At 55.6% G+C, this 54532-nt stretch overlaps 2 protein-coding genes across 5 annotated transcripts; both read right to left on the reverse strand.

Annotated features, from left to right (window-relative positions):
* Positions 1 to 914: 914 nt before the first annotated feature.
* ZNF316 (zinc finger protein 316) lies at positions 915 to 30963 on the reverse strand. 3 transcript variants are annotated; one of them, XM_060284480.2, is made up of 6 exons: positions 30624 to 30963; positions 15143 to 15525; positions 14430 to 14539; positions 13463 to 13589; positions 12808 to 12921; positions 915 to 6198 (listed from the first exon to the last, which is right to left on the reverse strand). In XM_060284480.2, the coding sequence occupies exons 2-6, from the start codon at positions 15495 to 15497 to the stop codon at positions 3884 to 3886; spliced, it is 3021 nt and encodes a 1006-aa protein (XP_060140463.1). In that variant the 5' UTR covers positions 15498 to 15525; positions 30624 to 30963; the 3' UTR covers positions 915 to 3883. The 3 variants fall into 3 exon arrangements, with proteins under 3 accessions (XP_060140463.1, XP_030701878.2, XP_060140462.1); XM_030846018.2 differs by lacking the exon at positions 30624 to 30963 and adding an exon at positions 19389 to 19463; XM_060284479.2 differs by lacking the exon at positions 30624 to 30963 and having other exon boundaries at positions 15143 to 19082.
* Positions 30964 to 33436: 2473 nt separating this feature from the next.
* On the reverse strand, positions 33437 to 40742 carry ZNF853 (zinc finger protein 853). 2 transcript variants are annotated; one of them, XM_030846024.3, is made up of 3 exons: positions 40267 to 40742; positions 39359 to 39476; positions 33437 to 36805 (listed from the first exon to the last, which is right to left on the reverse strand). In XM_030846024.3, the coding sequence occupies exons 1-3, from the start codon at positions 40276 to 40278 to the stop codon at positions 34770 to 34772; spliced, it is 2166 nt and encodes a 721-aa protein (XP_030701884.1). In that variant the 5' UTR covers positions 40279 to 40742; the 3' UTR covers positions 33437 to 34769. The 2 variants fall into 2 exon arrangements, with proteins under 2 accessions (XP_030701884.1, XP_060140465.1); XM_060284482.2 differs by having other exon boundaries at positions 39359 to 39481.
* Between the last annotated feature and the right edge of the window lie 13790 nt (positions 40743 to 54532).

Genomic DNA, 54532 nt, shown 5'->3' on the forward strand with positions numbered 1-54532 from the left:
CAGGGAGTTGGGATCGGCATGCTGCATGTGCTGGGAGAAGGAAGAAAGAAGAGAGGGGAGGGGAGGGGAGGGGAGGGGAGGGGAGGGGGAAAGGAAGGAAGAAAGAAAGAAAGAAAGAAAGAAGGAAGGAAGGAAGGAAAGAAAGAAAGAAGGAAAGAAAGAAGGAAGGAAAGAAAGAAAGAGAGGGAGAGAGAGACGGAGGGAGGGAGGGAGGAAGGGAGGAAGAAAGAAAGAAGAAATAGAGGGATGCAAGCCATTCACTTCTCTGTAAAATGAAGAACCGAGACTAAACTGAATGCTGACGTGCCGTGTTGAGGTGGCCACGGACCGCTAGCACTCTCTCACTGCGCTGGGAACGTACAGTGACGGGCTGGAGTTAGCCGTACTCGGTGGCAATTTAGCTACATCTCCCAATTTAAATATGCACGCCCTTTGACCCAGGAACAGCACTTCTAGGACTTTACCTCATATAAACAGGTACATTAAAAATCTACATAACTGCACGGCTATATGTACAAGAATCTATGTTGAAGCACTGTTTGCAACAGTGAGAAGTTGGAAACAACCGAATAGCCACTTATGGAGAAGTTACCTAGATGACGGTATAGTCACAAAATGAAAATACTATGATGGAGCCGTTAAAATGAGTGAGGTAGCTCTGTCAGGTAAGAAAGAATGTCACATGGTTAAATGATAAAAGTTGTAAGAGAGCATGTAAAGCATGTCCCTAGTTTTACAACATTTCCACGTACATAGAAGAAATGTGCTCCCACACCTGGAGCAACCATGGTACCTGATGGCTGGATGTAGTGTGACTCTTTAGGAAATGAAAAGTGTGTACTTAACACATTTTTGCACTGTTGGAATTTTTACAACTAGCGTGAATTTTATAATCAGCAAAAAATTAAATAATGAACAAGGATCATAAAGCTTTATTTAATAAATATAACCAAAAAATTCAAAATACTTTATTCCATATGTAGCCAATTAGGAAAAGAAAGAAGTTAGAAGGAAGTGTTTGAAGAGATTACGTGAAAGGGTCAGGAGAAAGGGAGGATGGGGAAATTCAAGCAATAAAGGTTAAGTGGAGACCAGAGGGTGTTCAGGGCCTCATGACTCTCAAAGCACCAGCTTTCAGGGGTCACATCTCAAGGGGCCCTGGGGGCTTCCTTTCCTCCTTGGCAATGACGGGAGATGCTAGACTGACATCTGTGGAATTAATCAGACTCCAGAAATTTGGAAATCCTCTCAAAACCAGGGAGGCTGTCTACTTTTTTTCTATGACCATCAGAATTGCCTTATTTCCCCTCTAAAATAAAGTATCTGGCTGGATAACTGTAAGCTCTATCAGGGAATAACTTAAGTTTTCTGAATAGACTTTAAGATCCTCAAGGCCATCCATTTTAAACTAGGTCTTAATGCCCATCTACCACTGAAATACTGGCTTCTGTTCTGATGCCCCCAAATCACACGTGAAAAGAGAATTTACTTCATATTTTTCAAATCTGTGGGGAAAGGACGGGAGGGTCAGATCTGGTCATGGGGACACCATGTGGTGAGAATTCAATAATTCAGTTCAAAGGAAGGTGTCTGGGGCCCCGGGGGGCGGGGGGGGGGTGCTCTGCCCTGGCACAGAGCAGGTGAGCCTGGATAAACCCATGTGGCTTTGGGGCCTCAGAACAGGGGTCTGGAGCACCAGGAAGGGGACCTGGCTAGAACAGTCCTCCACACGTCAATGTCCTGATATAGGTGTGCATATTACAAGACGCAGGTGGCAGTGTGTGGGCCCACTGGGGACTCTGGGAAGACACAGTGGACACAGGTGGCAGGGGCCAAAGCTCTCTTGGGGTGACTCCTCACGGGCCAATTCTAGTTTCTAAGACGAGAAACTTCTAAAGATCGTTTGCAGGAACAAGGTGGGCCTGACGCCTTGCAGGGCCTCCCTGAGGTCCCTGAGGAGCGGCAACAACACGGAATCCAATCACAAAGCTCGTTTGTCCACTCTTTATTAAAGCTAGGTCCTCCTGCTGACAGCTGCGGGGCGGGGCAGCTTGGGCTCAGGAGGGGCACCGAAGGTGGGTACTCAGGGCTGTGCCAGGCGGGACGGGCGCAGCTTGCCCCGGGCCCTTCCTGAGGCTCCTTCTCGCAGCTGGGAGAGAGCGCCCAGGGACAGGCGGCACCGCCCAGCGCTGCCGGCGCCTCTGCGGGAACCCCTGTCCTCCTCAGCACCCCGCCCACCCCCGCCCTCACCCAGCCAGGCCCATTCTTACCACCACCGTCCAGGGCCCCTTCCCGCCCGCCCCGGTCTCTAGCGCCCGGGTGCTGGCTCTCAGGCCCCAGGGCCATGTCTGTGCTAAAACAGAAAGAACTAGGTCTAAAAGGGAATGCGGCTGCTTCAAAATCCCAGTTCTCTGGCCCCATTCACACTGGCCCCCAAAGCATTAAGGGGGCGGAAGTCTTGCAGGTGACCCAGTGGCTCGAAAGAGCCCAGCCTGGAAGGTGCGGCGCTGGCCGGCTGCGGGCCTTGCATAGCTGGACAGTTGGTCAGTCACTGAGCCACGGGCTCAGGTCCGAACCCCCAGAGGTGAACCACCGTCGTGTAGACAGCCCGGCCCACGGTGCCTCCACTCACTGCCCACTCTGTGAGACGGGAACCTAACCAGAAACACCACTTGCTCCTAGTGTAGAACAATGACAGAAGCAGAGTTAAACGGACCCGAGGCGGTCATAAGGCCCTAATCCTGGGAGGTAAGAAACAACCCTACTACCAACCTCTGTCACTTTACACTTGTCTATTAAATCTAAATGAGCGGCGGGCTCACAAGAGCAGGGCCCCGTGTGTCCACCCACTCAGGGAGAGGTGGCAGCCGGGGAGCCCACGGCTGGGGTCCCTGGCTGCTGGGCTCCCAGAGGATCTCCGAGTATGCCGCCTCCAGCGTTCCCAGGCAAGAGTACCAAAGGACTCAGACGGGAGGCTGAAACTAACACCCACACGGCCGGGCTGCTCTCGGTGCTCAGGTGGGGTGAAGACAGCGAGCGACTCTGGGGAATAAGGCTTCAAACTCCCTGGGGACCCTGCGAACACCTGCAACCCATCTGCCTGGGGCCACAATTTGGTTTCCGGGTTTTTCTCCTCCTCCCAGATTCTTCGGGCCACACAAGCCATGGAAATAAATATCCACAGTCGACAGAATAAAAGCTTTCCCAGGTGCATCTCCACTTCACCCCCGACCCCGGATTAGGGAAGAACACCGTCCTTTGAAAACCCACGAGGCTTCCCCTCGCCACGCACACCGTCCTCAAAACTTTCTGGACATACTCGAATGCCCGGAAGGCCCCTGAAGTCTCCCGCTGAGGAACTGGAAGAAGTCATCAGCCAAACCCCCTGGAGTAGCCATACGCTCTGCCCTCGACCACCCCACCCTCCCTTGATGCAAGGGCTTCCCCTCCCTCGCTGTAAAACCCAGTTACTAACTTACAAGCCACCTGTCCCCCGGGCCACCCATATCGGAATCCGAGTAAAATAAATAACACCTCGCCTGCCATCCCTACCGCTTGGCCTCACCGCATCGATCCAGTGATGTCGCAGTCTCTTGTCGGGGTGGCCGCCCCCTGTCCCCATCTGCTCCGCGCGCAGCTCTCCTCTCCCCCTACGCCCCCCGTACGGCCATCTGAGCTCGGCGGCCGGTTCTCTGGGGCCGGACAGGAGGGAAGCCCGAGGCCGGGGGGCGGTGCACCGGGGCTGAGGTGAAGGCACCGCACCAGGACTAGGACCCTCAGCTCCCTGAGGCCAGAAGAGCAAGGGGCCGGCGCGCAGCGGCCGGCGCTCGAGCCGCAAGGTGCCGGTGGCCTAGCGGGCTGCGCCTCCGTCGGCCTGGGGCCCTCACATGATGCTCTCCTCGTAGGCGCCCGAGGGCCCCGCGAACGCGGCCGTCGGCTCGGAGCCGAAGCTCGTTCCGCCTGCGAACTCCAGCAGGGTGCTGCCGCGCTCCCCGGACCCGGTCCCTGCGCCCGCGCTCGGCGGCCCCTTAGCGGGTGCCTCGGCCTTGGGCGCGGGGGCAGCCGGCGTCTGGCCAGGCGCGCCCGCCGTGCCGCGGTGCGTCTTCATGTGGGTGAGCAGGTGCGAGCTCTGCGAGAAGCGGCGGCCGCAGTTGGCGCAGGCGTAGGGCCGCTCGCCCGTGTGCGTGCGCTGGTGTGTCACGAGCACCGAGCGCTGCGAAAACCGCTTGCCGCACTCGGGGCACGGGAAGGGCCGTTCGCCCGTGTGGCCCCGCCGGTGCTTGGCCAGGTTGGAGCGCTGCGCGAAGCCGCGGCCGCAGTCGGTGCAGCGGAAGGGCTTCTCGCCCGTGTGCGTGCGTCGGTGCCGCTTGAAGTCCGAGCTGTGGCCGAAGCCCTTGCCGCAGTCGGGACAGCGGTGTGGCTTCTCCTCGGCGTGCGCCCACTGGTGTCGCGTCAGCGCCGCGCTCTGCCCGAAGCGGCGGCCGCACTCGCCGCACGCGTAGGGCCGCTCGCCCGTGTGCGCGCGCCCGTGCGCCGTCAGGTGCGCGCGCCGGCTGAAGCCCGCGCCGCACACGCCACACACAAAGGGCTTCTCGCCCGTGTGGCCACGCACGTGCGCCGCCAGGTGCGAGCCGCGGGCGAAGCGCGCACCGCACTCGGGGCACGGGAAGGGCCGCTCGCCAGTATGCGTGCGGCGGTGGCGCGCCAGGTGCGAGCCGTACACGAAGCTCTTGCCGCAGTCGGCGCAGCGGTGCGGCCGCTCGCCCGCGTGGTAGCGCTGGTGCTTCGCCAGCGCCGCGCGGCGCCCGAACGTCTTGCCGCAGTCGGAACATATCCACGGGCTCTCCTCCTCGGCCAGCGCGGCAGGCGCAGGCTCCGCCAGCAGCCCCCCGACTGCAGGCCCGAACGCACGCAGGCCGCCGCCGCCTCCAGGCCCAGCACCGCCGCCGAAAGGGTCGCAGGCCAGCCCCGCGCCTTCTACCAGGGAGAGCCGGCCCCCCAGGGGTCCGGGCAGGGGGCGCCCGTCGGTCGACAGCCGCTCCGCGAAGTCCGGGAGGCCCAAGATCGGAAAGCCATCCGGGTGAAGCCAAGACTTGGGGTGCACGGGGAAGTGGAAGCCGAGCGGGTGCGAGGAAGGGCCTTCGCCCTCCCCCAGGCCGTTGCCCAGCCCCAGAAACCGCCTGTCCAGCTCGGGGTCATCCTTTCTCCCGGGGGTGGGCGCCTCCATCGCCGCCTCTCTCGCCTCGGCCTCTCCCTCGGCCTCTCCGTCTGCTTCGTCGACCTCAGGCCCCTCAGGCCCGGCTTCGGCCTCCTCGGGCCCCGCCAAGGGCCCCGTCTCACAGGGCTCGCGCCGAGGGCCGTCGCCGCTGGGCTCCGCGCAGCCGCCACCCCGTCGATGGCGCTGGAAGTCGGCGCGGAGGCGGAAGGCCTGGCCGCAGTCGGGGCAGCAGTGAGGCCGGTCGGCCGTGTGCACGGCCTGGTGCCGCGCGAGCGCCGAGCTCTGGCTGAAGCTGCGGCCGCAGTGCGGGCAGGGGTAGGGCCGCTCTCCGGTGTGCGTGCGCTGGTGCGTGACCAGGTAGGAGCGGCGCCCGAAGCCCGCGCCGCAGAAGGCGCAGCGGTAGGGCCGCTCGCCCGTGTGGATGCGCCGGTGCGTGACCAGGTGCGACTTGTACACGAAGCGCTTGCCGCAGTCCGGACACGGGAAGGGCTTCTCGCCGGTGTGGGTGCGCTGATGGATGGCCAGGTGCGAGCGGTACACGAAGCCCTTGCCGCACTCATCGCAGCCGAAGGGCTTGACGGCCGCGTGGTAGCGCTGGTGCTTGGCCAGCCGGGACCGGTGCGGGAACACTTTACCGCACACGTCACACGTCGTCTCCGGCCGCCCGGCTGGAGCGGTCACCGCGGCCGGGAACGCCCAGGGCGCCATCAGGCTCGCGCCCGGCTCCCGGCCCTGCAGAAAGGGCTTCGCCTCGGACCCCTCGGCCAGGACCCCAAGGCCGCCGGGGTCAAGACCCCACCCCTCTGGAGTCTGCGCCGAATCCGAGTCGTCGGGGCCCCAGGTCCCAGGCACGTCCCCCACGCCGTAGGCCGCGGACCACAGCCCTGGGGGCTCGTTCTCCTCCTCGGCCACCTCTGCCAGGAAGTCCTCGTCGTCCTCCTCCTCATGGTCCTCTATGTCGTCGGTCCAGAACCAGGCCCCTGAAGGCGACAAGGGAAGGCCAGGAGAGAGAGGTGAGAAGAGGCCGTGACAGAAGCCGCTTACAGACTCCTGCTCCTGTAAGGAGCGATTTCTGCAGGACCCCAGGTTCTTGGAGCTCGGAGCCCGGAGCCCGGGGTGAGGGCGCCTCTGTTCCACGGGAGTGAGAGATGGTGCACGCCTCTTCCCTGAGTTAGGAGGAACTGTGCAGACAGGAGAAATGCACACGCGGGTGTCCCTCCTAGGAAGGCTGGGGTTCCCTCACCTCGTGGACTCTCCTCAAATGGCCTCAACTAATCCCTTTTCCAGACCTCCAGCTCCCTTCAGGGCTTGCCACCCTGCTGAGAATAGGGACACCTACGAATTGGGTGACCTTGCCTGTGGGTTCCTGTGAGACCAGGTGTCAAGCCCAAAACAGGGGTCCAGGGCCCAGAAAAAGAGACAGAGATGCCAGGTGTGTTCTCCCCAAAGCCCCCTGCCTCCTGGAGAACTCCACCCCCCCACCTGCTTGGCCCAAGGCAGCCAAGACTCCAGCACCAGCACGGCCACTGAGGACCTGCCTTTGTAACACCTAAGCTTTGCTTAGCATCCCTCCTCTGGATCTCTCCACCAGTCTCAGGCTGGCCAGCATCCAGGGCTCTCCCTCCCACCCCCAGAGCACAGCCAGGAAAGTCTGCCCTGGGCCAAGGAGACCTAGAGGGGCCTGTAGGCCCCAGCTCTCTGCACACACCCTAGAAGGCTCCAGCAACTGTGCAGGCACAGCCCAGCCTCCCCGCTGAGCCTCTCTGAAGCTTGGCTTTCTGAGCGGTTGTGCACTTGGGAAACGGTCCCAAATTGACTGAGACTGGGTGAGCTGCAAACATCTTCCCATCACAGAAGGCTAAGGACCCGCCTTGGGGTCCTGTAATTCCATCCCTCCTCCACCAAGCAGCGCCCTGACCGCTCCCTTCAGTGCAGAGTAAGGATAGGGATTCGGTTTATAAGAGTGATGTGCCTGCCATCATGAATGCACCCAGGAGGGAACTAGTATTGGGCTGGCCAAAAAGTTCATTCGTGATTTCCGTAGGGTGTTATGAAAAACCCGAACGAACTTTTTGGCCAATCTGATATTTACAAAGCAGGCACTGAGTCACACAACAAACAAAGAAAAAGGCCTCGTCCACGGCAGCCCAGGTGTTCCAGAGAACCTGCGTGCCACCTGCCTCTGGTACACCTTGCCCCGTGTGTGTCTACCGTGGCCGCGTACAGTGTAGTCCACCTCACGATCCCAGTACCAGGAAGGTTCAAGCTCCCCCACAGAGGTAGGAATCCCCTTCCCCACCACTCCCGGGTCCCCTGCCAAGGCTGTGGCTGGTGTCAGCCATCACCTGACCGGGTGGGCCTTCGTCCCTGAGTCCTGTCCCCGAGGAGGGGTTGGGGCCCAGGAGGGATGCCCGTCCTGACTCGGCCCTGGTCCTGTGTTCTATATAGCGTCCCAAACATACGGTGATGAATCACGTGGGCAAACACAGCACAGTGCTGAGTGACATAAAGCCAGACACCAAAGTGCACGGACATGATTTCTTCTCTGAAGGAAACATGTATAAAGGGACACAACGGGTTATTTTAGTTCTTCATGCTTTGCAATACTAAGTTTTCTGTAGTTAGTAACAATATACGATTATAGTAAAAATATGCTTTAAATAAAGGACAGTGGTTTCCTGTTACTAAGCTGAGTTCATCTCCAACTGCCACCCACGGTGAGGGAGGGATGAGAAGTGGCTGAACAGCACGGAAGAGGCCCAGCTCCTCACTGTGAAGGCTGGAGCACCCCTGAGGGGAGCTGGTGCAGGGACGGGCAGTTTGGGCCCATGGTCAGATTAGCTGGAAATTCTTCCAGTGAGTCTCAAAAAGGCTTTTCCCTAAGACTCTGGTGAGTGTCTGGAGGAGTTTTAATTGGAGTCCCTAAGGCAGGGGGTTCAAGTCGGGGAATTCCTTCGTGGTAGGAATGTGCCCCAGGACCCAGCCAAGGGCCAGTAGCACTTGCTGGATAGAAGTGGACACCCAGGCCACCCAGCTGGCAGCCTCAGCTACTCAGAGCCGGGGGACAGGCTAGGTCCCAACGACTCATCCACTAACACCTCTTCCTTGGGGTCTGAGAGTAGCAAAGCCCCCCACTTGGGGAGGTGATCCTTTGCCCTGCCCCCACCCCAAACATCAAACAATGCTGCGCTCTGCAGAGGGGGCTGATCCTAGAAGGGGACCTGACCTCATCACTGGCTCTGGAGCTGGCATTATCCAAAAATGAGAAAATATTAAACATAAGGCAAGTTGGTAGAGGCCACCACTGACACTGAGTAAAGGACAAGAAGGGCATCCAGTTCCCTGGCTGCACCCCGAGACAAGATCTCTGGGAAGCAGCAGGGCCACCAGAGGGGACTCGGGGACAGCAGCCTGCCTCCAAGCCAGGCTCTGTTCTCATCTTCTGCCGCCAAAGTGGCCCAGGATCTGGAGGTCTGGGCCCCCGGGCGGGGGTGTCCATTGTCGGCGTTCCCCCCGGCTGCAGTGGGGACAGGGTTCCCCGGGGGTTTGCTAGCGCCCCGGATGCAAGCCTATTCTGGATCCAAGTGAGGACCCGTCAGGTCTACTCGTGAGACGGACTGAGGCAGAGGAGACGCTCTGACGGGGGGGGGGCGGGCCTTTCCCAAGCATGGCCCAGAAGGTCAAACACAGCTGCCTCTTCCAGAAGCCACAGGGGGCGAGTGGACAAGTGGACCCTGGGGAGGGGAGCTGGCCCTTCATCTCCCTGAGATGTCCGCCCCTAAGGACTCTGACGCTGGGTGAGGATTAGCTAGGCCAGGGCCCGCGCTCGGAGCCTGGTGACACTCGCGGGGGCCAACCAGTGGCCTTGTGAGCAGACGCCCAAGGCGCCCCTGGTAAGTGCCTTATTCAGGCACGAATAAATGGCCTCGGGGAGGAGGCCCCGCAGCCACCTGCCTGGCGCACCTGCTCCCTGAGCTGCTGCGAGGTGGCCTGACACCTGCTCTGCCCCGAGAACCAAGCCGAGGGTTTCTATGACTCCCACCCCAAGCACCCTCTGCCCCTGTCCTGTCCCGTTCCCGAGACCTGTCCCCAGGCCTGGCCTCACGGTGAGTCAGCTGCAGGTCTGCTCTAACCCCTCCCCGAGGGACCCAGCCACAGCACAGGGCCCAGGAGGCAGTCGTGTGTGTGAGGTCAGCACCTGCTCCTGACCCTCCGGCCAGACCGAGACTCAGGGTGGGCTCGGGGAGAGCCCCGCCCCCAGGCACAAAGGCAGGACGTGGACAAGGGGGTGGCCAAAGCCGCAGGAGGGCTCCTTCCTCCCCGTCCGGCTGCCATCAATAGCCCCTCCTTCCCTCTGAGCAGGAGTCCGGTCGCCCGGGAGGTGGTGGCTCCCGGCAGGGCTGGGCTTCTGCGATGGATCTATCCTCCCCGCTGCAGGGTCCTCAGGCTGACACATCTTCCGGGAGGGGGTCCTCCCCTGAGCGCCTCTCCAGAACCGCTGATCGCGCTCACCAGCCATCAGATTCTCTCGTTTCGGTGTGCTTCACCTGACTGCTTTTAAACTTTCTCTCTCTCCTTTCCTGTGTAATGTTTAAGCCGGTTCCGTCCTGCCTATTGTACTGCTCTGCTACCTTTCACTTTCACACGAGGGGCAGGAACAGCAGTCAGGGAGCGGGGTCATCAGCCGAGCACTGTGGAGACGGCACAGGTGCGAACAAAACACAGCGCGCGCTCACAGAGTCCGCTGGAGCAAACGAGGAGGCAGGCACCTGGGCACGGCCATCCCAGACCTCGCCGAGGGCTGCGGGTGCAGGGAACGTCCTGGAGTGACATGGGAGGTTCCCGACATCAAGGCGGTCAGAGGACACACACACCCAAGTGGGACCTACACACTGAGCCAGCCACACGAAGGTCACTCCAGGCAGAGAAAACAGCAGGTACAAAGCCCCGAGGCAGGCGAGAGCTTGAAGAGAAAGGCTGTCGCTGGAGTTGAGCCTGAAGAGCTATGGGTGTGTGCAGGGTGCAGACCCCCAGGCCGCAGAGGATCCCAGATACTGTGCCGAGTGCCCAGGGAAGTCTAGGGGTGGGGGGCAGCCAGCAGCTCAGGGACGCCCGTGGCCACATGCCTGACAACCTCATGCCTGCGCCAGGGGTGGGGTGAGGAAGGCAGAGGGATGAGGACCACCTGGGCCCCAGCCAGGCCCACCACGTGCCAGGGACGCTGCAGGCGGGGCCTGGGGTAGGAGACGTGGTACCACTTCAGGTTTAGCTCACTCTGAGATGCCCTCAGACACCCAAGTGGAGACATCAAGCAGGCGGTGGGACAGACAAGGTCAGAGCTGGAGAGAGAGGCTGAGAATGGGCAGGTGGGCAGCACTTAAGGCCCTGGCCCCAGCTGGGGTCACCTGCAGAGAGGAGAGAAGAGGACATGCAGTGGCAGGTGGGGAAGCAGCCAGGGGCAGCAGAGGGACCAGGGGCACGTGGGGTCCACCCTGCAGAGCAGAAAAGCTAATGCGACGAGGAAGTAAGGCCAGAGCCACCAGGCCAAGGGGACGAGGACATGCTCGGCCGCAGGAAATGGGGTTCAGTCACGGGCAGGGATCTGCCAGGCGACCACACCGGGCATCTGTAAGGAATGGGGGAGCGTACTATCTCAGCCGGGTGAGGAGAGAGGTGGCAGTGATGGGTGAGGACCAGGGAGCGGGAGGTGGTGGTCGAGGGGAGCCAGAGCAAGGAGGCTTTCATTCAGCACTCAGAGGCGCCGGGGCACCTGAGTGGGCGCGTGTGGCCAGAGTCCAAACCTTATGTGTGGCCCAGCTTGTTAAGAAGCACAAGAGATGAATATGCTTGTGTTTTGCAAGACTATGATCTAGAAATACAGAAACTCTGCCAGGCTCAGAACCGGCTGTCCTGCCCAGACCCAGCAATTCGCAACTCTCAACGGGCTCAGCTACACAGAAATGAGCGCAGGGGGAAAAGGGGAGGGAAGCGCTTGGCAGACAGGCTACAGTGACAGTTAAGAGGGGGGACCTCAGATGGATTCGCTCTGCCCGAGCTGACCCCAGCCTTCGCTACCACAGCCCCTCCCGGGAGGCAGGTGACGCGTGGAAGACTATGCCTGCATCCTGCACCCACCTCGGCCCACAGGGGAAGGCGGAGGCGCTGGCCCAGCGAGCCTGCCCCTTCTGCGAGCTGCCAAACCCCAGCTAGGTTCACAGAGCACATTGTGGGGACCACCCAGGCTCGAGCCTGTGAAAGGATCCACCCCAGGACCCTCCAAGAAGCATGGAGAACAGGGGCACGTCCAGACCATGTGTGGAGAGACTGGCCAGTGGAGGCCTTACAGCCCCTTCCTCTCCAGGTGGCTTTTCAGATCTGTGCCCAGAAACAGGGCACACCTCCCATTAGACCCTCCGACAAACATCGCCTACATTCCAGTCTCAGCCTGGAGGCAGCAGCAACATTTTTTGCCAGCCAGAGCCGTCCTGATTCTGAAGGCCGGGAGACATTCCAAGAGGGTCCCAGAGAATGTGGAGACCTAGGGCAGGAAGGCCACCCCGAAACACAGTGCACAGTAAGGCCCGAGGCCTGAACCCACTGTGGGCAAGTGACTTAGTCACTACTTCAAAAGTCAATTTCCTTGACTATAAAATGAGACCAATACTCCCTCCCCTGCTACTTCACAGAGCTGTTACGAGGATATAAAGTATACAGGGAAGTACTCTAAAGAGTACGCGTGTAGGCACAGCACTGTCGATGTTTTTCTGTATTTTATTTTAAAACCTCTACAAGCTGCTCCCAGTCTACCCAAGCACGGGAGTGGCATGAGACATCAGAGCCCCGCACTAGGCTGGCATCACCCGAGACCAAAGCCAAACACACACACCGTGCAAGGGCCTCCGCTGAACCTGACACACGGGGAACAGCTCACCAACCTCCACGGAGCACCTCCACAGAACCAGTGGTCCGACGGCCTCGGGGGGGAAACTGGGGGTTTTGTTCAACTCTTTATTCTCCAGATGAATAAAAATGAGGCCCAGAAAGTTGGAGGAACAGGGCCAGAGCCAGGTCCAAGGTCTCAGAGAAATCCGACACCCTGAACGCTTCCTGTATGTCTCTCTCCAAAATCTCCTCTCTGGAAGGTCCAGGGCTGCCAGCCCAGGCCCTGACCCTGGGCCTCCCAGGGAGAGGAGACGGCCAAATGGGCAGGGAAGCCGTTCAATCCTGGGAGCCGGAAGGCCAGCCCCAGCACTTCAGGGCAACGGTCTGTTCCTCACCTGGCCCCTCTGAGCTGGTAACGTGACAACTGACCCTCACACACACAAAAACAATCAGAGGCTCAAGGCAGGGACAGGGCATCGTTGTTAAAAGATTCGCAACAGGAATCTCTGGGTTCTCTAAAGACTCCCCAGCCTTTGGGCCTCTGCAGACCAGAACCAGGAGGAGCCAGCCCACGAAGGCAGAGGTGAGCCCCCAGTGCCACCGTGTCCCCACAGCAGCAGCTCCAGGGCGGCTCCCTGGGGCCACAGTGGAGAGCGAAGGCACAGGCCGAAGTCGGTGAAACCCGCGAGACCCCGTGTCACGCTCACCTGTGTAGACACCGGTGACGATGTCTCCCTCCTCGGGACGGGGGCTATCCGGGACCCAAGGCTCCTCTCCTTGCTCCAGCCGGAAGATCAGATCCGGCTTGGGGATTGGGTATCCTGCCCCGGAAAAAACAGGCAGCAGCTGCAGGGCCCCACCTGCAGGCCCCGCCCTCACCCACACAGCACCGCCACCACTGGCTCCTCTCTCCGGCCTTTCCAGGACCAGCCTTCCCACCTCCCCGCCTCCGCTGGGAGATCCCACACTCCTTCTCTCTGGAGCCCTGCCCTGACCCCCAGCTCCCCTGTCCAGCCCCCTCCACACACTGCCATTTGCAGGGTGCCCGCCCTTCTCCTCCGTCACCTGACTCCTCACCCCTTGAGGCCTCTGGGGAGTGTACAGCACAGAGACCAGAGCAGCACTGCAGCTCCCCAGAACACGTCCACCTGGGTCATGGCGCTGCTGGGCCATAGTGGGCACCCCCCAAGACATGCCCCGGCCCAGAAGCCAGGGTGGTCCCTAGGGCTTCCCTGGGAGGCGGGCTGGCTCCAGCAGCTCCTTCACCAAGAGCCCGGGGCTCCAGAAACCACCCTCTCAGACAGCTAAGCCCTGGCAGCCATCACGCCAGGATGCCTCTTGGGGACGAAAGGCTCTGCTCACCCAAGGACACCAGAATCCCATAGTTTTCCTGCATGACTTCCTTGTAGAGCTCCCGCTGGTCTGCATCCAGCCTTTCCCACTCCTCCAGGGAGAAGTACACAGCCACGTCTTCAAAGGTCACCAGCCCCTGGAAAACAAAGAACGCTGGCCGCTGCCCTACACTGCCCCGGCGAGAGGCAGGGCGTCCCACGAAGAGAGGACAGGAGGTCACTTCAGTGGACACTGAGCTGACCCTGCAATGTGTGGGTCACGGGGACACAGCCCGGCAGCCGCAAGTCTACAAACACCTGACCGAACGAGGGGCTTGCAGGCCTGTCACAGCCCCGGCAGGCGAGAACCCCATTCCCATCCAGAGACCAGGGGCTCAGGCTCAGAGAGGGAGAGCGCTCGGCTCAGATGGGGCAGAGCCCGGACTCACACTGAAGTGCAGAGACAATGAAGCCCAAGAGCCCATGTATGTGCTGCACGGGCACCTCGCCCCCTGCTACTTCACTGTCTGCCTCAAGCCAGTGGTCACATCAGTGGTGTGAGGGCCCATGCCTTGGTGGACAAGTGGCACCAACTGAGTGTGGGCACTGGCGCCCAATCTAACTGGGCTCAATAGGAAACCAGAGCCTGGACAGGTGACAGGCACTCCAGGTAAGGGCACAGCTTGGCCCCGGGGGAGAGCCAGGGCTGACGCACCTGTGCAGGCTGCAGGAGAGCTGGTGGTGGGCAACATGATCAGGACATTCCAATGGCCTGGGGAGGGTCGGGCCCCAGGAGAGCGGAACCATATCCCACAGGTTTGGGGCTGGAGACTCCCAGCTGCTTCCTGCAGCCCCGTCCTGGCCCACAGCCTGCGCTCAGCCTGAGGACCACAGTGCCACTGCCCTGCCTACAGGGCAGGTCTCCAGGACAGTGGGTGCCAACCTCCCTGGGGAAACCCAGCCTGGTCAACTGAGCCCCAAATAAAGGGGCAGCTCACCTGAGACGCAGATGCCAGGGAACTGTCCTCGTCCTCGTCCTCATCCTCGTCCTCGTCCTCCTCCAGGTCCTCACCCCTCGACATGGCTGGAGCCCAGGACGCCTGCAGGGCTGCGGGGAGAGACCTCTTGGGGTCCAGCCTTTAGCATCAAGCCTCACTGCCCTGGCCGACGTCTGTCCATCCAGCTACCAGGGTCAGCAGCTCCTGGCCACTCCCCCTTTTCAAAACCTGGGCCCTGGGCTTCCCTGGTGGCGCAGTGGTTAAGAATCCGCCTGCCAATGCAGGGGACACGGGTTCGAGCCCTGGTCCGGGAAGCCCACATGCCGTGGAGCAACTAAGCCCGCGTGCCACAACTACTGAGCCTGCGCTCTAGAGCCCACGAGCCACAACTACTGAGCCTGTGTGCCCCAACTACTAAAGCTCACGTGCCTAGAGCCTGTGCTCTGCAACAGGAGAAGCCACAGCAATGAGAAGCCCGCGCACCGCAACGAAGAGCAGCCCCTGCTCGCCACAACTAGAGAAAGCCCGCGCGCAGCAACGAAGACCCAACGCAGCCAAAAATAAATCAATGAAATAAATAAAATTTTTTAAAAAGGAAAAATCCCTGGGCCCTGCCACTCCAGCTGCACCCCGTCAGGTCAAAGAGCTCTTCCCGGCCTGCCCACCCAAGCCCCCCCTAACTTCCTGCCCGAAGACTAGCTCCTTTTTCTTACCCTTTTCCTGAAGACCTGGGGACTCAGCATCCCCACCACAGCTAAGGCGCTCCTGGGTCCCCGATGCCGGATTCCGCTCTTCTGCCACCACCGCCTCCGCGTCCTCCACCTCCGCCTCCGCCTGCCGCCCTGGCCCTGCCTGCACCCCGTCCGCCTCCAGCTCCTCTGCCACCTCCGCCACGGCCTCGGCGTCCTCGGCCTCCACCACCATCACCTCCTCCTTCGCCAGCTCCCCCTCCTCTTCCCCCTTTTCTTCCTCCTCTTCTTCCTCCTGGTCAGGATCACATTCCGACCCGTCCTCCGCCCTCTCCCGCTGGGCGGCTGGGGAGTCTGGAGTCGTGTGAAGGGCCGCCATCGTCTCTGGAAGGGAGCCTCAGCTCGGCCTGCAACACAGACAGGCGACGGTGACCAGCCGCTCGGCACGCAGCCCTCTGACGGAGGTGGGGTTGGTTTGCCCCGCGATACAGTGACAGCACCGGAGCTGAGGCGCGACTGGAGCTCCTTCCACGATCTCATGTGGCACAACCTAGATTCTGTAGCAGAAGAGCTGCCGAAGAGCCCCTCACCGGGAGCCCCGCTACATGGCCTCAGCTCTTTCCTGCAGGCAACGGCGGGCCTCGTGTGAGCTTGCCATGCTTTCTTGGAGTAAGCCAGGGATTGATCCCGGGTTTTCATCCTCAAGAACATGGAAGCGTCAAGTCCAGGCAACACGCCCAAGGGTGGCCCAGCCTGCATTTAGCTGAAACGGGTGCACACAGCCCATAAGGAACAGTGTACCTGACATATGGGGGCGGAGGAGATGCTCGCCCAGCTCTGAACGTGCACGAACTTGGGCACGAACTCGGCGGCAGGGAGTGTGGGAGCCGAGGTCTGAGCATGGGTGGGCCAGGAACCCCAGCGCAGTGTGACGGGCGGGGGAAGGTAAGACCACCCTGCCGGGAGAGCCCACTCTACCAAGCCAGCAGGTCAGGCTCCTCCCTGTGGGAGGCGGCAGAGAAGAGGCCCTGAGCAGGCAATTACCCCTGTGCCCCCCTCACCCCCTCGCTCCATTCAGGGCATCTGGAAAAAGCTCGGCTGATCAGGAATTTGGTTCATCGCTAGACCAGCAAAGGTGAAAAAAAATGCCCTGTGACACCTCTTCACGTTTGGGGATCAGAGAATCCTAAGTGTTGAATCATCAAAGCCCCAGTGGCTCACAGCATCCACCTCTCGCATCGATGTCGGAGACGGCTCAGCCCAGGAACTTGGGAGGTGCAGCCACACCGCCTCACAGCACGGGAGCCCGGGGCTGTGGACCCAAGAGGGATGGGATACCGCGGGCCCTGGGGCCACTCCTCCCTCCCAGCTGCGCATTCCTCACCAGCCCCAGTGAAGTTCCAGGACAAGACAAGAGTCATGGGTTTTGATGAGCCAGTTTCTGTGGCTCCTTTTTGAGTGCAAACCTAAGAACAGATCCATCAGCCAGCATGGCCCCATCAGTCTCTCAGACCTGACTAGAGCCACTTTCAAAGTAAGCCAACCCCACTACAAATACAGTGACCCCAGAACCCCGGGAAGAGAGCACGAACCTCGGAGGAGCCTGAGATGTCAGGCCACACAGGACAATGGGGCAGCAAATTCAGGCTGAGCCCAGATGCCACGCCAAGCCCAGCAGAGCCCCTCCTGCCTGGCCCCCTTGCAGAGCAGACTCCCGCAGGCCAGGCCCCCATCCGAGGACCAGAGGCTTGGGAATAAAGTGGACCCGTGCTTGTTGCACCTCAGGACCTTTGCACATGCCATTCCCACTCCCTGGCACTCTCCTCTCCTCTTCTTCACTGATCCTTTGGTGGTAGCCCCCTGGGCCCCTAAGACACACACAGTTCCCTGGACTCTGCCCTCTTAGCACCCACATATTTTTTTTTTTCTTTTTTTCGGTAGGCGGGCCTCTCACCATTGTGGCCTCTCCTGTTGCGGAGCACAGGCCCTGGACGCACAAGCTCAGCGGGCATGGCTCACGGGCCCAGCCGCTCCGCAGCACGTGGGATCTTCCCAGACTGGGGCACGAACCCGTGTCCCCTGCATCGGCAGGCGGACTCTCAACCACCGTGCCACCAGGGAAGCCCAGCACCCACATTTTAATATACTTACAGAACTGTCTGCTTATTGCCTGTCTCCCCAAATACACACTCAACTCCAAGAAGGCAGAAGTTCCCTTTGTTCATCTCTGAATCTCCTTGTGCCAGACACAGAGTGAGCACTCAAATATTTATTGATAAAATGACTCTAGGGACTTCCCTGGCAGTCCAGTGGTTAAGACTCCACGCCCCCAGTGCAGGGGGCCTGGGTTCAATCCCTGGTCGGCGAACTAGATCCCACATGCCACATCCCGTGTGCCACAACTAAGACCCTGTGCAGCCAAATACATAAATAAATATTAAAGAAAAAAAAGAAGAAGAAGAAGAAAGAATAAAATGACTCTAAAGCCTGCGGTCAACGTGATGAACATGAGATTTTCAAAACTCAGTATTCTGGCCCCACTGTCATGTTCCAGAACAGGATGACTGCTGTTGAGGGTCCTTCAGACTAGAACCCACTGGAGAATCTCTGCCTCTGACGAGGTTACGACCTGAAGTCCCTTCTCCCAAGAGGTGCACCTGCTGCTGACCAGAGGAGGGAAAGACCCTCCAGTCGTGGAGGTGGTCAGTCACCCTGCAGACGCGATGGGGCCTAGCACAGCCAGACGTCCCATGAGCCCTGACCCAGCATCCAGAACAGAATGGTTCTGAGAAACGGGCCTCAGTAACACGGGTGGCAGATGCCCCCTCTGCCTCCCCAGGACAGACGTGTGCTGCGCATACCCCCAGACCCTCCTTTCTTCTTTCCAGCCTGCCAGCCTACCAGAAACTCACTTCTGGCATCCACCTCAGGATGCCACCAAAAGTCAGGTGAGCAACCTGACCATGATAACCCTTCAGGTCATCCCAGACCATTATTCCCATGGGGGCTGGGGCGGGGCTGCACCCTAGGATATAGTGCTGCAGAGTTTAGAATGGGGCACGGGGAGAGGGGGGCGAGGAGGGGCAGTTAACGAGATGCCTGCCTCCGGGAGAAGGACCACACAGACAGAAAGAGGCAAACTTAGAAAACTTAGCAACTCTCCACTGAAGTCCCATATCCAGGGAACCTACGTAGAGAAATGAAGAAATGTGTGGGTGCAGGTGGATCTAGGCCCCTTCCTTCCGTCTGCTGGGCTCACTGACCACACCTGTGACTCAAGGTCTTCCAAGCTTTCATTTCCGTCCAGAAACCTTCCTTCCCTGACTACCAGGATCCTCACTGTTTGTCCACAGATTTGGGCTCCCCTGCTCTCCTGGGTTTGCTCCTGGTGCAGGTGTATCCACGGGGCCAACCCTGCTGCCCGAGGGCAGCCCCTCACCTTGCTGGCCAGCTCCCCAAACCTGCCAACACTTGAACCAAACCCAGTACCAGAGTCTCCCCACAGAGGCACAGCTAGGGACCTGATCCTGCACACCTCCCCTTCCCCCTGTCCCCTGGGTCCTCCACCAAAGGCCGGCCCCTCTCCCACCTCTCCGACCACATGGGGCAGCCCAGACCCCATCCAACCCCAGAAATGAGTTTCCCAACCCGCCTACTGGCGGTAGAAGACTCAGCACAGCAGCCCACCGGGGCCTCCATTTGCAGAGGGAGGACCCAGGCAAGGCCCCCAAGGTCACTAAGCAAGCTCGCGGGGGCGCCAAGCCATCTCCATCCCTCCAGGGGGCTTATCGGGCCTCCGCCTCCCTCAGAAGCCAGGTCAGGGCCGTGACAACCCCTCCTGGATGGGTGTGTCCCCGGGGGCGGCCGCGGCCCAACCCCCGCACCTCCGGCCGAGACGGCGGCGGGCACCTCCCAGGGGTCGCGGGTGTGTGTCCTCCCAGCCCACCTACTCCGCGCTGCCCGCCTGGACCGGCCCTGGGGGTCGGGGCCCGCCTCCCTCGCGCAGGCCCGGGCGGGGGTCCACGGGCCGCACCGAGCGTGGGCGCGGCCGCGAAAGGCCAGGCCAGAGCGCCGCTCGGGCCCCCCCAGACCCAGGCCCGCCCCGGACCGGCCCGCCCCGCTGCGCGCCGCTGCCTCCCCGCGGCCTCCCGCGCCGGCGTCGAGGGGCGGCGCGACCCCGACCCCACGCCCGCGCCTGGCCCGCCGGCACCTGCCGCCAGCGCCCGCCTCCCGCCGGCCTCGCCACCCACTCGCCGCGCCGCCCACTCACCGCGCGCGCCGGCCGCCGAGCCGCCGCCGGACACCGGGGCCGGGCCGGGGCCTGCGCGCCCCGCGCTACACAAAGTGACGGCCCCGGAGCTGCGCGGCGGCGGCGCGTGGGCACCGGAAGTGCCGCCACCGGGCTCCGCCCCGCCGGTGCCAACGGGGGGGCACTTCCGGTCACGCGGGGTCCAGCGCGGCCCCTGAGGGGGCGTGCGTGGGGGGAAAGAAAGCGTCCCTGGTGCGGGGGTGCCCTCGGACCTGGGTCGCCGCGCTCGTGTGCACTGCGTCCCGGGCCTTGGGGACCCTGGCGCGCCCCGCGCCGCCCCAGGGCCCGACCCCACCTCTGGGGACCCCGGGCCCGCCTTCCCCCTAGAGATGCCCGCGAGGTCCGCCCGCTCCCCAAAACCCTCCCGGCTTCCTCATGCAAACATGATTCAGGGGGCGCTACCGAGCGCCAGACTCGGCCAGGTCCACCCGGGCCTCGGGACCCTCCCCGGGCCCCACGACGGTGGAGGGAGGCGATGACCCCTATGAGGGCCCGCGTGCCCTCAGACCCGGGCAGGGGCGGGGGGCGATCCCTGCTGGTGATGGGCCCGCAGTACTGGAGCAGGTGGGCCGGACGTCTACAGCTCGTGCAGGGCCAACGCTGGGTAAACATGGTCGGGGGGCGAGGGGTTCCCAGAAAGGACCAGGACATGGACTGAGGGGGCCGGTGGGCCAGGGTAGCTGGATGAATGCAATAAGGGCCTCAGATCTGGAGGCTTTACAGGTGATCCATGGGGAGCGCCTGCCTCTGGGAAGGGAAGCGTTCCCCCAGCAGGAGGCAGGAAGGACAGATGGCTGCCTGAGGAGATGTGAGAAGGTGAGGTTGGTGGACTCAGGGGACGCCTGCAGCCCTCCCCAAACCTAACCGCCTCTGCCCCCCAGGGGCCGCAGCTGGGGTCCGCTGGTGAGCTCTTGCACCCACGGAGGTTGGGCCCTGCTGCTTCCCCAGCTCGTACCCCATGGGTACCATTATTCTTATATTTTCACTAGTGACCCCGCGCCTCAAGACAGGATCATAGTCTGACTGGGCTCGCGGAGGGGTCACACCTACCTGAAGTAACAGCTTCTCCTTCCCAGAACCTCAGCACCTGGCTGGGGAGCTGCTCAGGCCCACTGAGGACTCAAACCTGCCTGCAGCCCCCGTCCCAAGCCTTGCCTTCCCCAGCCCAGAGCACCTGCTGTGCGGCCTCCAGCTGAATCTAGCTCCTCACGCTTATTGTTTGGCTCCTGGTGTTTTTAAAATGTTTTAAAATGAATAACTAACACTTAAAAATTGAGGGTCTCTCATTAAAAGATGGACAAAGTCAGAAGTTCTGCCAATGTAGAGCCTGTGGTTTGCGGGGCCCTGGTCAGGGACCTGAGAAGGGACCAGCCCCTGTGATGAGCCTCGACTCTGAGGTGCTCCATGCCCACCGTCCCCCCCGACCCTTCTGTAGGCCCACTTCTACGTGGCACTCCCCTCTGGTCCTGTGGTCCTCTATGCTTTGGAACTCTGGACCCCCCCCCAACCCTTCACCCCAGGTGGTTCCAATGAGAAGATCCGAAGGTGAGGTAACTCACAAGAGCAGCAGAGGCCAGGTAAACGGGAGCAGCAGGAATGGAGGCACCAGAGTCTGCCACCTGGACCTGAAGGGGTGGGGCAGGGAAGGATGCTCTTGGGCCTGCAGAGGGCTGGAGCCGTGGAGATGGCTCACCAGGTGGGAGCTGGGATTGACGTGAGACTCCGCCAGCCCTGTCCTTCCCTCTCCCACCCTGCCTGTGCTGCCCACTGGTCAAATCCACTCCTAATGTGGGGGGCAGGGGAGCCCAGGGGACGCAGTCAGAGTCGGGGCCCAGAGCCAGGTAGAAAACAAATGGGGGAGGGGGCAGGTGAAACAGAGAACCAACAGCTCATCCCTGCCTTAGAACCCTCCAGCTTCTCGGGCACGGAGCCCACAGTGCCCCAGCATCTCCTCAGATGTCCTCTTGGCCTGTTCCCACCTGACCCCTAACCTAAGACCCGATTTCTTCCCCTTGTGTCTCTGCGGATTTTCACAGGCTTGGAGCCCACCAGACCGCTCAGCAGGCCCCGCCCTCCCTGTCCCTGACGGAGTCTCTGCCCTCAGCTGACCGCCATCCTCTAGAGGCTGAGCAGAGGCTGCCACCCTAGGCGCTCCGGTTTCCTTCCCTCTCTGAGGGGCTCCTCCCCAAGACCCCCCAGAGCCTCTCCTTCTTCCTGCCTTGTGACAGGCAGAGTCCCCAAAGCTCGTCCTGTCCAGGACACTGAGTGATGTGACCACACAGCCCACTGTGTTCAGTGTGTCCCAGGTCAGAGGTCAACTTCCACCCCTCCCCTGCCCCGCGCGCCTGCGACTACAGGAGCCGGGTGTGCCCAGGTAGCCCGCCCACTGCTCTGTGCGAATAAGACCTAAGCCGCTTGATACAGTCCTTAGTATCTGTGTTTATTTCAGAATCAAATAAATGTAATTCCCCACTCTTGTGACCCCACCTGACCCTGTTCCTTCCAGGCCTGTTCTCCACTGGGCCTGGACTGGATGCATGGGCCTTGCCAACGGCCTCGGGCTGGCTGAGCCTCTGCAGATGACCTGCCCCCCCACTCCTCCCCCGGGCCCGACGTCAAGTTTGTGCCTACTCAGGGCAGTGCTAGGCTGTCCCAAATGGGCCACGCCTTGTCCTCTCATGACCCGAAGTCACCTGGCCTTGACCCTTCCAGCCACCTAAGTCCAGAGCTGCCAGGGGTCAGGGCTGGCTGCCCCCAGGTGCCTGTAGGCACAGACCATGGGGCAGGACCCCTGTCAGGAGGGCCTATCTTCACAGCGCTCCTGGACAGCAGAGACCCAGGTTCCAGCCTTGAAGCTCCTTCTCCCCTCCCCCCTTTAGTCCATCTCGCAGTGATGTTCCAGAAAGCACCACGTGACCCCGCTGCTTGGGTTTTATGAATCTCAACAAGTCCTGGCCACTGGCCCTCTCTGGCCACCCCTTCCTGTGGGTTCTCAGGTTCTCAACAGCATCCTTCACTCCCTCCGAGGCCAGCAGCCCTATCCCTGCTTTTCCTTCATTCTCAACGGGAATTCTCGATCTGGGTGTGTGTCCACGTTTACACTCAGCCCATATGCGTTGCACAGCCGATGAGCTTTGGACCCTGTGCTTACTCCAGTTGGTGGGGAGGGCGGGGGAGATGGGGGGCCCCGTGGCTCACCAGGCCCTAAGGATCGTGTGTAGAAACGTGTGAGAACCTGATGGGGGCAGAAGGCTGCAGGTTGAGGCGTGAAAGGGGATGGGAGAGAGAGGTTAGGAGGGGTGGGACCAGGAAGAGAAGTGTCGAGAAGGCCCGCAGGACTCACTGCGTTCCCAGGAGAACCTGGTGACCCAACTCGTGAGTCCAGACTCAGCGCCACCCACAGGGAGACCCACTTAGGGCCATCTGAATTTACCATGGGGTCTCTCAGAACTCAGATATACGATCCTGCCTGGCAGCGATAGCGAGCCCTTTGAAAACAATTATAAATGAAAACAAGGCATCAGTATTCCATGTTGCGGATGACTGGAAATGGAGTAGGGGTTTGAGGCCATTTTTGGACATGATGGGCTAACTAGATGTGCCCCAGTCCTTCCAATTGCCTGGCTCTGTGAGGGGCAGCTGATGGACCAGAAACACAAGGACCATCAGAAGAAGGGACCCAGGCCCGCTCGAGACTTCTGCCAATATGAGGCTGCCTGGGGAGAAAGGGAGGGTGAGTGGGCCTGTATCCGGGCTGGTCCACCCTGCACCAGCTGCTTCTGAGCCAGAAGAAGAGACGAGAGGGGTGGTTGGCAGTGTGTCCCAGGGACAGGGCCCACCAGGGCCTGTAGCCCGAGAGAGCAGGAAGCAGCAAGAACAAGAAAAACAGAGACCCAAACTGGACGTTGTCGCTTGGCCTGGCCAGCACTAACCTGTTAGTCGGAGCTCTGGAAAGGGGGCTGGGCAGCGGGGAAGCAGCAGGGAGAAGGGCTGGCCTTAGCGTGAGCTCCTCCTGCACCTGCCACCTGGGCTGGTCGGGGGTGAAGGGTGGACAGAGCAGTGAGGGGCACAGGGCCTCCATGCCCAGAGGAGGGCAAGTCCTGAGGTCCCAACTGTGAGAGCCATGGGCCAGGAGCTGAGGGGAGCTGCAGCGAGGAGGTCCCCACACCTTCATGAGACAGGTGGCATTTCTGCCATACCTGAAAGATGGCCAGAGACTGGGATGCAGTGGGGCAGGGGAGACCTGGCCTGAGCAAGAGCCTGTAGGTGAGGAGCTTGGGGCAAGTCTGGGGAGGGGCGGGGCCATCCCGTGGCTGCGTCCACATCTCAGCGGGGGCACCACAGCAGCAGGCAGCCAGCAATGGCATCAGGTAGGGGTGGGTTGTCACTTACCAAGATGGATGGGGGGGGATGGGAATAGCAGGGGTCCAGATGGGATGCAGGGTGCTGTCCAAAGGCTGTTGAGGTAACCCATGTGGACAATGACAAGGCTTCAGGGTAACAAAGTGTCTTAGTGCCTTTGGGCTGCTATAACGAAGTTACCATAGACTGCGTGGCTTAAACATTTATTTCTCACAGGTTGGGAAGTCCAAGGTCAAGGCACTGACGCATTGTCTGGTGAGAGCTCTCTTCCTGGTTCATAACTGGAGCATTCTCACTGAGTCCTCACACGGTGGAAAGGGTGAGGGATCTCTCTGGAGGTCCCTTTTCTAAGGGCACTAATATCCTTCATGAGGGCTGCACCCTCATGATCTAATCACATCCCACAGTCCCCCCATCCTAATACCATCACGTTGGGGATTAGGCTTCAACGTGTGAATTTGAGGAGTGAGGGGAGCAGGAAGCAGACACAAACATTCAGTCTGTAGCACAAGGTGACAGAGTTAAGCTGTGGAAATGGGAATTGCTGATGGGGGAAAACCTGATCACTTTGGGAACACACCTCCTGGTTCTGTGATCCTTGACACTATTGTGAAGAATTCTGCCCATTGTCCTTCTGGAGGGAGCCCCTCCCTGGCCCAGCCCCTCCCTCAGTTTAAATTGCCCCCTGCCTGGCCCGAGTCCATCCTAGCCTCCCTCCCAGCAGTGCAGGGCAGGCTGGCAGAGAGCGGTTGTGCTGGGTCTGGGGACAGGACAGGCAGGGGACTGCCAGAGGGCAGAAAGGAAGAGCAGACGGCTCCCTCCCATCCTGGGTGCAGAGAGAAATGACAAAAATGTCCACCAAACAGGGGCAGAGCTTCAAGTCCAGGCAGAAGGGAACAGGCAGGGGTGGGGTCTGGACTGCAGAGAGGTGAGGCCTGAGCCGGGTGTGACAAAGACTCTCTCCCACACCAAACTTTTAGTCTGAGCCTCATCTCAGTTAGGCCTCCACTTTGGGGCTCCCATGCCTATCTTTGCATTGCCCAGTTTTAGCAGAAATCCTGTCAAGTCAGTTTAGCCAGAATCCCCACCCTGGATATCTGATCAGAATCCTCACCCCCAGCATTCCCTAGGTGATGTTCTCTGGTTCCCTCTGACGGTGGCACTACTGCCCTTTCCCTACGCGGGGCATGTAGGGGCTGGCTGGGGACGTTGGTCAGCACTCCTCTGTGCCAGACTCTGCCAGCCCACAGCAGGAGAACCCAGGAGGAGCCCAGGAGGACTACCTGCAGGTGGTGACAGCTGAGCATGTCCTGAGAGTCTAGTGGGAGGGAGCTTTGCCTAACTGTGGGGGGCCAGCCCTTGAAGGCAGTGCACGCCTGTAGATGAGTCTGTGCAAAGGTGGGGACAGATCAAAGCCCATATGCCCCAAAAGAGACATCCTGGATCTCACAAATTCCAAGTGCACCTAGATGCCTCGTACCTCTCACATCCCGTGTCCCTGCTGCAGAGCCACAGGAAGGCTGACACACAGAATGAACTTCATGGCAGTCACTGGATGGCTGACAGCCTCCTCACCACCAGCATCCCCCGTGGAGGGCACAGCAGTAACTAGGCAGATGACACACCCCACTCCCGCCACGAACTTGATTTCGTGGATACATTTTTATATGCATCCACTAAAAGGTTTATAGATCTATAAGAAAGGAAATTTTATTAATGCAGAAGCATCTGATTTATTTTTTGGAGACCGTTCGATTTCTTACACCTTACTTCGATGTGTTTAAATTTACTTCTTGGCAATTCCCTGGTGGTCCAGGGGTTAGGACTCCGCACTTCCACTGCAGGGGGCATGGGTTGGATTCCTGGTCAGGGAACTAAGATCCCCACAAACCGCACAGCACAGCCAAAAATAAATAAATAAATAGGTAAAGTTACTTCTTTTCCAGGTGAATTTGGGAAACCAGTCAGGATTGAGTTCAGCACCGAGTAACAGGAAAGATCATCTAAGCAACAATCTATGCACACCAAGGATGTGATTGTCCTCAGGTCGGAGGAGGAGTGTGGTCCAGGGCTGGTCCAGCAGCTCCCCAAGGCTATGGGCCACCTAACCCCACTCCATGTCTCCCCTCCCCTCCCCCGAGTCAGCCACTCAGCAGCCTTGTAAGCCATGCTGCTGGGAGCGAGAGGCACGTTATTGGTGGGCAGTTTAAATTGCATTATTTAAATTTGGTTCCCGTTTATATACTTACTACATCCTTGTTTACTTATTCCTAAAACAGATAAATAACTTGGAAGTAGACTGGCAGAATAAATCAATTTACGGCCAGAGTTTTTAGTGTCTGGAAGAATGTGGTAGGAAAGAGCCTAGTAGATAAAAAGGGTCCAGAGTCTGAAATGCCTTTTACTGAGGTAAGGAATTTAGATTTTTCTCCTGTAGGTCATGTGAGACAGAGATCATTTTAGGAGGTGCTGGGAAGGGACTTTCAGTAACGCTGAATTCCATTCGGAAGCAGTTGTTACCTTTACTCTTCTTCTTCTGATAACATCAGAGAGAAAGTCTCTGTTTGGGGCTCCCTGGTCTCTAACACCTTTCAGACATTTGCTCAGCTCCCATTTAAACAAAGATAATTTAACAACATCGTTTTGTTTCCATCGTATTTTTTTTTTTTTTTACAACTACCTTCTACTTATGTCAAGTGACACTGGTTTTCCATTTACGGTAAGTAAAGTTAGCTTTTAGAATAAATTTAGCAGGACTTCCAGTTTCTGGTCCAACATTTAAGGAGCTTGGAAGTCACTAGTCCATCATCACAACAAGAAAACAAACGAAAATCAACAACTCATCCTAGATCCATCAGAGAATTGAAATCATGGGGCAAACCACTGCCCCCAGAATTGGAGAGACAGACAGCAGATACAGAGAATCACAGCTTCCTAGAGCAATAGCGCCTGCAGGAGCAGAAACTGCACTGGAGCCGGTGCTGGTGCAGCAAGACTTAAACTGTAACAGACAAACTGTTAGGACCTCAGTGCGGTAAGTCTGAGACTTAAAAATTCCAGAGGTTCCAGTCTTAGGAAGGCCTTGCACTTGTGTGAGTTTTACCTCCAGGAGGACCAAATGGAGAAGTGACATGAATGACTGGGATGTTATAAGGGAGAAGAAGTAGGAATTGGGAATACCCTGTTATAAGATATATATATATATATCTCCCATGATATAGTATAGTGCACAGCCCCACTGAGCTCACAGCTGAATGCCAGTATCATCTACAAGTCTCGTGATGAGCACTTTTGGATGTCTCAGCCCCACGGAGCCCTCAGGTGATACAGCCCTGGCTAACCTCACATGGGGCAGAAGGACCACCCAGCTGAGCCCAGGAAGCCTGCAGAACCATGAGAAATAATAAAAATCTGTTGTTTTAAGCCACTGTTTTGGGGTGGATTATTGCACAGCAATTGTTAACTGAAACAGAGGGCGTTAGGAGAAGCAGGGGCCACCTAGAAGGACTCCTGGGTTTGTGTCTCAATGTCTCCATGTGGACGGTGCTGCCAGCCACTGAAGGGAGAAATCAGGAAGTACAGGCTTGGCCAGGGATTGAGAGCTCCACGTGGCCTGACTGAGCTTTAGATCTTTGGAATATCCCAGTCTGGGAGACCAACGAGTCCTCAGGTTCAGGACTTTGGGGAGATGCCTGGGCGGTGGCTGATGTCACAGGATGGATAAAGTTACCTGGGAACCCTACCAGACCCTACCTGCAAGGGAGAATCCTAAGGGCATCGCTATGCCTTTCTACCATCTGGGGGCCTCACAAAGTCTTCATTTCTACAGGGTCTAAATTTTGAAATCTTGGAATAGTAGAAAGCCTTATCTCATAGAAAATCCAACCAGAGGGAAGAGTATGTGTTGGTCTCTTGCTTTCAGTGTAACAAACATATTCCAAGTGTCTACTGTATGCCAGGTTCATTCGCACATATTATTTTACCTGTTTGACACACAATAACCCAGAACAATAGACCCTCTCGCTCACATTTTAAAGGCAAGGAGAGTTGTCACGTAGTAACTGGTGGCTACAATTCCAATCCCCAAGTCCTCACTGGAGGACCGTCGCTAGTTTCTGAAAGAGGAAAGGCTGACTCAAAGTCTGACTGTATCTTATTCCCTGGAGATTCTCTGTTTCACCAGAGACTTCTGGGCTTAGCCAGCCAGACCCTTATATGGCACAAATACAGCCCAAGGGTCAGCCCAGAGAGATATTTACCTGATTGCTAAGAAGCAGAATGACACCCTGCCCTACTGCCATTATTGTGACTAACACAACCCAAAGAGACAGGAAGGACTTCTTACCTGGTCCCTCTGTCTCACACTAGTGCCTAAAATAGGTAAAACCTTGAGTCCTAGCCTGACCCCCTCATAGAAACAACCTTCTCCCTACCTTTTGCAAACCCTTGCAGATATGATCGTTATATGAACAATTGAGGCTAATTATAGTCAGTAATTTGGGGGGTTAAAAATGTTTCCCACTGTATTTTTTTCACTTGATGAGCCAGCCTTGTAAGGTCTGGACCTTTACAGAATTCCCCAAGGAAGACTCCTTTTCTTAATGTTCTCGTCTCTATGTTTTCCTTTGATGTCTCCCAACACATATGAATTAGTCAGGTCTGGCTGGCTGCCGGCACAGAACGGCCAAGATGTGATATAAACCCAGAAAAGCAGAGTTCCTCTGCGACTTAGGGTCAGGGTCAGGGTCAGGGTCAGGGTCAGGGTCAGGGTTAGGGTTAGGGTTAGGGTCAGGGTTAGGGTCAGGGTTAGGGTCAGGGTCAGGGTCAGGGTTAGGGTCAGGGTCAGGGTCAGGGTTAGGGTTAGGGTCAGGGTCAGGGTCAGGTTCAGGATCAGGGTCAGGGTCAGGGTTAGGGTTAGGGTTAGGGTTCAGGAGGGAAACTGGCAAGGTAGGAGAGGGTTAGGAGAGGAGAAGGCGGGGATCAGTGTTGGGCAGGAACCCCAGAGGCAGGGCCTGGCTCGTGGGCCTTCCAGGGTCCACACTTGGCTGGCTTCAGGACTCAGGAGTCATCCTGGGGACAGCAGGCACAGAGGGCAGGCCTAGGTAGTCTAAGATGCTATTGGAATGGAGAAGTCAAGTAGGGGTGGGAGAGATGCTGAGAAGTTCTGGGGAGAAGTCAGAGCCTTATTGGGAGTCTAGGGCAAAGGGATGGTAATTAAGGCAGGGGGCTAGGCGAGGCCACCTGGTGTAAGGCTGTGGACAGGGAAGGAGCAGACTCCGACAGACCCTGGGACCTGCCCACATTTAGCCGTGGAGCGTGGAACCCAGCATGGGGGTCGGAAGGAGAGTGTCCCCCGAGATCGTTCATGGCTGGGCTTCCTGGTGGAGTTTTGTCCATACAAGTAAGGAGGCCTTCAATCTCAACCCTGCAGTCACCTTCAAGGATGCTGCTGGAAACCCATGGGTTCTGGGAGAGAAGATGGGGGGAGGACACCTGTGCAAACTCCCAGGACTAGAGGAAGAGGCTCTGCCAGCGGAGACTCAGGGGTCTCTGCAGGTGGCCTTCCAAGGGAGCCGGGATGCACTGCAGAACTTTTGTGCGTTTCCCATCTCAGCATCACACATCTCCTCCCAGTGATAAATGGAAATGCCACGTCCTGAAGATGATTGCTTACATGTGAGATATAGATATATGCATATATACATACATATATATATATGTATTTTACTGTTGGGAATTATATTGTTATATTGTTGGGAATTAATATCAGATGTGTGCTCTCTATGTTTAAGTGTGACTGGTTGTTTTTTTCCTGTGAAGCCCATCAGAGATCCGTGGTTCAACAGGGAATTCTTACAGCGTAAGGGAGAGGATGTGATGAAAATGGATCACAGCGCAATCACTAACATGGCCTCCGATGTGTGTGAAACCAAAACCACAAACCATACTTAACCAGCAAACACACCAGTCCACCTACAGTGGTGCAACTACTCCCGTGCAACCGAAGCACAACAACTCTTTCCCCCAGAGGACACAAAGTCCCTTTATCCATCTTTGGGTGCCGTCATTTCCCTTCGACCTTTAATTCTCTGTAACTTAAATACTGAGCTATAAAATTAACTACTATGACTGTGTTTTATATGAGACGGTAGAGAAATGGGAGAAGGAAAGGGAGACAATGGTTAATATGTAAATGAACAGATTCACATCAAAATAAGGGCAGAACGCTGAGAACTATTACAGCCCTGGTTTCTGCAGAGGGTCACGTGGTTGTAACTGTATTTAGAACTGCTTTCTTGCACACCCAGTGTGTGTTCTCTTTGCCCCCAGCAGGCCCCCGAGTGTGGCCTCCTTAACCAGAGACAGAAAAGGGGATTCTGGGAAACGTGGTTGGCTCAGCCCAGCTGACACACAGAGCTGCCCCACTGGCCTTCCATCTGTACTGGTGAAACCCAGTTCCCGTTTTACATACGTCTGTTTAAGAACAAAATCAGCCATTTAAGACAAATATTAAGACAACGGTAGTAAAGGTGAACATAATAGATACAATATGCCAGTGTCCAAGGTATGGGAAACACTGATCCGTACGATTAAATATAAGCTTCCCGGCTTGAAAATCATGTGATTCCACAAACTGTAGCCCCTGCCCAGCCCACCCCTCAGCCCAACACCTGTCTCCCATAGGACCTCTGTCTGGCCCTCGGGAAACCCTTGGAGTTGCTAACTCCTAACCACATCCAGAGCTTCTCCGGCTCTGATCCTCCACACACAGCGTGACTTCCGCCTGGATGCTTCCCACCCCACAGCCAGCCCCGCAGTCCCTCCAGTCCTCACCTTGCAAACACCTCCTGGGACTTCCCTGGCGGCAGCAGTTAAGACTCCAAGCTTCCACTGCAGGGGGCGTGGAATTGGTTGGGGAACTAAGATCCCACATGCTGCACGGCCAAAAAACAACAACAACAACAAAAAACCAAAAAGACACCTTCTGACCCAGGAAGACTTCTCCCGTGAGGCCACTTGGGTCCCCGTGGCAGAGCTCGTGGCTCTGTCCCCACGGCCCATCCCATTGTGTCTCCCTCTCCCCCTGGGTTCTGAGCTCTTCAGCGATGCCTGTCAACCCCTGCCGCCAGAACAACCTTCGCCCGCCCACAAGCTTCGCCTCCCCTCCTCTCCTGGCCCCTGTCTGAGGTTTCCCAGGACCAGACCATGGAAGACCATTTGCGCACCAGTAACCACTCAAGGAAATGCAGCCAGGGGAAGCTGGTGAGAGAGGGGGACGCAGCATAGGAAAGGGGACTGAGGGGGAGGGAGGGCTCAGGCACAGCCACACAGAGGGAAGGAAGCTTCCATGGCATCCCAGGGCTCCTAAGGAGGAGAAGTGGTGCCGAAGCCTTGTCCTCGCCTGAGGAGGGAGCTGGGCTTTCACACTCCCACACCCCTCAGGGTTAGGAGCCCCGTCCCCTTCCCCTGCGGGTGCTGCTGTGGGAAGCTAGGCGGGGCGGGGTGGGGGGACCGTACGTCTGTAAGGACTCGTCCAAGGAGAGGTGGGCAGAGAATCAACATCTGTCCCGAGCCCTCCTTAACCCACACAGATCCACTCGCGTCCCATATGAATTCCACTCTGGGTGGAGAACGCAGACTGGAGAAGGGCTGGTGGGGTCACGTACAGCCCCTGAGGCCCCGGCTGACGCTTCTCATCTTCCCCATCCTTGGCTTTAGCACCTCTGCTGGTCTAGGTGGCTTGTCTGATGGGGTTACTCAGACCTTTACTCCCAAGGAGCCAGAGCCCCTGCTTGAAAGATCTGGATACCCTTGTCCCCTCAGTGAATGGTTGCTCAGGGAAACGGACCCAGGTCTATTTGGGGGAAGGACCAAGGAAACACTACTCTATACGAACACTGGGAACTGTCGCATCGTAAAGTCCTTGCCCAGGGGACCGGCTTCTCCTGTGATCAGCGGGCTCTGGCTCAGAACTGGCTCAGATCTAGGAACTGGGAAACAAGCAATAGCCTAGTTGGCTGTTCACCCATCTTGTCCCTGGGAACACCATTGTCTGCTACCCATCACCATGGATCCCTTCAGGCCTGGACGCCACCCCCAGCTTACTGCCCATTTCAGTAACTATGTCTGTCTCGTCCTGGGAGTTCAGCATTGCATCTGGCCGCTGCTACTCCAAGGATGCTGCCGCCCTGTTGACACGAGAGTCCAGTTCCGTGAAGGCACTTCTAATGTCAGCCCAGGTCTCCAGACAGCAGCTCCTGCTTAGCTCCTGAATGAAGCCAGTGCCTTCTCACCTGCACACTGCTTATCTCCTCGGGGAGGGAAGGTCCTCTGGGCTCTCCCACAGCATAGCCAACAATGGCTTCTCTGGAATAAAACATCTATTTTCTCCAGACTTCTGATACTTTGACTCAACACTCTGCCCAGGCAGTCCTGGCAACCCCAGCTCACTTGATGTGGACCATCGTCACGCCCAAGCTTCCAGCAGTCGTCTCAGCAGAGCAGTAGGACCAGCTCCAGGTGCCCTTGCCAGGGCGCTACCCAGGGGGACACAGAGGTGTGTCTCAACCTCCAGGCTAATACGCCACCCACTCCCAGCCCCTCAACCCCCAGATCCACTCCTAGGTGTGCTTCCCTTGTTCCCGCTGGTAGGTATTAGCCAGGACTTGCAGGTCCTTTGGTGAATAATCCCTTCCCTCCCTTGGCGGAGCCAGCGCTGCCCCAGCCAGGCCGTGCTGGGCCTAGAACCTCATCATAGGAGGGCAAGTATTGTCTTGAAAGACATCTGCCTCAACCAGACCTCTGCATGGTCTCTGGACAAGGTAAGACGCACAGCTGGTGTTTCTGGCAAGGGAAATCGGGTCACACCTGTGCCCAGAGTTGAGGGGAATGTGGGGGCTTGGTGTTCTCAAGGACGTTGCCCAGATACCCCGGTCCAAGCCATAAGTTTCGCTACTCTTGCATTACACCTTGTGCCTAGTCCTTGGTAGTCAACGCTTGGCAGAAAGAACCGAGTCCCTTTAAATACTGCATGGAGGCCTCTGACGGTCTCTCTGTGCCCTCTTTTACCCTCATCGTGGCTTTAATGGTGCTCAGCAAAACCAACCCATTCCACAGTACCTGTAATAACCGTTTCTCACATCTCTGAAGTGCTCAAGATACCGCATGAGCTGGGGCATCCCCTCTCACCTGGTATCCTGTCCTGTCCATCAGTATAGTGGCCAGGGGTCACCACCCACAAGGGGGCCCCTGTTGCTACAATGGGCGAGTGGTCCAAGCCCAGGGTCCCCACTTTAGACTCCACTTGCTAAGACCGCTGTCAACACCGTCAGTCTTAAGGTGGGCTCCCCAGGAGCAGACCTTGAAACAAGGGTCTACGTGTGCGTGATTTATTAAGGCCATGGAGACGCCAAAACTGGCTTCCCCCAGCGTCCACTCTCTGGTCCTCATCCCTCCCAGGAGGGTTTTACTGAATGAGCCCATCCCCCACCAAGGGTCTCAGGCTACAAGGATGGCTCTAGGGTGAGGGGCACTGGGCACGGGCCTGAATACTAAGTCCCTTGTTTCTAGAGCGACCAGGAAAATGTGCCGGAGAAATGAAGCCCCATGAAACCCAGAGGTGAAAACACAGGCAGGACAATGTATTTCCTCATTTTAATTTATTTTTCGTTGTTTGTTTCTCACTTACCAACACATCTGTAAAACGTAGCAGGCTCTGTTAGTAAAGGAGAAGCAGGGAGGACAGCAGGGCAGAATCTAAGTAGCCAGATGGGGGAGTCGAGAGCAGGAAGGGCTTGGGGGCCTGAGGTGGCGGGTGCCCCCCCGCCCCGGCATCATCCTGCCTTCCCACAAGGCATCACGTTGCTGCTGCTTTGACTGAGCCCCAGATGCTTACAAAACTGTCATAAAGAGCATTTCTGTTGCCTCCAATCCCTGTCCCTGACATTCTCCCTCTGACTCCCGGCGATGAGGCAGGGTCTACTCGGGCCAGCCCTCTGCACAGCCTGGCCCGGGAGAACCTGCCGCTGCGTCTCAAGGCCCCGACCCCACAGCCTCAGTCCCTGGACGGGCATCTGAGAAGGGAGGCTAGGGTGGGGCTACCCGGAGCTCTTTGGGAAGGATGGAGGGACCACCCCTTAGGACCTTGGACAGCACTCCCAGAATGCCCTCTGCTTCAGCCCCAGGCTTTTCTACTCAAGAGGCATTAGGGAGCGGCTGTGGGCATGGGAACACGGAAGCAAAGAGGCCTAGAGCCGGCCTGAGGCTTGCCTGGGTGGCCCTGGAGGGAAGGTTTCACCTTCACCCAGAGTGGACTTCCTGGCGTTTGCACATTGACCCAGCGGACACTCGGACCCTGTGTTTATGAACACAAACATTTTAATCAGGATTTTATCCACCCTGATGAATTTTCATTCTAGGAAGTATTTTCAAGGCAAATGCCATTGAGGACAACTTAATGCCTTGATCAGTTTTCTACGTAGTGCAGATACATTTCCTTTTTTTCCCATGAAATAATTTTCACCAGGACCAAATCCTTTTCACGTGCGTTGTACCACGTATATCGGACTCCCTGGTTAGTGTTCGAGCTCTGTCGAATGTCACCCACTGTCTCGTCTTGTCATTGGAATTTCTCCCCTGCGGCTCTCACCTCCAGTAAGTCCAATTTTCCCAGGGAGGCTTCCCTGACCGACTTCTCACCCATCGGTACCCGATGCCGAATCTGAACCGTGTGCTGTTTGTACTGATGTGCAACATCCGTGCTGTTTTAGCCTCGTCGACTTCCTCCTGTGGAGTGTTTCTGAGGGTGAACCCGTCCGACCACTCGGTTGACGCGGTAGAAGGATGGTAGCCTTTTCCCGGCGATATTCCAGGACGTCCCGAGACCCCGGAACTGAGTCAAGACGTCCTAGCGGGCGCTGAGCTTCCTGGGTGGGGGACAGGGAGAGCGGCGCCCTCCCCGACCTCGGCCCCCGCCCGGGGTCACGGCGCCTTGTCCGCAGCCTGCTCGGCGCGCGGGGCCCCGCCGGCGGCCGCGCGCGCGCCGCGGAGCAGACCCAGGCCCCGGGAGCGGCCGGCGCCGTGCAGCTGGCGCTCGTGGCGGCGGATCTGCACCTTGTGGCGGAAGCGCTCGCCGCAGTCCTCGCACACGTAAGGCCGCTCGCCCGAGTGCGTGCGGCGGTGGCGCAGCAGGTTGGACGAGACGCTGAAGCGCTTGCCGCAGTCGCCGCAGGCGTAGGGCCGCTCGCCCGTGTGCGTGCGCTGGTGCTGCACGAGCGCCGAGCTCTCGCTGAAGCGCTTGGCGCAGTACGGGCACGCGTAGGGCTTCTCGCCCGTGTGGATGCGCTGGTGCGTCACCAAATTCGAGTGCTGCGAGAAGCTCTTGCCGCACTCGCCGCAGCGGTGGGGCCGCTCGCCCGTGTGCGTGGCCTGGTGCCGCACGAGGTCCGTGCTGCGGCTGAAGCCCTTGCCGCACTCCCCGCAGATGGTCGGCCGGTCCCGGGCGCGCCGCCGCCGCCGCTGCCGGGCCGGCGTCAGGGCCGCGCTGCCCGCCGGGCCCGGGATGGCCACCACCGAGGGCGCCGACACGGCCGGCAGCACCATGAGCTCCTGCAGCACCACGTAGCCCGGGGGCGCCACCACGACCGCGGCGGGCGTCCCCGGGACGGCGGCACCGCCGCCCCCCGCGGCGGGCACCAGCTCCAGCTGCAGCTCCGACGGCACTGGGGTCAGCTCCAGCTGCAGCTCCGGCGGCTGGGCCCCCAGCTCCACCGGGGTCAGCTCCAGCTGCACCTCCTGCTGCTCCTCCAGCTGCTGCTGCTGCTCCAGCTGCTTCTCCAGCTGCTGCAGTTGCTCCTGCAGTTTGAGCTGCAGCTGCCGCTGCTCCTGCTGCCGCTCCAGCTCCTGCCGCTGCCGCTCCAGCTCCTGCTCCGACCCCAAGTCCACCGGCATGAGCTCCAGCTCCACCTCTTCCTCCTCCTCCTCTGGCTCCAGCGGCCGGGGCTGCAGCTGCTGCTGTTGCAACTGTTCTTGCTGCTGCTGCAGCAGCTGCTGCTGCTGTAACTGTTGCTGCTGCAGCAGCTGCTGCTGTAACTGTTCTTGCTGCTGCTGCAATAGCTGCAACTGCTCTTGCTGCTGCTGCAGCAGCTGCTGCTGTAACTGTTCTTGCTGCTGCTGCAACAGCCGCTGCTGCTGTAACTGTTGCTGCTGCAGCTGCTGCAACTGTTCCTGCTGCTGCAGCTGTAACTGCTGCTGCTGAAGCTGCTGCTGCTGCTGTAACTGTTGCTGCTGCAGCTGTAACTGTTGCTGCTGCTGCAGCTGTAACTGTTCCTGCTGCGGCTGTAACTGTTCCTGCTGCTGCAGCTGTGGCTGTTCCTGCTGTAACTGCTGCTGCGGTGGCAGCTGCTGTGATTGTAACTGTTCCCGCTGTTGCTGTGACAGCTGCTGTTCCTGCACTTGCCGCTCCTGTGGTTGTTCCTGCTGTTGCAGCCGCTGCGGCTGTGGTTTCCGCTGCTCATAGTGCACAGATTGGGGATTTTCCTGTAGTTCCTGCTGCTGCCGAGGCAGCTGCTGCTGCCCATCTTGCTGCTGCCGGAGCTGTTCCTGCTGTTGCTGTGACAGCTGGTGCTCTTGCATGTGCTGCTCCTGTGGCTGCTTCTGCTGTTGCATCAGCTGCGGCTGTGGCTTCAGGGGCTCCTGTCGCACAGGTTGGGGGTTTTCCGGCTGTGGTCGAGGCAGCCGCTCTTGCCCGCCCTGCTGCTGCTGTTGCTGCTGCGAGTTTGGCTGAGGTCCTGACCCTTCGTCTCGTGGCTGCAGCTGTTGCCGCTGCTCCTGCTGTGGCTGTTGCTGCAGCTCTGGCTGCTGTTCTAACTGTCGGGGTTGCAACTCCTGCTGTTCTGGCGGGGCTCCCTCAGCGGTTGCACCGGCCCCCCTCGGGGCTGAGACTGCTGGCCGCGGTGGGCTACTGCTCCTCTCCTGAGCCTCTTCCTCCTCCTGACTCTCACTCCCACCGCTGCCACCTGTAGCGGAAATGGCAGGAAGCCAGGAGAGAAAGATCTACAGGCAGCTCTCCGATCCAGACTCCCAGGATCTCCCCCCTTATTCTGCCCCATGTACAGTCACTGTACCATACACTCCTGAGCCCTCAGAAGGGACCCCAAAACACTGGACCAAGTGACAGTGGCGGTATGGTAGAAACGGAAACGCCCAGAGGTGTGGAGTTGGCTTGGAGAGGTGCCCCAGGGACAGCTGGTCTCGTCACTCTGGACCCCAGCCCCTGACCTCTCCTCTGGGCCTTCTGCCACACAGGCTCCGTGCCTCAGACCTTGGCAGTGACACCGTGGGGGCCTGTGGCTCCCCAGCACCTCTCCCTGAGAAGTCCTTTGGGCTTAACTGCCATCCAGTAGGAAACAGTGAACCAGCCATTCCCACGGCTAAGCCACAGGCCCATGCTGAACTCAGACCTCAGTTAAGGTCACACCGTAAATTAAAGGAACTCACCTCCTCTGTACATAATAACGAATTTCTGTAAGGCTGCCTGGAAGTGTTTCTGCGGCAGTTTCTAAAAGTCACCAAAGTGTCAGAGAGAACATGAGGTTTCCAGGTCGGAAGTCCTCAGTTCAGAAAAACTCTACCAGTGAGCAGCTGTCTAACCTCCTGCAGGTTCAGGGCCCTCCTTGTCTGTAACATAGCTTAGTGATACCCACACCAACAGCTTAATGAGTGAAGCAGGAAGAGCCCTGACATTACCCCTAGCAGGTGCTTGAAAAATCCCTCTCCCTGTGGGTTTGGAATGGGTTTGAAAACTAACAAACAGTTCGGAAATACTGAGGATATAACTAGCTCCAACTGAAACAGTCCTTAAGCTGGAAGTGTTTTAGATTGTTATTCTGGGATGGAAAGGACCAACTCACGGCCCCAAGTCAACATGGCAACTGGCCAATTATTTAACCTCTGGGAACCTAAATTTCCCCATCTGCTAAAGAAGACAAATCCCTTTCAGGGAAATCGTGAGAATTAGAGGGGATAAATGAGCAGCCCCAGCACGGTACAGGACGCAGTGTAAGCTCAGCTAAACAGGACTCATTCCGTTGCTGTTTCACAAAACCCACACGCAGTCTCTCACTTTGAGCATTCCTGCTGTGTTATCAGAAAATCTGAAGAGGCTTTCTCCATTCCCAAGTCTGATTTCAACATCTGTTCTTCGTACAATATCATCTTTTCAATTTTGTAATGGAAAGTAGAGGTTTGATTTTGTAAATTTTGCTTTCTGGCTACTTTTCCAGGAATATATTGAATAATAAATAATATTGAATTAATAAAGCCAAGGGATATCTACATGTAAATAATTCCCTTTTAGGAAACTATTCCCAATAACCTTTGCTTAGACTAATGGATCAGTGAATGCATTTTTCCTATACACTCACATCAGGTGGGAGTATGCGGGAAGGGAGGGAAGACAGCCATGAAAACCTGTTTTCTCGGCAAATCGACACTCACATGGACACTCCCTTCTCCCACCACCTCTGGGTGCAGCAGGGACACAGCACGCCTCTGTGTGGGTCCTCTCATTTCTAGGACAGTGCCTGGCCATATGGCCACTCCGGACTTCTTCTGGCATTTTAAACATTGTTAACAACAATGCTGTAGTAAATGTATACTTAAGTGTCGCCTGATGTGTCTGCTCTCGTGAGATTTTTGTCAGTTAAATATTTAAGCCAAAAGAGTCCTGGGAATTCCCTGGCGGTCCAGAGGTTAGGACTCGGAGATTTCACTGCTGAGGGTGCGGGTTCAATCCCTGGCCAGGGAACTAAGATCTTGCAAGTTGCGCAGCACGGGCGCAAAAAAAAAAAAAAAAAAAAGCCCAAAGAGTCCTAGTTAAGTCCACACATCCCCATCCAACCCCTCCAGTTCCCTTGGTCCTTTTCATGCTCTGTTCAACCCTGCCCCAGCCCCTCACTCAGCACCCTCGAAGCCCAGAGTGGGGAGTTGGGTCCCACGAGTGTGGCCACCATGGAAAGATTCGCCCAGAGCAGGTCCCAGAGAGAGACGGGGTCTTGGAAGGTTCTGCAGGGCCACAGTTGCTTCTGGGCAAGAGGGGAGAGAAAGCTGGATGGAAGCAGAGGCCAAAGAAAAGCCACGCGGCCAATGACAAGAGGGCGCCTCTGCCGCTGAATTCAATCTGGGACCTTGAGTCTGGAGCCAGGGACAAGTGGGAGGAAAATGGAGGCTGTGTGAGCCCTGGGGAAACAGCAGAGGGTCCCAGCCAGCACTTATACAGGTCCGGGGCAGGGGCTGAGAACGTCTGCACTGCCAGGCAGCCCTCACCAGCAAGACTGCAGCCCGAGCCACCTGCTCTCTCGATGTGAACCTGCCGACGTGAGTGGGTGCAGTCTGCCCTCCACACCCCGGAACTGCCAGGTGGGTGCCCCTCCAGACAGCAGGCCGCCCGCCACCACTCAGGGCTCCCTCCCAGCTGTGGCAGGCCTGCGTTCTGTCAAAGGATCCTCGCTGGGGACCTGAGGACCATCTCCTGGTTTAGGACGTCAGAGGCCCCCCCCCCAGCCCCTCACCTGAGAGGGTGTCAGGCCTTGAGCCCCCATCTTCAAGACACCGCAGCTCGAGCACGAAGGTCTTGGTTGCCGGCCCTACCTCCATCCTGGCAGTCAGACGGAGATCCCAGGGAGCCCGCTGTGCTGAGGAAGGAAGGAAGCTGTTCAGATGCGTAGGAGCGCTGTGAGCCCCGGGCCCAGGGGCACCAACTCCCTTGACGACCCCCAGAGCTGGCAGCTCACCCCTGCTAGAAAGAAGGACCGTGTGGTCCACAACCAGGAAAGGGATGAGCAAGGGTGGCCTAGAGGCTTGGATCCCCAGCCCGTTCGCCTGCACAAGGAGTCCTGCCTCTCCAGACTTTGTGCAGGGCCCGCATTCAGCCCCACAGCCGGGGCAGCCCATGCAGCTGTGCGTCACTGAGGGACGATACTAAGGTGGCTAGCTGCACTCCCAGAAGGGACATTTGGGGAAGTCTGCAGAAAAAAAGAGAGACTTGTCCATCTCACACTCCCCTAGCCCCCTTCCAAGCAGTGACAAGTCTGTTCAATTCCCTGGCCTCCTGCCTCCCAGGCTGCTGGGGGGTTCACCCCACCTTCCCAGGCCGCCAGCAGACCAGCGGTTCCAGGCCATGTGGGTCGGTCCAGGTGCCACCTCAGCTCCCAGGAAGGCAGGTTTCCAGGGTACCACGACCCACGGAACTGGCGGGCTGCCTGTCTGGCCCTGTGCCCAGGCAGTCCTGAGGTCTGGAGGGCTCCCCGCCTCTCTCCCGCGTCCACCTTGGCCCCTGCAGAGGTGTGCCCATGTCCAGTCCTCCCTCCCCTCCTAACAGGGTGACTCCAGGTCTCCCTAGCCCTGCAGAATCCAGTCCAAAGCCTCTTCAGAGAAGCGTCCCTAGGTTCACCCTGCTGTCCTACCCACTGGGCCTCACCTGGTACAGCATTTCCTGCTCCTCACGCAGCCTCTGCACTAGGGGAGGTGTGGTCAGCAGGGGCTGGAAGGTGAAGGCCCAAGCGTTCAGCCAGCACCTTCCTGAGAAGCCTCCATCCAGAAGGAGCCAGGGAGGCGCCAGGCCGCCCGGGGGCCTTTCTGGGCACTCAGGAGGGTCGGCCGCGGTCTGGGTTGCCGAGGTCGCGCTGGGCCAAAAGAAGCGGGCAGAGCGGAGTTCAAGAGCAGAAGTTGGTGTCGGCTCCCTGGGGTGGGGGCTGGAGGAGGCCGAGCCCCCAACCAGCGCGGGGCTCAGGGCCGGCCGTGCGGGACCATCGCGGGCGCCGAGGGCTACGGGGCGGCCCCGAGGGCGGCCCCGGTGGACGACCCAGCCCGAGGTCGGCGGGGCCGGGTGCCACCGGTGTCTTTTCAGCCCGGGGCAGCGCGGGCCCGGCCGGGGTCCGCCTGCCGCCACAGGTGCCGGGAGCCCGCGGGCGGGCAGCCTGGGCCGGGCCCCGCGGGCGGCGGGCGCCACGGCCGGGCCGGGGTCCCCGTTCGCTCGCCCGCCCGCCCGAGCGTGCGACCCGCCGGCCGTGCGTCCGTGCGGGCAGCGGCCGGGCCGGGGGCGGGGGCGGCGGGGGCCGGCACAGGAAGTCCCCCCGGCATCCGCATCCTGTCCCCCGCCCGCCGCCCGCGCGGCCCCGCGCCCCGGCCCCCGCTGCCGCCGCCGCCACCGCCGCCGCCGCCGCCGCTCTAGGCAGCCGCGAGCTCGGTGGGCTTAACCCTTCCCCGCCCGGCCACTCGCCCGGCCGCATCCCTGGGTGCGCGCGTCCGCGCCGGGGTTGGCGACTGTCGCCGCAGGAGTGTAGCGGGAGGCTCCCAGCTGGGGCCCTGCCGCCCCGTGAACGACAGGCACGGCCTCAGGGCGCCCCTGGCCAGGGTACAAATTGGGCTTAATTAGCACTCAATTAGATGACACTGAGTTAGTGAAGCCCCACCCCGGGCCACCTGAAGAGGCCTCCCCCTCCTCCCCTTGGACCTCCGGTCCTGGACCCTGGAGTGGCGAGGACAGGCCTGAGGGGGCGGGGAGTGTTGCAGCCAGGACGGTGGGCATGGGTCCCAAAGGACCAGATGGCGTCGTAGGGGCCACCCTCGGGCCACCCTGGTCAGCTCGTCCCTCTCTGCGCCCCCTGCTCGCTTCCTCTGTGCACAAGGCCCCCTGCCCCACCCCCGCCCTCTGCCTTCCCCAGTCCCCACCCCAGCAGCACCTGGCAGCGGCCTCCCTGGACGTGCCTAGCCACTTCCCGGCTGGTCAGGGGTCCTTCCATCTCAATATCCCATTCCTTTACTGCACTGTCTCTCTGATCTGGAGATGAGTTCACCCTGAAATCGGGATACTCCAGTTCTCTGAAAACCCAAAGAGCTGGCCATAGGGAGCTGCTCCTGGGTGGACTATGGGAATGCCCCGCCGGAGGGGGACATGAGCCCTCATGTGGTCACAGCCCCCTCCCCTCCTTACTGTCTCCATGCTCACATAGCTGCCACACGTGTGGCCCCCTTGTTCCATTTCTGGATTCTTCCTGGCCCTTCAGGCAATGGCGTTTGGGGCTTCCCCTCTGGCCCTTGTCTGAACTGCCTGTACTCTGTCTGGCAGCTTCACCTCAGACTAGGAGCTCCAGTGGGCAGGGCCACATCTTCCTCCTCCGCAGAACAAGCGCAGTAAGAGCCTAGCTTTGGAGACAGAAAAATCCGGGTTCCCAGGGACTTCTTCCAGCCATAGAATGAGGCCAATCATTGCCTTCCATCTGTGGGGTGGGGACTGCACCCCACTAGCCGGGTGTCTGAGGATAAGTGAGCATCCCCCTCCTGCACAGGGCAGGTGTGCACCTTCCGCTCCCCTGGGAGGGGCTGAGGGCACAGCTGTCTCTGCCTTCTCCTGCCTCTTGGGAGACCTCACACCCAGAGGCTCTACTCACCCCTTGAATCTTTAACCTCCCCCGCGGCTGGCTGCTTTCCAACAGCATTTACTCACTCTCGTGGCTCTCTCATCTTAAAAACATACAATCACCTCTCTCTCCTGCCCTGGGTGCCCAAACTTCCCGGAAAGATGACCCATAATAGTTCCATCCACATCCCCATTAGCCTGTCCCTCCTTCCCTCTCTGCAGCCTCGCCTCTGCCCCATCACTCCACCCAGATAGCTCCCTCATGTCACCAGACACCTCCATGTCACTGGATCTCTCATCTCATTCCACCTCTAGGCAGCTGTGGACATCTCTCTGGTGGCTGCTGGGAGAACACCCTTGGTTCCCCTTCCTCCCGATCTGCTGCCTTTTCAGGCTCTGCTTCCTACCACAGGCTCCTTGCTCACCTTTACATCCTGCAAACCTGCAGTAAGGTGTCTTCCCAGGTCAGCAGTTCTCTCCCTAAGAGCATCATTTCTCTGGTCCATACCTGAGCACTGGCTCAACCACAGCCACCCTTTCCCTTTCTTCCTCATTTTCCCTTTAATTTTTTTTTTTTTTTGGCCGCGCCTTAGGGCATGCAGGATCCCCAATCAGGGATCAAACCTGTGCCCCCTGCAGTGGAAGCATGGAGTCCTAATGGACTGCCAGGGAATTCCCTCCCTTTGATTTTTTTTTTTATCAAGGTAACACACGTACCGAGCTGTGTAAGTCAAATAGTTCTACAAAATCTGTAGCAACAAGGAAAGTATCTCCTCACTTCTGAGTCCACTCCCATTTCTTCTAATATCTCTTGCCATATTTCTAAATAACATGCTTCTAATGCTATTACTTGATTTTTCCAGTTTAGATGGTATCTATTGACATCCCACTTTGGAAGGTGCAGATTAACTCTTTAAACCACACAGACACATGCATACTTTCCCTCTCATCCTCCTGTTGTCCAATCATTTGTCTGGTGTTTATCCCGTTTTCCGGAAAACAGCTTCAAACCCTAGGCATTTCCTCGGTGATAGGAATGCCTTTGTTATTCCTGCTGGACCCCCGGAGAGCTTCAGGGTGGGTGCTAGTCATACCCTGAAGACCAACTATGTGATTCTGTAATTGGGGCTTTGAGCCAGTGATATCAACCCAACCTCTGGGGAGAAGGTGGGGAGCTGGAGATTGAAGTCAGTCTCGTGGCCAATGATTCAGTCAATCATGCCTACGTAATGAAACCCCAATAAAATCTCTGGACACCAAGCTCAGCTGAGCTTCCTGGTTGGTGATAATCAGAGGAGTGGGATGCATTCTGATTCCACAGAGAGAGGATACAGAGCGCTCCATATTGAAGACTCTCCCAGACCTTGGGTCCCTTCATGGCCCATGTCTGGTCCTGATTTGTATCCTTTATAATAAAACTGTAATCATAAGTATAGTGCTTTCCTGAATTCTGTGAGTTGACCTAGTGCATTATTGAACCCGAGTGGGTCATAGGAACCCCTGAATTTGCAGCCAGTTGGTCAGAAGTGTAGGTGGCCTGGGAAACTGCAAACTTGCAGTGGATATCTGAGGTCAGGGCAGTCTTGTTGGGGATCATGTCCTTAACTTGTGGAGTCTGTGTCAACTCTGATGGTCAGTATCAGAATTGCAGTGCAGTACCACACCTCTCAACACAATTTTATCAGTTTTGGTAAATCCATGTTTCCTGTTTCCATAATTATATCTATGCAAATGTTGTTCACTGCTCAGCCTAGTGAATTATTTTTCTTAGTTTCCTTCTTATACAACTCTTGGTTCTTCCTGGAATTAATCACTCCTTCTCTCTTTCTCTCTTAAATTTCTTTGATTCATTCTTAGAATCAACAGTTAGGTCTCCTCACATCTTCCTTCAGCTCTATACATGCCTCTCAACCCAACTTTCCACCTGGTGAAACTGGTCAGAAAATCTATTTGTTTCATTTTGTTTCCAGAGACATCCCTTCTGGAGCCTCCTTCCTTGGGATCCAAATTGGGCAGGTTGCCCTCAGGGCTGCTGCCATCAGCCTGGGACTCTCCACTGCCATCAATCTGGGACTTTCCTTTGCCTCTCTCTCTCTCTCTCTCTCTCTCTCTCTCTCTTGCATCATTCTGTTTCCTCATACCCCGTCTTTCTCTTTCTCATTGTAGTAGAGACATTTTGTGCTCGACAAATATTCCAAGAGCTCCCCTATATTTCCAAGCATTCCATGCAGTTAAATTGGGGTTAAATGAATAACTTGGCCAAGGGACTATGAAAGGAAGTGACATATGCTACTTCTAAGACAAAGCTCTTATGAGCTGGTGTGCTTCCTCCATCTCACTCCTCTGCTGCCGTGTGGCCTTGGTGGAGATGTGTTCCAGATAGTACAACTACAAGAGTGGAATCTCAGTCAGCCCAAGGCCCGGAAAATCCATTCAGGAAAACAGCAGAATTCTCAAGTAATTAAACATAACATTTAATACAGGAAAATGGTACAAACATGTTAAAAGGGCTTCAGTATTACAAAGAGGGAAGATGAGACCACCCAGAAATTAGTGCCCTCGGGGCTGGAGGAGCAAAGGGGAAAAACAATATTTCAGGGAGCAGTGTCATCAAGCCTGTTGTACCCACTGTTGGAACTGTGAGTCCAAAGCAATTTTATGAGCCCAGACCCACCAGCCACTGGTGAAGGCACCACCAGAAACAGGAAATGTCTTCTCTTCCATCTCTCATTAGTGCATCTCACTAGTATAATAGAATCTAGCCTGAGGTCAAGACAAGGGAGTCTGGGAAATGTAGTTTGAAGTCTTGCAGCAGAAAAAGTATATGGCAAGTAAATTTTGGGGAACCCTCATGTGCAAAAACCTTCATTCTCATGTGACTGAGTATGGATTACAGATTGGCAATTGTTTCTCAAAATTTGAAAGACACTGCTTCATTGCCTTTTGGCTTCCAGTATTGCTACTGGGGATGTCCAGGGCCATTTTGATACCTGATCCTTTGCATGTGACTGGTATTTTCTCTTTGGAACCTTGTAAATCTTTTTTTTTTTATAACCTGTATCCTGAAATTCCATAATGGACACTCAAGCAGCTATTTCAATCTGGAAACTCATGTTTTTCTGTTCTGAGAAATGAATTTGAGTTATTTATTTGATAATGTCCCCCTTCTGCTTTCTTTTCTCCTTTTCCAGAATTTTGATTATTCAGATATTGGACCTTCTGGACTTCCCTGGTGGCGCAGTGGTTAAGAATCCGCCTACCAATGCAGGAGACATAGGTTCAAGCCCTGGTTGGGGAAGATCCCACATGCCGCGGAGCAACTAAGCCTGTGTGCCACAGCTACTGAGCCTGCCCTTTAGAGCCCATGAGCCACAACTACTGAGCCCATGTGCCACAACTACTGAAGCCCACGCGCCTAGAGCCCGTGCTCCACAACCAGAGAAGCCACCGCAATGAGAAGCCCATGCACCGTAATGAAGAGTAGCCCCCGCTGGCAGCAACTAGAGAAAGCCTGTATGCAGCAACAAAGACCCAACACAGCCAAATAAATAAATAAAATAAATAAATTTATATATTAAAAAAGATATTGGACCTTCTGTTCTAATCCTCTCAAGTCATTTTAACTCCTCTTCCATTTTTCATCACTTAAACTCAGTGCACTTTCTAGAGCCCAGATCTAGAGGATGTTCTCTTCATTTTCTTCTAAGCTTTTTGTTGAATGTTTTTATTTCTGCTATCCTGTCTTCAATTTCCCAGCACTTTCTTATTCTCAAGCTGTTGCTTTTCTCATACTTGCTGTTCTTGTTTCATGATTACAATACTTGCTCTCATCTCTCTGAACAGTTAACTTTGTTCCTGCTCCCTCTGTCATCTTTGTTTGCTGCAGTTCCTTTTGTTGTTTGTTTTTTAATGTGTTTGTTTTGTCTCTCCTGTTGGAGGGTTTCCTAGCATGCCAGGTGACCCTGGGTTGTTCAGTCATATGCGTGGAGTGAGTTACTCTGCATACAAGAGAGGGAATTGAACAACTGGAGAACTTCACCGGGGGAGGGGTGTCCTCAAACACCTGTTAGTACTTTCTCTTAGGCCACTCAGTTTTTCTAGAAAGGACTCATTTAAGCTCTAGCCTGGAAAAGTAACTCGATCATGAGCATTCTAGGAGCCTAACAGGGAAAAGAGGATTCTCATATTACGCAAAGCAGATTTCATCAAATCCCCCTGCTTTCAAGATGAACTCTCCCTGCCTTGGCTCTGCCCGGTGTTCCCCAAATCAGAGCCTATTTGGTCTCAGGCTTCTGCCAGGGTGGAGGAGGAGGGGTCTCTTAGCTGGATACAAAGTGGGAGGTGAGGTCTGGGGGCCCACTGGCTCCTTTTAATACTTTGTACCCATCTTCCTGTTTTTAGGAAGCCTTGGATTCTGCAGGCTTTCTGGGGGTCTGCGGAGCTCAGGTGGCTGCTTCTCGGCTTCTGCCTCTGACAGCTTAGCTTTCAGCTTTCTCTACTCTGCTAAGTCAGGTCCACTAGGTCATCTGTGTTCCAGTTTCTAAAATCTGGCGGATGGCTGCTTTTGGTTTTCTCTTTCCTGAGAGAGGCAGAGACTGTGTGCAAAAGAATCAGAGAGAAGGAAAGACAGAAAGGAAATTACACAGGCCTGGAGGGGGAGTGGAATGTGACAGACTTGCACCCAGATGGCAACTCTGGGGCTGCAGGAAGTTGCATCTCCAGCTGGGGACGATGGAGAAGGTCCAGAGTATGCTCTGGGGAAGAGTGACCGATGAGGGGGCAGCACTGACTGCCCAGGGTGTGTGTAAAGCGTGCATGGTGGTGACCAGTGGGCAAATGTCAGGCATCGCTTCCCCAGGTCCAACCCCCCACCCTCCCATCCCCCGATGTTCACTCTCAGAGAACTGGAACTGAGGTGCTTGCCTGGTTCTGAGTTTAAAATCTGATTGGGGCTGTAAGTCAGCTCTGCTTCCAGAGCAGGAGACCTGGGAGGCACATGTTCTTGGCCGCCACATCTAAACTCCTAGGAAAGACTCTGAATGGCTCAGCTCAGTTTGGCTATCCAATCTACATTGCCCGAGGCACAGGGATCACGTGCCAGGGAGGCAGGGGGGAAAAGGGATCTAGTGGTGTGTTCAGCTACCACCTAATTTCAGTGGAAGGAGAAAATGGATTTGGCAGACAGCCAGCAATCTCAGCTCCACAAAGTTAGGAGGGAAACTGCACCTTAGGGCTTGGTGGTGGTAGCTCAAGCCCAGGGAACAAAGGGGCAGAAGTTCTCCTTTCAAACGCCTTAGTCAAGCTACACCTATGGAGGAAAGCGCGTTTCGCCCCATTTTGTGGCTGAAAACACCAGGGCTCAGAGGATTAAATGAACTCCTTCAAGGCCACAAAGGGCGAGCTGGGGTCAGATCCTGGTCTGTGGACTTCTAAAGCCCACGCTCTTGATCATTCCACCAACTAATTCCTAGTCCAGCAGGTGATGTAAAATCCCAGGGGCTGAGGTGCAACTGGGGTCACCACGCAAATATTAGCAACTGCGTTAAACATTTCTCAACTTTATTTTCTTGATCTGATCACAAAGTTAATACTGCATGTTGCAAACACTTTAAACGTGATATCCATTCAGCAAAGATTTACAGGTTGGCTTTCATGTGCTCTCTCTACCAGCCCTAATAGAAGTGTGATGCCAAATGCATGCCATAAAAGTCATTGGAAAAAAATTTGTAGCCACATTGAGAGGGGTAAAAAGAAACAGGTGAAATTAATTTTAGTAATATTTAACCCAATCTATCCAACATAGTATCATTTCAACGTGTAATTGATTTTTTAAATTATGAATGAGAACTTTTACGTTCTTTTTATATATGTCTTCTGCACGCACAGCGCATCTCCATTTGGGCACATTTCAAGGGCTCCTCAGCTGCCACATTGGTTACAGGTTTCCATGTGGGACAGCAAAGCCATAATGTAGAAAGTTTAGGGAATTCCCTGGCAGTCCAGTGGTTAGGACTCGGTGCTCTCACTATCAGGGCCTGGGTTGGATACCTGGTCCGGGAACTAGGATCCCACATGCCGCGTGGCGTGGCCAAAAAAAAAGTTTAACTCTCCTAAAATCCCAACCTCCAGAGACAACCCCTCTTAACAGCTAGGAACACAGTTTTCCAGATGTTTCTTATAAAAATCCATAGGTATATGTATTTGTGAATTCATCAGGAATCTCTCGGCTGCTGGTAAAAGAAAATCACCCCGAACTGGTTTGAGGAAAGAAGTTGGGAAGCATCTATTGACTCATAATTTAGAAGCCCAGGGTATAGATACCATGTTTAGGCATGTCAAGATCCAGGGCACAAGTGTCATCATAAGGACTTTGGGTCTCTTCATTTCTCAGCTCTGTGTTCCTCTGTGTGGTCACTCTCCATCCACGTGATTGCCCCCCCGCCTCTCCCACCCCAGCTGTGGACTTACACCCTCCTAGCTTCAAGTGAAAAGACAGATTCTCTTTCCAGTAGTTCTGGCTCAAGTCTTTTTTAAAAAAAATATATTTATTTATTTATTTTTGGCTGTGTTGGGTCTTCGTTGCTGCGTGTGGACTTTCTCTAGTTGCGGTGAGTGGGGGCTACTCTTCGTTGCGGTGCGCGGGCTTCTCATTGTGGTGGCTTCTCTGGTTGCGGAACACGGGATCTAGGCCCACGGGCTTCAGTAGTTGTGACACGTGGGCTCAGTAGTTGTGGCTCACAGGCTTAGTTGCTCTGTGGCATCTTCCCAAACCAGGGCTCGAACCTGCGTCCCCTGCATTGGCAGGCGATTCTTAACCACTGCGCCACCAGGGAAATCCCTGGCTCAAGTCTTAGAATTGGGTTTCATTAGGGTTCATTGGGTTCATGCGTTCATTTCCAGGCAATCACCACGGGGGCTGCAGAGCTCAGCTAGGCCAGGCCTGGGCCAGGGATGGAGCCAGGGACTCAGGGGTGAAGTGAGGATGCTATCAGTAGCAGGAAAAAAGGGGCAGAGTTTTGAATGGGCAGAAACAACAGAGATACATCATAACTAGAATATATTGTTATTTATTTATAGTGTGTTTACACAGCGGGGATCATAATATACATATTGACTTGCAACAACTTCTTTATTTTTGTGGCTTGCAGGATGTTAGTTCCCCGACCAGGTATTGAACCCCGGGCCACGACAGTGAAAGCGCCAAGTCCTAACCACTGGACCACCAGGGAACTCCCAACTTGCTCTTTAAACTAAATATATTTTGGACATCTTTCCATGTAGAACAAACACCTACCGAATTAGAAAAAATCCCTCTTAGAATCCAATTGCAAGGATATACCTTAATTTACTTAACCAGGCCCATACGGATGACTATCTAAGCTGTTTCTCATCTTTTGATACTGCAAACATGCTTGTACATGGAACTTAATTTAACTGTGAGAGTTCTTCTGTGAGATACAGCCCTACTTGTGGAATTGCTGGCCAAAGATATTTTATTTACTTTATTTTTTTTGGTCACACTGCACAGCATGAGGGATCTTAGTTCCCCGACCAGGGATCGAACCTGCACCTCCTGCAGTTGGAAGGATGGAGTCTTAACCACCGGACGGCCAGGGAATTCCCGGAAACAGATATTTTAAATTTTGATAGATATTGCCCTGACAAAGTTGTACCAATTTAAACCATTACCAGCCAAGAATAAAAGTGCCTGTTTCCCAACCACTCTGCCACATCAAGGATACTTTCAGTTCCAAATTTCAGAAACAGTTAAAACTGGCTTAGAGAGGAAGACGCTATTATCTCATGTAAGAAGAAATGCAGTGGCGGGGGTTCTAGGGTTGGTCAATTTAGTGGCCCAAGGACACCTCAGTGACCAAGAGGAGTCCCAAGAGGACTGCAAGATGCCTACGTCCTAAGAATGGAGGTGCCATATCCTCGACGACGGTGTCCAGCCAACACCAAAACGGCTGTGTCCCCATTTCTGGTCCCTTTGGGCTAGAGAACTTTCCAGAAAGCCATTCTCTCAGACCTGTCCCCACCCCGGCCAGAAACACATCCCCTGCCCATGACAAAACCAAATTCCGAGCAGAGGTGTGGAAGGACATGCCGGTTTAGACCAACCACAATTCATTCCAAGGAGGGGCCCAGCTTCCACGGAGCAGGTGCCTGTCAAGTATTTGCCCCAACTGAGGTCCTTTAGGAGACAGATGGCTGGTAGATGGCTAATAATTCTGCCACATACACTTGCTAACCGCACATTTTTTTTTTAACAGCTGGCAATGTGATGGGTAAAAATGACCTCGCTTTAATCTGCATTTTAAAAAATTCTCAGTGATGCTGAACAGGATTTCGTAAGTTGAAGAAGGCATAGGTATTATTAAAATACTGTATTTTAAAGAAACTGGAAATTTTCTTTTCTGTGTGGTTATGCTACCGATTCGGATACCAAGTTAATTTCACCTGCTTCAGTTTGCTTTGTGTTTCTGTCTGACTTAATGAAGTTAAACATTTACATGGTCCCAAAGTCAAAACTACAAAACAAGGTACATTCAGCAGCCTCGTTTCCATTCCTATCACTTCACTCTGCTGCTCCCCCTTCCCCTAAGCTACTATTTTATTAGTTTTTCCTTTATCCTTCCTTCATTTCAATTTATATTTCCCCACCTCCTTCCTTTTGCAAAAGGTAGCACACTATACACACTTTTCTGGGCCTTGCATTTTTCTTTTAACTTAATAAATCCTAGCAGTCACTCCCTGGCAGAATATCTTAAAAACAAAATCCAAAAAACAGTAGCATAATACTCTTCCATGTGGATAAAAAAACATGTTGATAGACTCACAGGAAGTTTTTGATCTTTTGCTATTACACGTAATGCTGCAATGAAACGACCTGTATGTGTATTATTTCCTATTTTTGCCATTGGAACTAAAAGGAGGTTCCTGGGTCAAAGGGCAACCACATATACAATTCTGCTAAATATTGCCAGATTTCTTTCCAAAGGGGTTATACCATTTTGCATCCCCACCAGCTCCACTGAATTCAGCAGGTGATTCTACTTTTCATTTCTTGAAGTTCTAGCCAGCTTTTTTTTTTTAATCTGCTAGGTAATTCACAATTTCTTTTTCCCTGGAGATAGTGTCACATTCATCTTTTATTCCTTTAAACATGACTGTTTTAGTCCGACTCTGACAACTGTGACACTGGAAGACTTTCTGCTGGTTCCCACTCTTGGCACCGGGTTCACTTCTCATTGTTTATCGGTCGTTCTCCTTGGACAGTCATTTGTGGGCTGAGCCTAGGATGAATGACTTTCCTCCAGAGGATGTGTGTTTGCTCCTGCCAGGTACCCGGGAGGACTACAAGTCTAGGACCCCCACGGACTGAGGTCACAGTGGGATGTGCCCTGGGGTAACCAGTGCTGTCAACCAGGGTGAGGACCCACCCCTGTCCCTCACTTCTCAGGAACCAGACTTTCCTTTGGTTTTTCTCAGGCTCTGCTCAGCACCAGGGAAACCTTCCATGCTGTCTTCTGTTCTTACTGAAGGTACAGCCCTGGGGGTTCCAGCAAAATGGAGAGAGGGTCTCCTAGTAGACCGCCACTTTGAGCCCTTAACCCTTGAGGCTCTCAGGGCAAAAGTGTCTTAGCGCACCTTACCTGCTTTCCCTTGGCACCCGACTGGACGTTCTTTGCAACCTGTGGGCTCATCAATAGACTTCTGTATTTTATCCAGCATTTTAATTTAAAGTTAAAGGGTTGGTCTGAAAAATCTAGCCCATCACTACCAGAAATCGAAGTCCTAAAATCCCTTAAAAAATTATCTTTTAATTAGACAAGTAACATGTGAATACATCATCCTTATAAACATGTAAAACGTGCAGTACTGGCTAGGACACATACCAGACGCCGGCTTCTCTTACTTAGAGTAGTCAGGGGCTGATTCAAGTCTTGTCTTTCATTATGACTCAGAATATTTTGTTTGTTTGTTTGTTTATGGCTACGTTGGGTCTTCGTTGCTGCACCCGGGCTTTCTCTAGTTGCGGTGAGCGGGGGCTACTCTTCCTCGTGGTGCGCAGGCTTCTCATTGCGGTGACTTCTCTTGTTGTGGAGCACAGGCTCTAGGCGTGTGGGCTTCAGTAGTTTTGGCACGTGGGCTCAGTAGTTGTGGCTCATGGGCTCTAGAGCGCAGGCTCAGTAGTTGTGGCGCACGGGCTTAGTTGCTCCGCGGCATGTGGGATCTCCCCAGACCAGGGCTGGAACCCGTGTCCCCTGCATTGGCAGGCAGATTCTTAACTACTGCGCCACCATGGAAGTCCCCAGACTATTTTTTTTTTAATTAAGAATTAAAAAATAAAATGAAACTTTAAAACTGTACAGAGAAGGAAAGGTCTCCTTTGGCCGTCACCCCATTTCTAGTATCCCCCCCAGAGGTTTCCACTGTTTTCAGTTTGGTGTATACCATTTTTAAACACATGTACATACACATCCACGTATACCTGTGGGAAAGCTGCAGTATCACCTTGTCTTTTTATTTGTCACATACATGGCTTTAGGCATTACACTCTTCATAATGCTATCCAAGCTTTCACTTGGCAAATATTTCTCGAGGAACTTTCCATATCAGGAGCCCAAGGGGCAGAAACAGGAAACCTCTGGGTCAAATCTGGTTTAAGACTTTGTCATGGTCAGCCCACATGGCATTTGGGGTTTTGGGGGGAGGCACTTGTTATCAAAGGATAACGACATATGGAAAAGTGCACAAACCTGTGGAACCAGCCTCTACTAGTCACGACCCAGCCTCCCCCACCATCTTGACTTCTAACAGCAGAGACTGGTTTCCAAATGTGGTTTTTAAATTAAGAAAACGCAACATGAAAAGTCGTATTTCCATCTTCCGTGAAAAGTCAGAAGTCCTGGCAACGTTCCCTTGGCCCAAGCGACCAGGTCTGGCAACGACCAGCTCTAGGTGTTCTCTAGTTTAGCGCGGAACCCGGTCCCCGCTGGGGTCTAATTCTGGAAGCTTCATCCCTTGACATCACCTGCCTGGTCCCTAGAGACGCCCAAGTTTACAGCACCTAGTCGGACAGTCCTCTGTTGATGCCTATTTGAGGTGTGTCTGGATCTTCCTTATTAAAGAAATACTGCACCCAGCATTTCCATATACATGTGTATGTGTATATGTGCGTATACCTTTCTCTCCAAAGGAATCAAAAACATGTTCACAGGAAACCGTGTACACGAATGTTCATAGCAGCAATATTTGTAAGAGCCAAAGGGTTCAAATGTCCATCAACTAATAAATGGATAAACAAAATGTGGTCCATCCATACAATGGAATATTATTTGGCCATAGAAAGGAATCAAGAACTGACACTTTACAGTACGGATGAACTTTGAACACATTATGTTAATTGAAATATGCCAGTCACAAAAGAACATATACCGTATGATTCCATTTATATGAAACGTCCAGAAAAGGCAAATCTATGAAGACAGAAAGTAGACTAGCTGTTGCCAAGTGCTGGGAGGAGGGGGTCAGTGACTGGTAATCGTTGCAGGGCTTCTTTTTCGGATGGTGAAATGTCCTAAGACAGATAGTGGTGACGGTTGCACAGCTCTGTAAATAAACTGAAAACCACTGAATTGTACCCTTTAAATCAGTGAACTGGGTATTATCTGCCCATAAAACCGTTACTTAGAAAACAGACAATACAGCCCTGAACACCCTTGTACATCTCTTTCTAGTATTGCTGGACCACAGAATCATCTTATCTTCTAATTTCTCCAGAGCAGCTCAACTGATTCACTCTACCACAAACCGCAATCCTTCTCTCCCCACATCTTTAGCGACACTTTCTATGGCATTTCACTTTAATTTATATTTCCCTGGTTACCACTTTTAGAATCCTTTCTTATTTATTGGCCATTTGTATTTTCTCTTCTATGAATTTTCTGTTTATGTCCTTCACTCAGTTTTAAAATTGGAATGTCCTTGGATTAATGTGTAGTTTCTTTATACACTCTGGGTAGATACACTTTATTTCATATGTTGCCTAGTATTTTCTCACATGTCAGTTTTTAATGGATGTAAAACACTTAGCAAGCGCCCGCACATAACAGCGTAACAGGAGGGCCATCGTTTTTAATATGCTGACTTAACTGACCACATTCTGCTAAAAATACCACAAAGGAAGTCTGTGGCTCTAGTGGCTTTATTTCCTACATTTTACCCTTCTTTTTATTTTTATTTTGGCAAAAACCACCTCGGGTCTGAGAGGAGCTAAGACTATCTAGCCCTGGACACGGATGGTGACAACCACCTTCCG

The sequence above is a fragment of the Globicephala melas genome, chromosome 15 (assembly GCF_963455315.2).
Source record: "Globicephala melas chromosome 15, mGloMel1.2, whole genome shotgun sequence".
NCBI lineage: Eukaryota > Metazoa > Chordata > Mammalia > Artiodactyla > Delphinidae > Globicephala > Globicephala melas.

Excerpts from the sequence above, each read along its gene's own strand:
- ZNF316 (XM_060284480.2), bottom strand. The coding sequence starts at position 15,497 with ATGGCGGCCCTTCACACGACTCCAGACTCCCCAGCCGCCCAGCGGGAG. Across the intron at positions 14,540-15,142 it reads CCCAGGTCTTCAGGAAAAGG|CCCTGCAGGCGTCCTGGGCT; the intron begins GTAAGAAAAAGG and ends CTCTCCCCGCAG. Across the intron at positions 13,590-14,429 it reads CCCTGGCATCTGCGTCTCAG|GGGCTGGTGACCTTTGAAGA; the intron begins GTGAGCTGCCCC and ends TTTGTTTTCCAG.
- ZNF853 (XM_030846024.3), bottom strand. Across the intron at positions 36,806-39,358 it reads AAGGCCTGACACCCTCTCAG|GTGGCAGCGGTGGGAGTGAG; the intron begins GTGAGGGGCTGG and ends TTTCCGCTACAG.